At 38.8% G+C, this 57,257-nt stretch overlaps 5 protein-coding genes and 1 non-coding gene across 10 annotated transcripts; 3 read left to right on the forward strand and 3 right to left on the reverse strand.

Moving 5' to 3' along the window:
* Positions 1-4,318: 4,318 nt before the first annotated feature.
* On the reverse strand, positions 4,319-9,831 carry LOC116252299 (alcohol dehydrogenase class-3). The gene is made up of 9 exons (XM_031626462.2): positions 9,677-9,831; positions 9,097-9,233; positions 6,845-6,891; positions 6,423-6,748; positions 5,602-5,684; positions 5,445-5,520; positions 5,027-5,184; positions 4,773-4,934; positions 4,319-4,672 (listed from the first exon to the last, which is right to left on the reverse strand). Exons 1-9 carry the CDS (start codon positions 9,708-9,710, stop codon positions 4,556-4,558), a joined length of 1,140 nt encoding a protein of 379 aa, XP_031482322.1. The 5' UTR covers positions 9,711-9,831; the 3' UTR covers positions 4,319-4,555.
* A 4,815-nt stretch (positions 9,832-14,646) lies between these two features.
* On the reverse strand, positions 14,647-28,922 carry LOC116252297 (DEAD-box ATP-dependent RNA helicase 13). 4 transcript variants are annotated; one of them, XR_004172127.2, is made up of 16 exons: positions 28,676-28,922; positions 28,359-28,583; positions 26,581-26,772; positions 25,377-25,585; positions 24,207-24,377; positions 22,615-22,791; positions 20,280-20,671; positions 19,686-19,866; positions 18,760-18,882; positions 18,555-18,671; positions 18,120-18,224; positions 17,141-17,281; positions 16,978-17,043; positions 16,366-16,549; positions 15,485-15,588; positions 14,647-15,048 (listed from the first exon to the last, which is right to left on the reverse strand). XR_004172127.2 is itself a non-coding variant. In XM_031626459.2 (15 exons), the coding sequence occupies exons 1-14, from the start codon at positions 28,893-28,895 to the stop codon at positions 16,388-16,390; spliced, it is 2,466 nt and encodes an 821-aa protein (XP_031482319.1). In that variant the 5' UTR covers positions 28,896-28,922; the 3' UTR covers positions 15,308-15,588; positions 16,366-16,387. The 4 variants fall into 4 exon arrangements, 3 of the variants coding, with proteins under 3 accessions (XP_031482319.1, XP_031482317.1, XP_031482321.1); XM_031626459.2 differs by lacking the exon at positions 14,647-15,048 and having other exon boundaries at positions 15,308-15,588; positions 26,596-26,772; XM_031626457.2 differs by lacking the exon at positions 14,647-15,048 and having other exon boundaries at positions 15,308-15,588.
* A 1,145-nt stretch (positions 28,923-30,067) lies between these two features.
* Positions 30,068-32,734, forward strand: LOC116252294 (uncharacterized). The gene is made up of 4 exons (XM_031626454.2): positions 30,068-30,421; positions 31,505-31,566; positions 31,683-31,787; positions 32,304-32,734. The coding sequence occupies exons 1-4, from the start codon at positions 30,211-30,213 to the stop codon at positions 32,442-32,444; spliced, it is 519 nt and encodes a 172-aa protein (XP_031482314.1). The 5' UTR covers positions 30,068-30,210; the 3' UTR covers positions 32,445-32,734.
* A 2,272-nt stretch (positions 32,735-35,006) lies between these two features.
* Positions 35,007-42,861, forward strand: LOC116252065 (uncharacterized). 2 transcript variants are annotated; one of them, XM_031626108.2, is made up of 10 exons: positions 35,007-35,158; positions 35,418-35,535; positions 36,520-36,616; positions 37,703-37,843; positions 38,826-38,884; positions 40,476-40,543; positions 40,651-40,702; positions 41,084-41,302; positions 41,480-42,070; positions 42,345-42,861. In XM_031626108.2, the coding sequence occupies exons 1-10, from the start codon at positions 35,148-35,150 to the stop codon at positions 42,558-42,560; spliced, it is 1,572 nt and encodes a 523-aa protein (XP_031481968.1). In that variant the 5' UTR covers positions 35,007-35,147; the 3' UTR covers positions 42,561-42,861. The 2 variants fall into 2 exon arrangements, with proteins under 2 accessions (XP_031481968.1, XP_031481967.1); XM_031626107.2 differs by lacking the exon at positions 35,007-35,158 and adding an exon at positions 35,171-35,327.
* Positions 42,862-43,484: 623 nt separating this feature from the next.
* TRNAF-GAA (transfer RNA phenylalanine (anticodon GAA)) lies at positions 43,485-43,557 on the reverse strand. The gene has a single exon. It is a non-coding gene; the product is annotated as a tRNA-Phe (tRNA).
* A 6,026-nt stretch (positions 43,558-49,583) lies between these two features.
* Positions 49,584-51,232, forward strand: LOC116253332 (zeatin O-xylosyltransferase-like). The gene has a single exon (XM_031628108.2). It carries the CDS (start codon positions 49,627-49,629, stop codon positions 51,025-51,027), a length of 1,401 nt encoding a protein of 466 aa, XP_031483968.1. The 5' UTR covers positions 49,584-49,626; the 3' UTR covers positions 51,028-51,232.
* The last annotated feature ends 6,025 nt before the right edge of the window (positions 51,233-57,257 follow it).

The following is a 57,257-nucleotide window of genomic DNA, read 5'->3' on the forward strand; positions in this document are numbered from 1 at the left end:
AAGATTCCGTTTGGTGGGTTATGTCATTGACAATTAAAAAAGACGAAAAGAAATAGTAAAGCTATCTGCGGAAAAACGATGATTCATGAAAGATACTGGGAGGACAAAAACGAGCCGATCAACCAAAACCAGTTGACAAATGAATATTCAACGTATATGAATGGAACATGCCCATTAATGATTCTCATGTGTTTCAAAACCTCGCCAGCTTGTCAAATACGTCATACCAAGAATATATCTTCCCTAAATTAAAAGAAGTCAACAGCAATATAAAGTTTTCTAAAACTATATATATATACACATATATATACATATACATATAGGAAAATTGAATTGTAATTTTATGTTTTGGAGTCACCCAATTACCTAATAAGGACTATCCAAACCAACATGATGGACGGTTAGGCGAAAAACATGAAAAAAACATAATGGGTATTTTTATTATCTAGTATTACTACACACATCTTTTTTTTTTCGTTTTTTCTACATAGTGTGTATATGTATATATATATAAAAGAGATGATTGCCATTGTAAGGCATCATTCCTGTATCAACCTGCACAAGAAACATTATTAATGGAATAATGGCTACCCTCTAAGATTCAGAACGATGACTTAGAATATAATATAGATAAGACTAGAAAACAAAACCATTTCGCTGATTAATGAACAAGGCTGCAGTTTACGGCATACACAACGCATTAGAATTTCATTAATGAAGGGAAGAATCTTCTGTGTCTTCCTTAAGAATTCCCTGAAGCAATTGGTATCTTCCCCAATTAGAACTTTGTCTGCGCAGTTCATCTCCCATATTTTAATTTCTTCAAAAATTAAATATAATGTCAATTTAAAGTATAAAAGGACTATTCATATCATAACAAAAAATGGGTCAAAGTCTACTCAACAATAAAATACTGAATGTGCGGATGCGGGAAGGATTGTAGTTGGTATTCAGGGAATTAACATAGTTGCCCTGGTTCAGATGATCAGTATCATTTTCTTATGAATCTAATGTCCAGAGTGGACCAGCTTTAATATATAATTGAAGATGATTCATCAACTGATGAAGAGGTAATGAAAACGACTGTTAGTAAGGTAAGCCACGTAAATTGGGCCATTTAATAGAACTGCCCTCCTACAGGTAGTTGCTGGCTGAGCCCCGAAGAACAAGCGTAAGGAAAACAACATGACCATCACATGAGAACGCACGGGGTGCATGCTAAAAGGTTTTGGAACTTTGATATGGGCATTCATCTCAACTAGAGATGTCCAGATTTAGATCTAATATTCGACCAAACCATTCTGATAAATCAGATACCAAAAAAAAATAAATTAATATCTGATTAAGAAATAGTATCGGATTTGGACTTAAGACATGACATCCCACCAGATTAGGATCTGAATATACATAAATATATGATCAGATTCGGATTTGTTTCGAATTTAGTTTTAATAAATATTCCCTATCCAATGATCTTACGTTTTGAAAATCAGCCAAATTCGTGTCAAAATCTGGATTCGGATTCACATATGAATGCATAAAATATGATGTGGATTTTGCAATCGGGTTTGAGATTTTGATTTGGATATAACTGTTCTTGCGAAAAATCAAATACAGTTAAGGGTATATCCAATTCAAATATGATCCGTTGACATCCCTAACCTCAACCTCTCTAAAAAGACGCGTCCATGGCACTGTTTGATGCATGTTCTTACCAAAGCATGAGAGGAAGAGCAGAATATTTGAGTACCAAACAAGATGGGGACACCTGATCTAAAAGACTAGATGATGTACCAAGATGGGGACACTTGATCTAAATCGTCAGGTCACTTTTGTGCAAATGCACCACCACAAGCCTGACCCAATAATTTCATCCAAAAGGAGACGGTTCGTTGGTGTATATATAACATCATTTATGACAGTTCAGCAGGTAACAGTTCTAAAAGCTTGTATGAATAACCAATGAGCTGGTTTTGGATGACCACCCCACCGGACCCGAACCTATCTGGATTGGGTAGATTTGATAAAGAAAATTAAGATTCGATTAATAATCATAACCAGGTTTTGTGTGTGACTCCGAGACCCGGTTTGAGGTAAACCGGAATTTAATCACCTACACATAAAAGTCGGATCCTGTGTGATCTTCTGATTCCTGTTTGTTTAACAAATTCTAAGTTTAAAATTGGATCTGGCACAAATGCTGGCCTGTTTAGATCCTAATTTGCTTCTTCTTTTCTCATTATTTCATATGGCTGACTTCTTTCTCAAATGTTGCTGCTTTCTACTACTGTTCTCAATGTTGAGCGGTCATTTCTAGGCCTTAGAACCACTTTATAGAAAAGCTTAATTTTCTCATGAATCTAATCCCATTTGTGTATGCTAAACTTATTTTATTTGGATTACCTCGAGCTTCTTGAGATCCACATGTCTGAGTCCAACTCTAGAGTATGATGGCAGAATAGGACCAAGCTATGAAGGAGATTTATCTCCTTAATATGTACATCGACAAAGTTTAAAATACTAATTGTCTGGAATCTAGTTAAAAGTAGTAGAAAATAATAGGAAAGAAAGGGGGATGCATCACCCATCCAATGGAAAGCTTTTGAAATATTTTATCTGCCAACAGGAAACTTGAGGTAAATTCAGAGAATTGCAATAGGAATCCAAATTACGGTTGAAGATCCATATGGCATCCATCTATAATAGAAAATTCTATAGGGTTTGAAAAGCATAAAAGAAGGAAAGAAACCCACTTTTTTTCTGTGAATTTTCTTCCGGCGGCCGTCCCGTTTCATGCCTCACAACTCTTCACCCCGACCCCATAGCCCTATCTTAACCTAGCATATTAAAAAACGCTCATTTTTCCTCTTCTTTTACTGGTAATTGTGGAGTAGTATAGTTAGCATGTGGTATGAGAACAAGAGCCCCTTTAACCTGGTTAGTTCAGTTTAAACTTTCGAGCTGCCCCTTTAACCTGGTTAGTATTTCAGTTTAATCTCTTTCTTTCTCCCTCTCTCTCTCTCTCTCTCCCTCCCTCTGGCAAAGGAGGCGCCCCTTTCCCCATGCCTCCCTCGCTAATGGGCCACCAAGAGATATCTCTGCCAGTTCTATATATGTATATGTCACCTTGGATAATTACTCAATGGCTAACATTTAAAAATTTATTGCTACAAGCACTATAAATTGTGCTGAAATCACATTAAACAATTGTCACAATAAGCCCTGATTCATGCCAATTTAGTAACGGTTTTTAATGATATATCATTTTTAAATTTCAATTATCTGGCAACATACAACACATAATGACATTAAACTCTCACTCTCTCTATATATATATATATATACATATATATATATTCTTTTTTTCAAAACACAATTTTGGACAATCAGAGGCCTTGTGCCAGCACTTTGTGAGAACTAGCCAGGATTTGAACAGACGGCCTCGAGACGACGAATACGGAAAACAGAATCCACCCACCCATACAGGTGGTAGCAAAATGAGATATGGCACGTCCAAAGACGAAACTCGACCACATGTTAAGCTAAGATTTTGGCTAAATTCATGAAACAGGAAAGACCAAACCTAATTGCCAAATGATCCATATTGTTGAGGTTATCTCATTCGATAAAAATGAAGTCGAAGAAAGAAGAATGGTTGAATACCTTTCAGAGTTTTTCCTTGTTCCCTACAATTATTGGCAAAATGTAGTTACGCAAACCTAACCAATTTATGCCAAAAGATGGACCGCAAGTTTCAAACTCTTGACCTCTTTCATTTCAAGGCTTCACTGGGCATTCAATAAGAACACTGAACACACAATGTACTTAAAACACGTTTCAAGAACACTGTTTATTTTCGTTCTAAGAAACATATTGTGATCATGAATGTTATCCATAAACCCAATAATCAAAAATTAATGAACATAATCATATCAAATTTTTTGCGACTGAGAACATAGCGTTCTAAAAACATGTGTTCCAAAAAAACAATGTTCTTCTTTTTAAATCAATCACCCTCTTAAATCCACTACCTGTGAACAAGTGCACAGACCTCTTGTTTGCCACCTTGAGGCATCAAAGCCACCACCAACTCACTAGATTATCATGCCAGGCAGATGAAGTATGGAAAGAAATTGTTATGGTTTAACTATCTAAGGACCAATACAAACATAACTGTCAGCTCGAAGAAGTGAATCAAAGGAAAACTCAGGAGCACTCGAAAAGCAAGCAAGCACCCATGGCAAACAAGGAAGACCAATTCTCCATATTCCCAAAAAGCAAATGCAATAAGATCAAGAATGCATCACGAGCACTCATCTGAGAAATTTGTTATTGTTTAGCTAAACTGGAAGATTCATGCAACAAGTCAGCCGTTGTGTGCACTCATGGAAGAAAGTGCCATTTTTTAAATATCTAAAGACCCCACAAACATAGCCGTCAGCTCAAGGAATTGATCAAAGGGAAAAACAGGAGCACTCCAAAAGCAAGAAAGCAACTATGGAAAACAAAGGAGAAGACTGATTCTCCACATTCTCAAAAAGCAGACGCAATAATATTAAGAATGCACTGCAAGAACACATCTGAGACAACCGCCTTCATGCATCAAATGAAATGCCTCGTTGATTTCCCCAAGCTTCAGGTTGTGAGTGATATACTCATCAACCTTGATTTCCTGCCAAATCACACTTCTAGTTAAAAATCTTTCAATTGATGCTTAATTAAGATCAGATGTGTGCCTGTACAGACGCCCACAAACATTGAGACACAGATACCTTCTTCATGTACTTGTCGACAAGCCACGGCACTTGGGAGCGGCTTTTGAAACCACCAAAGGCTGTCCCCTTCCAAACACGGCCAGTTACAAGTTGAAATGGCCGAGTAGATATTTCCTGACCAGATGCAGCGACACCAACAATAACAGACTGCCCCCAACCCTGAAATCGCTTAAAAGATTAGGACATCTGCTATCAAGCACTATTCCAACATTAAAATTCAGTACAAAAGCCTGTGCAATGAAAAGGCTTACCTTGTGACAGCATTCCAAAGCAGATCTCATCACAGAAACATTTCCAATGCACTCAAAGCTGTAATCAACCCCTCCATCTGTCATGTCAACAATTACTTGCTGGATGGGTTTATCATGGTCCTTTGGATTGATAAATTCAGTGGCTCCAAAGTTTTTTGCTGTCAACCAGATTGTTTACAACTTGTCACAATAAATAGAAGAACACCATAAGGAACAGATAATCAGTTTTCTGAGCATAGAGTTTGAATGTAGACAAAGGAAACAACAGACCCAACCTATTATCCACATTCAATGTCATACTGGCAAAGGAATGAACTAAAGAAAGTGTTTACACAGTCTTGAATCCTATAGTCATAGTTACTCCAAAAGTGGTGGCTAGATACAATCGAATATGCTCTACAAAGGTTCCAATCCATACCAACATCAAACTTTTTGCTGTCAATATCAATTCCAATTACGCGCGAAGCCCCAGCTGCCTTCGCCCCCTCGGCAACCTGTTCAGGGAAAAATGAGGACATGCCAAAACAGCTGTACTATCACTGGAATTTCATATCAGTCAATTAGAAACTGCTTACTGCAAGACCAACTGTTCCAAGCCCAAATATAGCAACGGTAGAACCCGGTTCCACTTTTGCTGTGTTCCAAACTGCACCAAGACCTAATCATACAAACTCCAGATCAGAGAAGGTATAGAAAAGTATTTTATGTTCCAAATATTGAACGTAAAAGGAAAAAGTGGGGAAGTTTAAACTTTAAAGTGGCATGCCATATTTCTTATGTGTGTGTCAACACTCAAGGAAATGCAAGACTCACACTTTCAGACTCAACTACGCATGATAAAAGACAATACTTGGATGGACGTGTTCTGGATACATTCTTAACAATATAAAATGTACAGGAAAAACAATAAAAACAAACAGCTGGATGGTTAGGCTCATGCCCAAAGGGTCTCAATTACAAGGTCTTTGTTACAAAGTTGTCAACTTGACCCCAACTGCAAAGCTAAGGAAAAAAAATATATACCGCAAAATCCAAATCTCCACCAAGGGGCATGCCAAGAAACACAGTAAAATAGACCTAGACAGCCAACATCAGCTATTGGTCTACTGTCAACTTAGCTCAACGAGTCAACTGACAACTTCTCCAGCTTTTCTTATGTGCTATGTGCCAAAAACCATTATGCCTGGAGACATTGATACCCAGGGAGACCATACTAGACCAAATTATGGTTCACTGGATAAAAGGGAAAAAAGAGAGAGAGAGAGAGAGAGAGAGAGAGAGAGAGAGAAATTCGAACCAACAATAAGTACTTCGGTAATTATGAATAAAAAACAATACACTAATAAGATGCACTGCAAATTTTACTGAAGGAACAAATTTAAGAGACAAGCATGACCTGTTGGAACACCACATCCAAGCAGACAGATCTTGTCCAGAGGAGCACTTGGATCAACCTTTGCAACACTAACATCATGTACCACTGTGTATTGACTAAAAGTTGATGTTCCCATGAAGTGATAGATAGGCTTTCCTTTGATGGAGAATCGACTTTTTCGATCATTCATCATCACTCCAGCACCTGTCGCTGCCCGAACTTTTCCACACAGATTTGTTTTGCCTGATTTACAAAACTTGCATTCTCTACATTCAGCCTGGTAACAAGGTATAACATGATCTCCAGGTTGTACTTCTGTGACGCCGTCACCAACACTTTCAACAATTCTGAGCATGCAAATTATGTGAAGTAAATATATACCTAAAATCGGCAGAGAACAAAATTTGCTTCCTTTAATCTATATTATCTTTAATATCACATACCCAGCAGCCTCATGGCCAAGAATGCAAGGGAATAGTCCCTCAGGATCCTGCATGGCAGAAAAGCTTTCACATACACTAGGACACCAATAATCTGACTAAGTTTCTTAAATTACTGAACTATAACTGCATAAAGATCAATGCTTTAAGTTGCTATTATGACAATATGATGGAAGGGCATAAATACTTGGTTGGTTTGTTAAACCACTGAAGAATATGGAAAGTGGAACACATTTACAAGCTGATGTAAGTATAATCAACACAAATGTGCATATGTGTGTGCATGTGTGTAGACATGCATATCCACATAAAGTACAGACAGCTGCATGATGAAGTGAACATTTGCCTATATATCAGATGAAGATGGCAGAACTATTTCAGCTCTTATTCATGAATTTAACATATTCGAAAATTTTCATGTGCATATGCAACATATTGTGCATGTGACAGTGCTGGCATTGTATATATTTTGTGTACGGCATTAAGCATGGCAGGAATAAAACTAACAAAACTCAACTGTTTGCTCCAATGCATGGTTGGCAATCCCTCAAGCTTCTCCATAATGCACATGCTTAAATCAATGCTGTCATTTTTATCCTTTGTCACTATGATCATAGACCATCAGGTGGTTAGAGGCTAAGAATGCATTGCATTAGCTTTGCAAGCATCTGTGCATACTCATTCTTATACTGAGGCAAATGTGTGTATCTGTCTCAAACCGAGTCAAGCCAGTTTCTCGCTCAGCAGTTTGGCTAGACCAACTAGTTGGTCTGGACCATGTAGGGGTTCTTCTTCTTCTTCTTCTGCTGTTTCTTTCTTGTTTGCTTCTTCTTCTTCTTCTTCTTCTGCTGTTTCTTGCTTGTTTGCTTCTTCTTCTTCTTCTTCTTCTACTACTACTACTACTACAACTGTTGCTTGTCGCTGCTGCTGCTTCTTCTTCTTCTTCTTCTTCTTCTTCTTTTTATTCACCTTCTCCTCTATGGGACAAGTCACACAAATAAGACTTGATGTTAGTGATATATACCACTTACATGTGTAGCCCTTCATATATTTGAAATTTTGTATGTAGGTACACCTACATGGTATTATGCATAAAACATGTTTGAATTGTTTACAACTTGTAATTGTTTAAATTTATGGCAGTCATGCTTATCTCAGATTTTGTTTCATGCTTGCTTGAGAATCCGAGATATTAGTTAAATTTTCTAATTTAAAGATGCAATTTCTCATGTATTATTTTTGGTGCATCTGTAGACACACACATTTCTAATTATCTCTACTCAGCTAGTGGCCTTTTCGTCCATATATTTAGTGTACTAAAGTCCTTTCTAGCATTCAGTTTCTTCTTCTGTGTAGCTGCTCGCATACATACATAACAATGAACGTGTAGATGTTTGGGAATGTGTGTCTATGTGATTATTGATCCCCTCAGTCGCATACACATTTGATTTTATGATTCTTATTTGTTACATACATTTGATTTTGATTTTGATTTTTACCTTCTTTTGACGATCTGTTTTCCCTTAAGCTTTTAACTTTACGATTTCATTCGTAATATATAATATAGATGAAAAGTCGTACCATATTTTCGTAAAGTAAGAAATGGTTGACAGTAGCTCTACCTTGGTTTGCTACTGGTGGCACAAAACAGATGAGGCTTGTAAGGAGGTCGAAAGAACTAGTGGGCAGTGGGTGGATTTTGAATACAAAAAAGATTGTTTAAAATACGATGTGTTTGTGTGAATGTGTGTGGAATGTGGGCATGTGCATACACAATTTTAATGAGTACATGTAAGTATTTTGAATGCCATTATTTTCGGAGGCCCTGATCAGCCACGTTAGACTAGTAGCACGTGTAAATTTCCTCATAGACCTAACAAGAATCACCTACCTGCTTTGTAAATATCTTTTCTCATAGCGGTTGTTAGTGACCGCGTGCATTCTGCTTTCTTACAATGATTTAGCCAAAGAAAAAGATTTCGCGCTTGTTCTGCTTTCTTACCACGATCTAGCCAAAGAAAAGATTCAGGGTTTAAACAGTAGACCACGAATATAATTGTAAAATGTTATAAAATATAGGCACAAATAAAATGAGAATGCTGCAGCTTATCAAAGGTAGCTAAACGAAAATTTATGACTGATAGATCAAATATCTCCTTCATAAACATATAGTGTAGCTACAGGAAGTGCAGATCAGGTTACGATATACTCTAGTGCAGACACAAATATTCATCGGTAGCAGGTGCGAAGCAAACCTTTCCGCCCCATGTATAGGCATCCGTGTGGCAGAGCGCAGTATAAAGTATCTTGATTCGGACCTCCCCAGCTTGCGGTGGAGCAACTTCAACATCTTCAATCACCAGGGGCTTGTTCGGTTCCCAAGCAACAGCAGCTTAACAAAAATTGCAACAACAATGTCCATGTTCATCAAGGTAACCACGGTTTAGCACGTTCTACACAATCCACATACTAAAACAGGAAGAAAGAAAAGCTCAACGAACGAAAAGAATTGATAACCAACAGGTACAATCCAGTCTCATATTCAACAGGGTGAAGATTTTCTTTCTTCAATTTACAAGAAAGAAAAATCTTCCAAGCGGAGCAAATTAATAATTCAGGGAGCGCCTCAAGCAATTCAAAGATGCCTAAAAACGAAGTAATGAAAAACGAAAAGACAAAAGAAATGGAAGCATTAATGAACGAGCATTTGCAGATCGGGTTTTCTTCTTCCTTTGGCTCCCTAGAGTCATCAATGGCATCTTCACACCTAAGAACAGACTACCCAAATACCACAAATAAAGGAAAAGGAACAAAGGAAAGGAATAAGGGGAGAACCTTTGCAGATGATAACTTGGCCTTGAGTAGCCATGATCGAGGAAGGGAGAGTGAAAGCGAGGGAGAGACAGCTAGGGGGAGGAGAGAGTTGGGGTGCAAGTGTGTGGAGAGAGAAATGAGGTCTCCCAAATAGTGGCTCCCGATAACAATCGTCCACTTTTCTTTTTTCTTTTTTTTTTTTTGGGTAAACCTGGCAACATCCAGATCGCTGGCCTTGATCTTTGAATATCTACTTAATTCATGGATTTCATGACATCTCTCATAGTAGCTCTTGTCGGCACCGAGGCGCGTTAACATCTTCAGCGTTTAGCTACAATTTCAATTTTGGACTTCATTTTTTTCGTTTTCCATATAACGGCTTCAGTTTTCCTACAATTGTCAAAAGAAGACATTTATTCCTTTTTAAACCCTAGTTGAAGTATGAGTTACGATAAAGGAAATAATCATGTCATCCTTTCTTATATGATCAAAAGGAAAGAAGACAACGGTGAAAAGCATACGTGCTCACCTGTTTCAATATGTTTGCGATTTCATTTCCTTACAGTTGTTCAACTGAGATATAAAACAAAGAATGGATAACGTTGGAAGACGTACTTGAATTTGTAACCAAACGGCACGCCCCTGGACTGATTGAAGTTTCCAAAAAGAGAATTCATAGAAAGAAACATGGCACCGAATAATTGTTAACTGGTCCAGGAGTGTGAAACAATATAACTACAAACATTCTAACATATGAACCTGAAAATCAAGAAATACTTTTTCATATTCATCCTAGCGTCATGATCCATTGATATATTCTGTCGTACCTTATTTCCATGGACAAATTCATTCCACTTTTTTCAGTAAGCATTTCAAATTAAATTTATCAATTGCAGTTGCTTTTCCTCATGAAGTGACACACGTGCTTGCTTTTAGAAGAAAATAAAGAAATGAATTAAATTGGATACAAAAGTATCTTTAAAAATGATGTAGCTCATTTTCATTTTCAATTTTGAGGCCAAAGTTTTTTTGCTTTTTTCTTTGTCTTTAGAGAGTTTAAGACTGTTTTAAGATTTGAGTAGAGAGCACCAATCAACTTAAGTATCACACATTCACATTACTGTTCAAAAGAGAAAATGATGACAGGACTTTCACCAACCAGCCAGCTTGACCAGTTACACGACCAACCGTTACAAACGATCGGCTGTTAACTACCTTCTTGTTTATACGTCTTTCTTATAAATGGTGAAACACACTATTCATACGCTAGGATCAAGAAAAAACTCCATGCTTGTTAGATATACATATGCATCCATGAAGAATATCAAAAAATAGAATAAAAAATCAATCAATGACTATTCATGACGTCCCTAGGAAAAGTAGGGGAGCATGATTGAACGAATTTTGTCATAAACGTGCAAACACAGCAGTTTCTATCAATTGCCCCAAAGTCATGGATGAAACTGAAAAAAAAAATATTTACGCTATTAAGCCTCATAATAATGGCGCTTGGGCCTATCAATGTTTTATTTTGTGAATGGAAATGTGGAACAGCCCAAGTGGCCCTCCCAGCAATACCGTCACCACACGTTTCAGCACCGTAGTAAAGCCATTTATGAAGCACAAAACAGTTGCTTTTGGGAACTCTTTTTCAGGAGGGAGCAAAGCCACCGGTGTAGCAGAACTTTGTCCAATCGTGGGTATTGATTACAGCAGCTAAAAGCTAAGAGACTAACTAAGCAAATTTGGAGACTCGACTTCCATTCTGATTCACTGGACAATGAGAGGGCATGACTTGCTGCCTTGGGCCTGTGGAATCTAAGGTAAAGACTATCGGAATGTATTCCCCCAAGGGTAAGATTGATCGGCTTTCCTTTTTCTGGGCAAGCTGGGTTAATCTTATCAATATAGAGATGCATCCTCGAAATTGTATTCGTCGCCTTTCAACTTTAGGGCGTGTTTCATGAACTGCCCTCATCCTAGAGAACTTTTGTACCGCAACGCAAAGAAGTTAAACTCCAAGTGAAGAATGTCTCAACTATCAAACACGCATTATAGGTTATCTGGAGTTCAATCCACTAGCTGAGTCGCCATGGTTGCTGTAGTGAATGTATTCTTTCTGCTGCGCAAGTCCACGCAAACTGGACGACCAATGATTGTTGGCTCAACTGGCAAATATTTGCAGTAAGTTTAAGGAAGGAACTAAAATCTTACAACTCGTATAGATATATATAATATGCTCACAATAGCCAAGTTCTTTCCGAATAATCAAGCAAAAGTGCTGGCTGGGGCGATTCAAGCTAGGAATCATGTGCTTGATTCAATTACTCCTGGTAACCAAGATCGGTGTTGGGAAAATTCAGCCTTTAGAAACCAAATTTCATTAATTTCAGCTTTGATTTTTTCTTCTAAAAATAAGGTCTGAACTGCTAAACAACATTTTTAAAGGGCTATAATAAACGTCAATTGGCTTCCTTTAATCATTGCCACTGAAAGTAAACGGGCTCACTATTAGGTGACATATTGATTGTAAATTTATTAAAAAACTGCACAGTTGAGATTCTGCTCCTCTTTCAAATGTAATTTGGCATGTATAAGTTGTTCATAATTATTATTTTTTAGGGTAAGCTTCTTTCTTGTTCATGCCTACCATGTAGAACATTGCCATGCTCATTCCTTAACTATCTATAAATCCTAAGCATATAAATCAGAACTACGAATTAATCTGTTAGGCAAGTTTGTCAACAAAAACTTATTTTTTAAGCAAATATGCTATTATATCACCTTTACAAGTTGACCAAATGAATAAAATAAAACAACTTACCATATTTATTTTTTCTAAACAACAATCGCCCATCTTTTGGCTACATACCTACAGAGGGTAGCCAACCATGATTAAAATGACAAAACAAATGACTTACCGTATTATTTTCTCAAACCACAAACGCCCATGTTTTGACTACGTAACTACAGAGAGTGGCCAACCATGGTTAAAATGACAAAGCAAGTCCCAGGAATGGACTCCGAAAATGATAATAAGGCAGAAATAAAATTGTCAGTTGATTATAAGGTGCGATTGAACTTGAAAAAAAAACTGAAATAAACAAAACGTGCCCAGCTTTTAGTAGTATAACGAAAATAAACTCAAGTTTGAAATTTTTTCATTTATCCCGCTTTTCCATGTCTAGTTGAAGCAGTTGAGCATAAAAATATACACGTGGTACCATGGCTAGCTACCCACCAGTCGTAATCTGCCAAATGAACGTAAGAAATGTTTGAACGCCATGCTATACAATCCATTTCTTGCAAACTTCATTGACACACCGTTCCCTAGAACAGTTAAAATTTATAAATCTGTCATTAAAACAGTTACTAAATTGATATTAGTCACGACAACAGTTTATGATGGCATTAATGTTGATCTATAATTTTATTAGCAACATACTTTTAAATTTTAACCATCTGATAACTATCCGGCGTTAAGACTTTCTGTGTGTGTGTGTCTATAACTATCCAGCATAAGACTTTCTCTGCGTATAGATATATATATATATAATCGTTGAGAAATACAATATGTTCAATAGCAGTTTACATATGCTATTTTCTCAACCATGCCAAGGCTTTGCTAAGAACCGTAAATGGGAGGGGAGATGATTTAGAAGGGACTAAACGAATACATGATATCCTATAGTATACCCACCAAATATATCTCTTTAATTAATTGGAAGTTGGGAAGCTGAGAGTAAAGGGCAAACAATAATCATTTTTCAAAGGAGAGAATTCTGAAGTCAGCCCCTCTTAAAAAACAGAAAGCACTTCTGAAGATACTGCTTGGAATAAAGAGAAAAAGAGGAGCTGAAGTCAGCCGAGGGACGTGGAGAACCGGAGTGAGGCGTGGAGGCCGGAGGGGCCTCTCTTCCCGCTCAACGGGCGAAGTCCACCTGTTGACGAAGAAGAGGAGCAAAGCAATTGCTTGCCAATCCCCAATGGCGCACCAATGAAGAACGGGAGAAGGGAGTGAGGCAGTTGCTTGCCAACCCTCTCTGTTGCAGAGAAATGGAGAACCGGTCGAGGGTGAAGTGGATATAGTGGTCATTTTCTTGATGAGCTAATCTTTGCGGTCCCAATCTCTCCATTTTTGGACGGACTGGGGATAAACGTGTTTTTCTTTTCCTTTCCTCTCCATTTCTTCTCATCCACACAAATCAATTCTAATAATTTTCTTTCCCTCTTAATAAATTATCCAAACAATTAAATTGTCGAACTCCATCCTTACCTTTCCCTTCAAACAAACGGTAAAAGTCGGTCATGCCAAGTCCGAAACAAATCAGCCCTGGGCTAATAAGGCCGCTGCAGCAGTCAAATCTACTAGAACAGAAACCTGATTGGCAATTCATAGTGCATTATCTCTACACCACCTTCTATGTTACAGCAATAGAAACCTGATTGGCAATTCATAGTGCATTATCTCTACACCACCTTCTATGTTACAGCAATACATGAAAGGCTCAACAAAACGTTAAAATCATCATGCCTCCAAAAATCTCTAAAAATTATCATTAATTTACAGAAACTGTGGGCAATAAAGCTGCAACAACTACATTTAACTAAAGTTGGACACCGGGTCATGCAGCCACCAAGTACCCAGCCCGACTCAAACCCTAACCCAGCCCAAAAAAGGGGGTACCGGGCTGGACCAATTGAGCCCAATAATAAGCCTGAGTGGACCCGATAATATTTTTTATAAATATATATATATATATATATATATATATATATATATTATTTTATATTAAAATTTTTAAATATAATCGAACCAAACCCGAGCCAGGCTCTAGTTTGGGTTTGAATGGTCGGACCAAGCCCGGGCCTGAGTTTCACGACCCAAGCCCAGCTCGTGGCTCCTTATCAAGGACCGGGCCGGCCCAATGCCCTGAAAAATGTTATAATAGGAAAAGCCATGATACTCACTTTAAATGAAATATAAATTGAAAAAAAAAATGGCACATAGATAAAGACTCGCGTAACTCTACAGATAACTGTCGTGTCAGTATCATTCAAAGTATCAAAGCGGACAAGAAAATGTTTTCAAGGCCCACTCGGTCAGCTCATCTCGCCAGATATGCGCCTTTGCCCATATCCGTCCGGTATGTAGATAAGATAACATTTTTCTTGTGAAAGTAGGCTACAAGGTTAGTCCCTTCAGGCCCTTCTCATAGTACTTGGATCTACATGTATGGCGTACCTCAACCAATCACGGTAAGCATTTTAGCCTGTGAACCATCAGACCAATCCCAACATCCAACAACGCCCGACAAGACGAAGCACAAAAGTGACATAGACTTATGCCTGTATACTAACCGCCTGCCTCCAGCTTCCTAAATGCTGCAAACCTGACAGAGATCAAAGGAAAAAAACTTTTGTTTTTTTTTAAGGATAAGAATACCAGAAACCACTTCTATTGAAAGAGAACCAGTTGCCAAGGTTGGAAGCAAAGGCTATATTACCAGCAAATACCAGTTGTCAAGGTTGGAAACAGGCTCCATTACAAGCAAATTTAGAGATGGAGCAACAAAACCATGTTCATGATTAAATGGTTAAATTTAGAAATCATTTTCATGATTAAATGGTTGGAGTTAGTGCATAAAAATCTATAGAATGATCAAATAGACAAATACACATGAAATCCTCCTGTCATCAAGGAAATCACAACTTCATTATTCCTTAGATTGTCAAATGAATCAATTGAGCGAAGTTTCAGAGCAAACAATAAGGTGATAGGATCCTAATGATACCAATGGACTGAGGGAGTGACGCCTCCGTACTCACCTTTACAGGTATGACAACCCAGGTTGAGTGAGTTTGCTACCGTCTATCAACCCATAGCCCAAATCTTGCAATGCAACGAAGCCTGAAGAATCGTAGCAAAGGAACTGGAAAAAAGAATCATATCCACTAATTACATTCAAAGTTCTTCTTATAACCTGAAAAATATACCCCAAAAGTCGCAGAATGCTGAAAAAAAGAGAACCATGAAGTCCCAGATTGATTCAGACGGTTCTCGAACTTTAGTACATGGTTGAATTTACATAACTAAGTTGGGAAGTTTGGCATCTTACAAGGTGCTTGATAAAAAGACATCTCTTGGACTCTTTGAGGTCCTCAAAACCACAGCTTATATATTAAAAAAAAAAAAAATCCAACTCACATGAAAATGATTCCCCTCAGTTCACTGATTAGCAAATGTAACCCTATGTCACACAGGTGAAGGGTGTGGGTGCAGCATTTTTTAAGGAAAATGGCTGCACCAGCACCTGAATCGTGTCCACTCGGGTGCGGCAACCTTTTGATGAGTCTGTGAAACTCTGCTGCGACCATGCAGAAGCATCTAACAAGACATTCTCTACTCGGTTTTACTAATAAAATACATGTATTCCATGGCAAGTTTCATGGGCACCGGTACCATCACTATTCAAGATGAACATTTTACTCATAGCAGTAAAAGAAGATAACCTAGGCCACCTGTACATTTAGTAAGCCAACATAGTATAACTTTAAACCTGCTTATAGAATTTAGAACCAAAAAATGTTTCGCTTGATTAAGATCTGTGCTTGTCAACTTTTTGTTTCATTTGCCTTTATAACCTTCAAGGCGCCTAAGAGCATTCAGAGGAAAACACATGAAATTGAAGACAAGGATCTGTACTTACATTGAGAAAATCAGGTAACAACTTATAAAGATGTAGTCTTCCGAAGTTCTTGCAGAGGCTCAACTAGGTCACGGCCAATCACCACAATTTTGGATCTTCTCTGTCCTTTAACATTTTTGTGGTCTATCTGTTTCTTGTGAGAGAACTCTCTCAGTTGCTGCTGAAGAAGAGGTGACATGCCAGCCTGAATAAGCACAAACAAAAGAAGCATGTCCAACTATCAAAATTTTAACAATGTAAAAGACTGACAATCTGAAAAGAAAAAAAAAGAACGTAACATTCATGAATATTTCCAACCATTAACTCAGATTAGAAATAAGTCTGTCTGGATATGAAACCTAAACCTAGATCCAAGCATACCGTTGGTAAACTTTTAAACATAGAAGACTGGAAGCAACCAATATCAAGATTCAGTTGTGCCTAATTCCACACTGTCAAGTTAAGGACTTAGGACTCACATTAAAGACTGTAAGATTGCTCCAGATTCTTTATTCTAGAATCTCTCAAATACATCATTAACATAACCATATTGAAGATATAATTTCATATAAAGAAAAAAAAATACACTGCCAAACCAGGATAGGAGAAAGCATGTCTGATTAACAGACTTACCCCTGCAACAAAGCGATGTGAAAATGTTGTGGGTTGCAATGGACGTGATAGGAGCTTATTGAGTTCCTGAAAGCATACATCCATATTTATCATAGTGTACCAAAAAATTATTTAGCTTTAGTTCTATAACTACACCAATACTCAAAATGAAAAGAAAGAGGACCTTCTTCAAATGGTTTAAATGCAAGTTCATATTTCTCTTCTGCCTGTGATTGCTTTCTCTTTCTCCCTCACTGCTATCATCTTCCACGTTCAACTCAAGCGACTCAGCGTTACGCTCAAACCAGCTTTTTTTTGAATTTTCCTGGAAAGCACAAAGGGGGAAATGAATCTTACAAGAAGGCTATCAACATCATATTCTAACAAAGTCATTATTTGACTTCCAAAACAGCCCAAAAACCAGCTGCACTAACAAATGAATGCATGCTTCCGAAGAAAACAAAACGAGACAAGAATGTAAAGGTGAAATGCAAACACAGATGGCTTTGGAGATGAGACAGAATTTTGAGTACATCAAAATGTGAATGCAACGTCTCATTTCCTTCTATCCTTTTACCGTTATATAAGCAACATGTTTTGATGTAATTCTGTCAAGCTTCTCGTGAAGTCATCTATGAGAAACCCTTGCCTCCTCGACAGTCAATGGCCTAGGCATCAGTGCTCCTGTATATGAATCTATGAGATAGTATGCAACTGTAAACACCTCTCTCAAATTCAATACGCATCCTGAATATTATCTTGTGTCAAGTGCACTTTGCAAACATCTCGCAGTCTATTATTGTCCTTTATGCAAGTTATATGCTTATTCTGTGGTGTTGGCTACAAGATTTTTAGCACAAGATCAGTAGTGTGCATGATGAGTCAGCATGGACGCCTCCTTAACCAAGGGTTCCCTTCATTGCCTCGATGTCGTTGTCTGATTATTCAAATGAATTACTTAGCGTGAGAGAGTTAACATAGATAGATGCTGATATGGCATTAAGGTTTAGGCATACATTGAATGCAATGATGATCTCAAATTAACTTATAGATTTTCATTTTCTGTAACTGGACTAAAAGTTTCAGGCCATTCAGGAACTCCAAAATAATTATTCTTAGGATTCTCTAATTAAAGTCATACAAAAGGTTGAGCAACAACTTACTTGAGCATTCATATGCAAAACCTTGTCTATTCTGTAAGCAAGAGAAAGACGTTTCACAACAGCTGGCATGTATGAGCTATCTAAAGGAAACGCATTAAGACTTTCCTGCAAAGAGAAAAAAGGAAATGTCACTTCAACAAAAGGATCACATGAGGCACAAAATAAAAAACAAATAAGAAATTTAAGTGCACTTTGAATTACAGACCGATGATTGGTAAAGGTAAGAAAGATCAAGGGGCAAAAGGTTTTAGATATTCGATTATGAACTATAAATAGACACCCTAGCTATGCCTTCTTCTGCCTCTCCAATGCCGTTAGAATTGCTTTGTCCATGTATCCATATCATGCATATGAATTAATATAACATCAAGTAATAGAACAATCGCCGACCAAATTTGAGAAGTGAAAGAAGAACAAAAATGACAAGATCTCAACCTTGGAGAAAGATTTACATAGAGAAGAAAACTTAGATCTGTCTGTTGGGGAAATAAGCGCAATGCTGCATCCATCAGAAGAGGCACGAGCAGTTCTTCCACTTCTATGTATGTAAATCTGAATGCAAGAAATTTTTTTTCAAAAAAAAAAATGTTGGGAGAAAGTACTCCACAGAATATTCACAACTGTAGTGACAGAAACAAACTTCTGCTGAATGTGGTAACTGATAATGAATAACAGTCCGGACACCAGGGACATCTAGACCTCGTGCTGCAACATCAGTAGCAACAAGAATTCCATGCTCGCTTGAACGAAAATGATCAATTGCCTACATTGAAAACACAACTCACAGTTAATTACTAGGACAGAGTAGGATATCAACCAGATCATAATGTGTGAACATTTAAAGACCTGATAGCTGCTACCAATCAGTATGATCATCAGTAACAAGCCAATGTTAATGAAGGGTCACAGTGCATGAAGACCAAGACTAACTGAACATTCCCTAGCTCAACATTTCTGGACACTAAGAAGTCCGAACAAATGACTTAAGTTCTCTAGATATCCATGGATGGTTTCTGGATGTTGGCCTTTCATTCTTTATTTATTTAGTTTGATCTAAACTAATTTGAACCATTAATCCCACAACTTCAGATATTAAGAAGAAATTCATATTTTTTTCAACAAAATCATAAAGCTAAAAGAAGTCCCAGTCTTTTTACTCGTCTGATGCCATCTCTTTGCATGATTCAGATAGTTGAAGCACATCTTAGTATCTTATTCTTGTGCAAGTAATAAATCTGGTTCCCAAAAACCAGAAAGAGTCCAAAAACTAAAGTTTAGGTCAAAATAACAAGCTAAATAGTCAAACACCAATACAAGAGCAACGTCAAAACTAGAGAAGATGAGCAAGTTAAGCCCCTAAAACTTGAACAAACAAAACAGATTGCAGAAAAAATCAAAGAGGAAAATCGCTATGATTTCGGTTCACCAAAATTTGAAACTTCTGGAAATTATTAAATTCTTAAAGTGCATTTCACAACAATATAAACAGGAACCAATCTGTTGAAACATTAAAAAAGCAAGGCCCATGGATAGCCAGATTAACCTTGCATGTGCCAAATTTGGTACCTTCAACCTAGCTCTTTGCTGCATTCGAGAATGAAGCGTCCAAACAGGCAGTTCAAGAATCCGCAATATTGAAGCAACGCGTCGTAATGCTGCACATGATGTGCAGAAAACAATGGTGCGCCCATGACCATGGATGCTCAGAATATAATATAAGTATGAATCCTTATCTTCCTCCTTGCACCTACAAGATTATGAATTAACAACAAACGTTCACTAGAATAGTATTCTTAGTACAAAATTGAAGAAATAAAAGATGAGACTTGAAAGGAGAACAGATTTTGATACAAACATAGCTGCAGAAGAAAATATATTTTGGTCTATAAGAATCATAGCCGTGAATGAAATTGGAAATACAAAAATTCCAACATGAAAGCTCACTTATGATTTCTTCAAACTTTGTACAAACTTTGTAACTAGAGGACTTCAAAATTGAGAAAACAAGGGTAGTGCGGAGTGTCTCTTAATCTTGAATAACAAGTCAAACCGAAAGAGTTTGAAGTGTCAACAAAAAAAGCCCTTGTCATGCAAAACTTTCATGCCCTATTATCTTCACAAAAATTGGAATCGGCACACAAATAAATAAATAAAACATACTCAATGACTGATTCCTCAAGCTTGTGAGCCATGATTGAAGCATTTGTTAAGTCAACAATAGCAGCATCTGCTCGCATTCCTGTTCGCTCCACGAGAGTCTCCATGGAATTCAGTGTATCACTTTTGGAGCTCAAAGATCCTCTTTTAAGCTTCCTCCGAAAATTTTCTGATAGTGCAACAGTTGCACTCAACACAAAGGTCTGTCTTTTCTTCCTTTGTATCCTTGAAATTGTCTCACAAGCATGTGATCCTTCTGCAATCTCAGCCCCATTATCCAAAGATCGGCCACTAACTTTAGGCAACATGTCGATAATAGATTGAAGTTCTTGAAAATGTCCATTTTCTATCATCCGATCAGCTTCATCCAGCACAAAGAATGATAACGACTCTAACTGCAATGTACCACAAAATGAGTATCAACCCCCAATTCGAATGTCGAAACAAAAGATGAAAATAGTTACATAGCAAAGTATACATGAACCATAAAGGAAAAACATGTGCATGCATCAACCAGAAAAGTTGAAAATGCTGGCAACACAAAAACAGCAAGGCATGTGCAACCAAGTCAGGCTTAGTTCTCACTAATGGGCGCTGAAATTGACAACCAAAATTATAAGTTACAGGCTTACAGCGCACAGATATGCAGATGGAATTAGGCTTTGCAACATGCATATTAAATTATGGTCCGCTAAATTGCAACAGAACTTGATTACACAAGTACCACTGCAAGAGGCCAACATTAATTGATTGGTATCCATGGCCTTGCTCGAAGATACAAATCTCCAAAGACCAGAAGGAATTCAAAGTTCTAACGTAAGTAGTCTGCCCCACAAATAGTTGAGCATGACTTCTTTCCTGAACAACAAAGGAACTTCTTTTGGCACTTTAAAAAGATGAAAGTGGATTATAAACATTGCCACCATTCAGGAAGTAGAATAGATGGATAAATCCTCCAGAAATCAACCATGTAACCATGCAGCCATGTCACCCCTACAATTGAAAAACACCTGGATATGGTAATTACAGAAAATATCTTAAAAGGGATCTATAAGAAAATTTTAGCATCCTGGGTTTCAAAGGGAGATCATTGAAGTCATAAAAGTGTTTGTATATGAGACACCTGATATACTCCGTTGTCAAAATCCCGATCTGTGGACCAACTACTCAATTGAATCGGTTATCCACCAATCAATGTTCCAAACCAGCAACTAGTTAGTCAGACTAGTCAACTAGTCAACCTAAGTTGGCCAACTAACTCCTGACCTATAAATATATATGCACATTCTCTGTGTATATACGGTTCTGGGTTTATTTCCATATGTCATTTATAGTCAATCGACCTGGACGACCATCAAGCTGTGGCCCTTATTAGTACTTTCAGGATCTTGAACAACCTGTATCCAACCTCCAATTTTGATAGTGTGCATGTGTGTGTATCATTGTTAATAACAAACATTGTTTTCAGGTTTTTTACGGCGAGGTTTTTTTTTTTTTGGTATTTTTTTGGTAAAGTTGGCTTTCTTGGAAAAGTCTCAGAAATTTTTCTAAAAAATGGAAAAAATTTAAAAAAAAAAAGTAAAAATAATATCAATGACAAACTAATAAGAAGACATAAAAAAACTAGATAAAGAGATAAAAATAATGTGTTAATGATGATAATAATTTGGTTTAAGTTTAATTTCAATCCATGCAATATTAATGTAAAAAAAGAGAAGACAAAAAACTAACGAGAAAAATTGTGAAAAAAATAGGAAAAAAATAACAAATTTATTTTCATGTTTTTTCAAATGACTTTTTTACAATTTGATACAAGTTCATCTCCATGCCCCTCAAGACTGGCAAGGGGCAACATGGGAATCACAGAAAAAGAAACTACGCAATAGAATTCTCTAGCATATGCTTTTGGAGCTGTAACCCTTATGTGCAAGAAGCTTGCAGGACAAGGCATCAACTTAGTCATATGTTTCTGTCATTCATCAATAGGGCCATGGTCAGTCACTTCTCGGAGCCAGGATCTAGAGTATGAGACCTTCAGCCACCTGAATGGGTGCATTCCTGTGATTCACCAAATCAGTGGCTCACCCAAACCACATTAGTATGGTAAACATTGTACTTGAACCATATTTTCAAGAAGATAATTGAGTGATTCAAGTAAATATGATGCACTTATTATTTGTCAGCGTAGGCAATCTTCTTTCAAGAAGAGGAGAAATAGAACGGAATGGCAACCACAGGCATGACCACTCTCACCAGTGGCAATTAGAAGATACAAAAAAAGGAACAAATGAATGAGCACTTGATTGCCATTGGGACAGCAAGCCTCTTCATAAAGTACCTCAACCAAATGTATGTCTCCTCCAGACATAAGTTCCCATAGCCTTCCAGGCGTTCCAACAATAATTTGTGGCCTTCTTTTCAATAGCCGCTCTTGCTTCTGTGAAGACACCCCACCAACAATACTAACCACCTGGATTTTCGTATACTTAGCAGCTGCTTTAAGATGGTCGGTCACCTATAAGGGAACAGAAACAATCAGGAGATTTTATGAAAATGCGGTAATCAGAACTAAGTTCACAGAAAAGCAGTAAGCATCAAACTGAAAGCCACTTAAGCCATGCAGACAATGACTCAATCCTCTTCTGGAAAGCTGAAGATACACACACCTTTCTGTTCATTGACAAAGAAACTAAGAAGGCCATATTTAAGATGATCATTTTTTCTTAACCACACAAGTAATATCCACTAGTAGTTGCTTTAAAATTCACTATAAGTCTCTAACCATTTCAGTCCCAGACGCAGAAAATCAGAGGAATAATTTATTGATTTCCATAAGAGATAGTAAGGTTAGGGACCCCATTGCAACAAACTTTTCAATAATAAAAAAGCTCTGTTTCTAAGCTACGTTGTGCAAATAAAATACTGAATTTTTCCTGCTTTATCATCATACATCCACCCTTCTCAAACAACTATTTTTCATATTTCCAATGTCACAAGATCCACAGAGTGCAGCTGTGGTGCCAAGCAGCTTAAGTGAAAACCACTTTCCTCGGTGACAAAAGAGGTAGACAACTGCAAGGAGGATTTTCTAATTCCTAAACAACTTTGCACCTTCTAAGTTTGAATAGCATTCCCAACAAGTTGCCTCCCTAAGGTGTAAACCTTGTTAACCGAAAAGTTCATTGGAGAAGCTTCCATGCAAAAAGCAAACACCAACTCTAGTAGCTCAAGTGCTCAACATATGATGAACCAATGACAAAGCATAGCTGCATAGGCAATCTTAATAAATCATTTCCAATTACTAGGATACTTGCTAGCATTACTTTATTTTAGACTGCACTAGAAAACCAACAAAACCCCAAAGACAACGCTTGATTAACAGTGAGTCTTTCAGAATATAAGAAGGTCCATCTTATCGAAGGCATAATAACCACGCAAGCTTAGCATGTCATAAATGAAATAATAAGACAATACTTTTTCAGATGTCTAGTTTTTTAGAACCAAAGAAACAGTTCATCAAACCATATAGAAGTAGAAAATAACAAAATTAATTTATCAATGGGGCTTTTAATATTATCTATAATCACATTTGTTTACCATAGAAGATGATGAAGAGAAAGTACACAAGTCACTAATAGGGCAGTAAGAATGCAACTACGAAATTTTCAATGTGGACCCAATACAGAATAAGGGTGAATAAATGTTTTTCCTCTACTTAGCGTATTGCCTCAAGAATGTAATCACTCCAAATTGTTAAACATCAACACACATAACTAGAGGAAGAAAAAGCATGTTTGTGCCCCATGTCATTTCTGACCAGCATGCACATTTAGAACAAGTGCACAAATATAAAAAGGAACATGTAAACAGAAGGCAAACAGCAAGAAAATGAGTATAAGTCATCAGCAGTTTTTCTCTTTCTAGTGGTACCTGCATAGCAAGTTCTCTGGTAGGAGTCACAATCAGAGCCCGGAGAGAATCTACGACAATTTCGTTGTTCAGAGCAGAAGCTTTTTCCTGTTCTTCGAGCAGGCGTTGTAATATGGGCAAACCAAATGCAAGTGTTTTGCCAGACCCAGTTTCCGCAGCACCAATTATATCCTAGTTATAGCAAAAACAAGAAAATTCTAGAATTCATTTACATTGATAAATGGAAGTTCTGTGAAAAGATGCTATAAATCACAATAATTGTACTTCATAACCTGGTGCACACTGGAATGCTTTAGTACATGATAAAATTGGGTAAATAGAGATTTGAGAATAGCATTGTACCAGGTGAACTGCCATGAAATGTACCTCACATAAGGTGATATATATATATATATATATATATATATATATATATATATATATTTGTTAAACGAGGGATACTGACCTCTACTGACCAAATGTTAGGTTTTTTTGACCAAAAAATTTTCGAGCGGAAAGGGCAGTGATGATGAACAAGCTGACCTTTTGTATCTTCTTTTTTTCAAGCTGACCTTTTGTATCTTCTTTTTTTGGCAAGACTATGGTAAGCTCTCTCTCCCTTTCTCTCTCTTTCCTTATTCTTTTGAATCTTTTCTTCCTTTCATTTTTTACTTTTTCTTCTTCTTCTCATTTTTTTCTTTCTTTGTCTTTTTTACTTCATTTCTTTATTTCTTTCCTTTTTCTTCTTTCTTCATTTCTTTCCTCTCTTCTTTTGCTTCTCTTCTTCTTTCCTCTCTTAGTCAATGATGAGACAAGGGGAATCTAATGGATTTAGGTTTTCGAAGAGGGACATGTCATTCTCTGCAAAGATATTTTTGCTTGACTTCATTAACCATGAACCAATAAAATTTGAGGTATTTTCAGTTTAGATAGGTGGATTCTACTATTGGCTGTCGGTTGTCATAGTTAATAGCATTACCTCTTTTGGTGGTATTATTTAGTAGTATATAAATGTTTATGAATTTTTTTAATTCTAAGTTTGTAAACTTTTCAAAAAAGTTTATGCCTTTGTGCTTTCTGGCTACTGGCTAGTGCCTCACTCCAAGTCTGGGCATTGCACTACACTATGTGTCGACGCTTTTGAAAGAACTGATAAAGAGATAGAACAAATTATTTGCATGACATTTTTACCTTTCCTTTATGAGCAGCCATTGGAATGCATGCCTTCTGGATAGGAGTAGGTTCCTTGAATCGCAACTCATAGATTGACTTCATAAGCAAAGGATGAAGTCTCAAACCTTTCCAAGCAAAGAATTCAGCCTCGTCAACTTCTTCCATCAGGCAACTTACCCGCTGCCCCGTGGTTTCCAGATCTGGATGTGCTTCCGTCAGTTCAGCATCTGTATCATGGAAGAGGAAGAATAGTTGGAGCTCATATCTTCATAGATGGATAACTTGGTTCAGTTAACCAAGAAAATACCAGACATACACAACAGACTTGTCAGACTTAATGAGAAAACATTATTCCAAGAACCAATGAGATTACAGACATACTGAACCAAGAGCATGAATTTCAATGGATGGATAGTAACTGGAGATGCAATGGTAGGATTCTGTATACGCACTTTTTAACAATAGCAGGTCCCATGGAATTGAATGAAAAAGAAGAAAACAGATGAAAAACAAGTTGCAGTCAATCAAGAGAGACCAGCCAGAAAAGAAAAGGATAACAATAGATGCCTGAGAAACAAGAGCTAAGATTTAAATTGCATGTTTCTATCAAGGGATTCAGTCCATTCAGGTAGTTCTGGGCCCTCGATCTTAGAACACGATTTTACAACATTAGTTTGATGCACAAGCTCCAAGAGACCAAAACAAAGTTTGATATTCATGGCTAATTTTGCTAAGATATATTTAAAAATTTCATAAAGACAAAATAGGAACTGAGAGAATAACTACTAAGCATGTCCAAATGTTTGTGCACTACAAAAAATATGGATCTGGAAATAGCTTATTCTCACTCTTTTAAGAAGATAAATGGTAACGAGAAAAGAAACAAGTAACATGAGGTCCTAATAGTCTCAAGATTCTACATGCATTCGTTCACTATGATTGCATTATATAATCATGAAGCATACAGTGCAATATGTAGGCCATTTGTCACTCTTCATAAGATTTTCACCTGCTTTATGAATTCCTAAAGGTTCATCCAATAACATCTTATGTTGTAAAAAGCAATCTCTTAGAGTCATAAGCTCTGGAAAACAATAATAGAACATAAAACCTGCTGTGTTCGCATTTCAGGCCTAATTTGGAACATGCAAACTTGTTGCAGTATGAGAAGAATGCAACGAGTATTATAAGCATGTGTTAAAGCAATAACAGTAATACCAACTTTGAACATTCAGACCATCAACTTGGCTGGTTTTCTTCACTTCCTTCTTTTTCTTCTTCTTCTTCTTCCTGCTATTTTCATTGGCAAACAGATGTTCTTCGGTGCTCTTACGTTTCTTAGAGTGAGAAACAATAGCATGATCTTGTTCTTTACCTCCATCAGGCATCTTTGGCTCCTGAATGGAAGTGAGACCTAAAGGTAACAAATAAATAGATCAACAGATATTGAAAAAATCAATTAGCAGAAGCAATTTGGACTTTGGAGAATAGTAAACAAAAAGACATAATGAACAAATCAATGAACATGAGCAACTTGGAGAATAGCAAACAAAAAGACATGCTGAATGCAAGGAAATGCAGATGTTGTACATGAAGTTCCAGTATATCAGAAGCAGTGATACAGTGATCAAGTATAGAAGAGAACACAAAATACTAAGCTAGCAAGATAACATTCAGTGTCCGCCTTAAGACTTTCCTGTGTCCTACTAATTCTCCTAAATTCTTCTAATCCAAGCAAGAATTTCCAGGACACAAAGGATGCAAATCATGTGGCTCAGCATCATCAGAAGCACCAAACTCTCTACACGTACAAAGTTATTGTTGTGGACGCATGAATTGCATAAAAGCATATAACACTTAACGTCCAAACATGCACAAGCGTATGTTCCACAATATTAACAACCCAAAACTGAAATACAGAATCAGGAACTACTTTCTCTAATGAAGCACATTTCAACTGCTTTGCAAGAAGACTAGTGGAAAAATCAGCTTACAAAAAAATATTTGTTAGCATAAAGAAAAATAGGTCATCGAAATTGTCCTGTATTATGTTGTTTCTTTGACCTGCCGATCCCATAAAAGGGTTATCCAACCAAGCAGAATACTACGTCTCTTACATCTGGATTATGTTTTCCCCTCTAAGAGCTCAATATCGCACAACTTGGGACAGTGCTTCAACGATAATCAGCATATTTTTGCCTATAACACAAGGGCAAACGAAAATGTGAACTAGATTATAGCGCACCCCCAACGCCCACTGAATACTAAAGAACAGATTTATTGTGAGCAAGATAACAGCTGGGTTAAGCACTCCAATACTGATCAAGATCAGAACACATTTTTGTCATGGCCAAAAGGTACCGACATAGAATGCGAGGCATAGGCAGCACCAAATCGACTGTTCTTCCATCTTCCGATTGGGTTCTTGAGACCCTTATTCTTTTACCTACAGCTTGATCTAAACTCTAGATAAAAGACACAATGAAATTATGTACCATTAAAGAGTGGAGAACTTCAACAAATTCAACGCGTATCGGATGGAGTCTTGGAAATGGCCACCGATCTCGACTGTTCGAGCGCGAAGCATGAAGCATCTTACCGAGGTGCCTTTGGTGACATATTCACGGCGTACATCTCCTTGATAATTTCGAGATCAATGAGGACAGCCATCTACACACACCCATGCGCTGTACAACGATGAAATCGCTTTGTAGCATTACTTGCCTATATCTTGCTTTTTATTCTCCCAAAAAATTCTTACCTAAATTCGAAAGTGAGCTAATTACCTAAATTCGAAAATGAGCTAATGCAAATTTATGCAATGTTATCACAGCGCTTATGAGTAACATAAAGCGTCCAAACCTGGACTTCATTCAACATCCACGATTGAAGTATTTCACCTTTTATTTTACAATTATATCCAATTCCTTAGTGTGCGGAAACCTCAATGACTGACATACTAAAATCATGAACAACAGAATCAGTAGGGGCAGTACTAACACGAGACATCTTTATCAGTATCAGCGTCCACGGTCGCCTGCTTCTTCAACGTCTTGTCCTTATTCTTCTTTTTCTTCTTCTCCTTCTTCTTGACGTCGCCTGAGGGATTCCGGTCATCGGCCTCCGTATCTTTCGACCTCGAAGCGCTTGATGGCAGCTTTTGTAAGTCAAGTCCAGAACAAGAGACGAAATCAGATTCGTCCAACTCTTCGAGGGAAAGAAAACCTGGAAATCCCAAGAAATTCGTGCTTCAGAATGTGGGAACTAAAAGGGTGCATTAATTGAACTGATGACATCGGCGACTAAGAAAGAGTGACCTCCTTCGCTGGAGCCAAGAAGAAGAGACAATGATTCGTCCACCAGAAATGACGAACTCCATCGCGTAGAATCTAACGCATCAGGACCTATTTCGGCGTTTGGGTTAGAGACCTTGTTCCTCTTTTCCGTCGTCTTCTTCTTCTTCTTCTTCATCGTCACGGGGCCAGGCACCAAGTTCTTGGGGGCATGGGTTTTTAGGGTTTTCTCTTTCTTCGCCATGGCGGGGTTGAGCACACGGCGCGGGAAAAAGTCACAGGGAAGGGGAGTGAGTTTCCCCAATTTATAGGGTTGTAACGAAATAACCTAACAGACCTCTTATTTTTGCAAAATGACCAAATGGTCCTTCTCTTAAACTCCTTCCCACCACTGCCAGCTTGATGTTTGTGAATTCATCCATCAGGTGTCGGCGATTCATAATTTATGCCATGTTCGCTGGTATTGACAATTTAATGCCCCACTTACACAATTAGTCATAAAGTTAAATTTATCAGCTTAAATTGTGTTTGCTTTACTGTGAATTTCAGATTCGTGGTAAGATCTCTAAGATTTAAAATCCATTGGAACCCCTTTCATTTTACTCTTCTTGTTTTTTTTTTAATGTCAAGGTGAGTTACTTCATCTTCACCTCACCACCATGAGGAAAATACAAGCGTGTTTAGTCGGGACAACCAGTACGAGATTTGAACCTCAAACCCTTTTGAAGTGAGCCGTTTTGCCACCCCGTGAACTACAATCCCTTGTGGTATTTCCATCTATCATTAAATTCATGGGTTTTAAGTTTTAACATGTAGCATGAATTTCAAATTCTAGTTTGTTTAAAATGAAGATCTCTCAAAACACAACTTTTATGTAATTTTAATATAAGATCCAAAGCCATTAAACACAAAATAAAAATGTTTTCCTTTTACCTAATAACTAGGATTCAAAATGGCAGTCGTGTTTACTTTTGTACCATGCACTCCCTTCACAATAAAGGGCGAAAAGGAAGTGGACATTTTCGCATGTCCATTTATATAAAACAATGAGTTGATAAATAAAGCTAGGAAAAATGGTCTTACAAACAAAGTCAATCGGTTTTCTTAGCCTTTTGTGATAAGCTAGCTGCTCATCATAGAGATTAAAGAGATTCTTTTTCAAATATCGTTAGCGGGTTTTAAAGAATGAGGTTTATATTGAAAAGTTTGACATATAACATGTTTCGTTTTATAAAGTGGAAATTTGATTCTGAATTTTATAAAGCGGAACTATGGATTTCCTATTTAAATCAATCATACACCTGACTTGAGGCGTTTCAGCGCTTAGTAACCGTCACAAGTTGCAACCACAACTTCAAAGGCCTGTGGGCCAAGGCGCAGGGTTTGAGATAGGGAGGGGATCGTCCCACGGTCACTCTAATTGGCGGGTCGGACGCATCAGAACCGAATTCGATTTGTGGGACCGGTCGTCGAAGGGATTCATCATTCGTACGGCGACAAACGATCGCGCCAACCCCAGCCTTTCGTCCTAGCCAGAGGATTTCCGGCGAACGCCGCTCATGGCTTCCCCCGCCCTCTCCTTGCTTCTCCACCCACATCATCATCTTCATCGTCATTCCTTCGGCGTCTCAACTTCTTTGCTCCTCACTTCCCCTGCATCCATCTCCGTGCCTCGTAGTAGGTCGAGGAGGACGCCGACATCCCCGTTGACAAAGAAGGGGACGCGCAGACGCGCTTCTCCCGCCGTAGCTCAAGTCGATGTCCTTCGAGGTAAGCCCTCGTTTTTCACTCCGTTAGTAGATACTTTAGTATTGTCTGTCACCAATTAATGATTTAGGGTCGAAAACTGTGTTTAGAGATCGAATACGAAATGATGGGGCCAGTTTTCTTTTGCTCGACAACTAACATGAAGTCGGTCTGTTGACTTCACTAGTGCAATTGATCAAACATTGAGCTAGTAAGTCATTGACTATGCTCTGCTTGGTTCTCAGATTATTGCAGTTATTGCAAGCGTTGAATTTTCTAATCCCGTCTGTGTTGAGGCAAATATCAAGCGAGTTATCGGAGATGTTGATCCACAGAAAAGCACTAATATGGAATGAGTTATTGGACTCTGGGCATTAGTGTTTTTAGTTTCTTCGTGAGCAATTTTGTTGTGGACCTTTGGTTGATGTACACAGAAAGCCGAGAAAGGGGAACTGGCTACACCCTGTTTTTGGATGTTAATTTCAAGGTATCTTTGTATGACAATAGTTTAACATGTTCCAATCTTACGTAATAGATATTGCTGATGCTGCAACAACAAAGAAAATGGATCATGAACTCTTGTAATGAAAGTAACGATCTAGTCAACTTATACTTTAATCGCGTCTGTATGGGGTATAGTTAATGGCCGGAATACGAAAGAGATGAATATACTAAAGTTTTTATATTATGCATTTTAAGAATTTGGGATGGTTTCTCTTATCTGCATCTGTTACGTGAAGGGGTTTTCCTCCATGAAGTTTATGGTCTCAGAATGAACAAACCGTTTCTTTTGCTATCCAAAGCTTGTATGGGTTCCTTTTAGATTTAGATCTGTCCAGACATATTTTCATAGCATGGACTCACGTCCATGACTGCTCAGAAGAGAAAACCTTATTATCTATCCATATTTCAGAATTCATGCGTAGCGATTCTCAGGGGCATGTGCACATGTAAATGGCATGTGCTCCACTGTTCAATAAAGGCATTGCTTCATTGAGTTATAGTTGTTAACTCTTTTGTCATTTTGGTGATTAATAGCTGCTGTTAGTCATTCACGAGGTCATGCCTATATCTAGGCCCAACTTACATGCAACTTCTTTGATGCAGTCATATCAACCGCGTGGAGGGTTGGCAAAGAGGGGATTGAGGCAGGAATTAAATTTGTGCCGGTAGATTTTTTTTATTCCTTGAAGTTGCCGCCATTGTAATTACCCATCCCTGATCCCCCTCTATCCTGAAATTAATACTTCATCATGAACACGTTCTTCAGCTTCTCTGATTTCAGGATTCAGTTCCAAGACCTGTAGCCAGGGTTGGTGTTGGTGGTCTCGCCCTAATGGTTACCCTCTTTGTGTTGAAGTCGTTCATCTCCACGGCATTTTTTGTTCTGGTATGAGCCTTCATAATGGTATTTATAATAGATGCAAAATCCCATTTCTACCACAACTATATGCATTTTTACCAGACTAGATAAATTTTGAGTTGCTTAAGCATTTTTTTTTTATTATAATGTTGATGGGAAAAGTACCATGTAACACACCTATTTGCGTGTGGTGTCCAAGATATTTATCAATCTTTCTCTCTCTCTCTCTCTCACACACACACACACCAGTATCATAGTGTCGCCTCTTACTAATTGTCTAATGCACAACCTCTGGTACAGTACAGTATCCACATTGGGTTGTTGTGCAATTTGGTTGTTGTCCAGAAATTATATGACTTCTTTTGTTTTTTGTTTTATTTCCAACGCTCCACAAATATTCTGGGAGCTGCTCTTAGGCAATGGCAAATTTGATCTTTAGGCTTATGAGGAACCATTTTTAGCATTTTTAAAGCATGATATGATTTGCACCTGCAGTTTCTTCTGTAACAGAATAACTGGTTTCTAACAGTGTGTTCATTATAGGCCATGATGGGATTCATATATTTTGTATTCTTAGCGGTAAACAAGGGTGATGGCTCAAGTGGTGGAGGTGGTGGTGGCGGTGAGCAGTCCACGGATGATGCACTGGAAGAAGCAAGAAGGATAATGGAAAAGTATAAGTGACCTTTATTTTGGTGAATCTTTTGGACTTTGAGGTTCATAATTATAGCTTGTCATGTGGATGGCATTGGATCTCTTGAATGGTACAAGGAGACCATGTGTACCATAACATAAAAGTTTCTAGTGTTCTCTTGAATTAAGGCTTCATCAGTTTGTAATGGTGTCACAGGCTCCAATTTTATCGGAATTACACAAAGTTGTTAAACCAGCAATCATACATGTGGACAAGTAGTGAACATTTTTGGCTTTTTGGTAAATGTATGTTGTGGGATTTTTTCCCCATGTAACAGTTATTTGCAGGCTGTGACCTTATGTTTTCTGTGGAAATCCTCATGTCACTATTATTGCAAGTAAAGCTGCACGATGAGTTGAGCAACTTGATCTCTGCTCAAACTCAACTCGTTTGTTAAACGTTGAAGCCAAAGGCTAAACTTACGGTTTGAACGAGTTAAGCTCGAGTTCTATATGCACAGCTTGATCAAGCTTGCTTGGGGTCATCAAGAGCTATATATGTAATCCTATTCATTACCTATTGCAATATAAGATGCCTTTTGGTGTAATGGACATCTTTTTGAGTTTTCAAGTGAAAGTCCTCTGTTCAACTTTTTTATTATTTGGCTCGAGCTTACACTGATCCATGTTGGAGCTCTGTTGAACTCGAGTTCAAGCCAGGTATACCATGACTGCTTCAAGTTTGAGCTGCCTAAGCTTATGTCAAACTTTGCTCGTGTACATCCCTAATAGCGAGAAGTTGTTCTTTGTTCAGGTCATAGTAGCTTAATTCCATGGCTTTCTACTTGTGAACCAGCGCTTGCGTTCTGCTTGTTTGAGAACATGATGATTGTTGCCATCTCCTGTAGCATCTTGGATTTGGTCAATTTGCTCCAATGGCGGCAAAGAACCAACGAAGTGCGGAATCAATAAACTTTGGGAAGTAGATTACTGAAGACAATTAAGAATATCATTTTAGACCAAAACAAGTTCTGTTACTAACTAGAAGTGATCATACAGACGATCATGATTTTGTTATTACTGCCATAAATGAATTTAATGCTGCATTGGATGATCATCCTTTATCAAATGCACAAGGAGCAGTAATATTTACGCATCTCAGCACTTGCTGTGTCCGTCCTCCATGATCCCCTTGACTGCTTTCTCCATCTTATCGGCTAGCACCACTTCCTTTGCGTTCCCTCACTCTCCCACCACCTTCAGCACCCCGGTAACGAGCTGCACATTAGAGGCCGTTCTGAGTGCAACGGCTACGTTGCCAGCGGCATGCCCATACCCAGCTTCTCTCAATGCATGAGTTCCATCCAGTAGCTCGGGAATCCACCCACTGCAGCATGACTCGGTAGCTGCAGTTGTGGAGCTCATCCTCTCACCACCAGACGAGTCCGGCAACCCGCTTCTCGAACCCCTCAGGCAACTGGATCTCAGGCTCGACACTTACTCCGCGATGATGTCGAACCTGTCTGGGAATCCTTGACCCCTGAGCCCAAGCCCAGTGGCTAGCTGTGCAACCTATGCTGATGACCACAAGGTTGATAGAGATGCAAACGAGACAGCCGTTCCGCCTGTCCATGGAACACAATCGAACGACCTTTAAGGGCAGTAGTGGAGCGAGAATTTTTTTTTTTTGGAGGGGCACTCGTTCACAGATTTTTGTTTACACTATGTATATAACAGAACAAATATTTGAAAATGTCAATACATAAATAAAAGACATTAAAGGACTGGTGTGGGCAAGAGCCCACACCAGCCCATATGTACCTCTGCCTTTGTCTAAGGGGCTGTTTGGTAATGAGAATAGTTTCTTATTGTTTCATGAATCTGCTTCAAAGACTAAAGCATATTCATAGAGCTTTGTAACATAATGTTTTATGAATCTGCTCGCAGATTCATGAACAAACTGTTACCGTAACCAAACAGCCCTCAAACACAAATGACTGTTCTGATCGGTTGGTCGTCCAATTCAAATCTGGGTACAGTTAATTGACAGTCTGGTAAGCAGCCTCGCGGTTGAAGTAATGTCAAGATTGCAGCATGGTCACAATTGTGACAAGTTTTACATAAAGACATTGCGTAAGTGCAGAAAGAAATAAGGCATGCTTGGTGAAGTATATCCTCCCGTCCTTGATCAGTGGATGGTTGATCCACTTAACATCCCTTGTTGCAGACAAGGTGGATCCCCGACAAACTATTTTCTGGGCAATGGCTTCCAAATTCCGATCATACTCTACCAGGCTAATACACCATATAAGGGAATAAAAATGGGCCAACTGAATTGCATAGCTATTCGAAGAAGGTATTTATTTGAAGAAAATGGGGTAAAAGTGTTTCTTCCATTGAACTTCAAATGTTAAGTACAAATAAACTCTCTTGAACTTTTATTTTTCGTAGACGGTTACAAATATATACGTGATTAAACGCTTATGGAGGACAATATTTGGATGCCGGAGATGAAAGAACGCTGACTCGAAAAAAAGACCGCCAATAAGAAATATAACTAGATTGTTCCCTTGCTTGTAATTCTAAATGTGTCGACCGTTGCGCCAAAAATCCTCAATACTTTGCAAAATGCCTGTGAGTGATTTTCATTTCTCCCCCGTATCGGATACATAGATAGAAGCCGATTTATTTTCACTCCTCTTCAAGCGGAGAAGACGGAGAAAGTCTCTCTTTCCCTCCCTCCCTCCCGGGAAGATGATGTGCAGGTACGCAGAACTTGATACTCATCATAATTACATTATTCTCGTCAAATGGTTTGTATCAACTTAGTATTTGGTGAACGGCCGGTCATTTGAAGAAGAGCCTGCGATTTGCGAGATCACGCCTCGTTTTGTCGATGGGTTCGCTGAACTACGTTCTATATTTTTTTATCTGGTTGGTTGCCTGCTTGCGCTCCCGATTGTGGTGGTGATTTTGGTTGATTCCTTGATGTGTTCATGCTTTATTATCGGTTCTTTGGAATAGGCTTGTTTCGAGAAGATTGGTAGCGGCATTTCGTGGTAGGGACGTCCCAAGAAGGGCGTTCGCGTCCGATGGTGCTACGGTTGAACCGAGTTTGGGCCCTCAAACGCGGGATGATCATGTAACTACTCGTCACTTCTGCCTGGTCCTTTTGTTGTTCTATTTGGTCAACTTTGATCCTTTAGCGCTCTCGATTTCTTAGAACTTCTGTTTGACCTTCAATCTGATTAATGTAGTTTGTGAATAGCTTGCAAATACCTGTGCAGCTTGAGTGGAGTAACCAGAAAATTACAGTTGACTTGCAAAAATTTACAGTTAGGATTTTTTGGATGAGTCACTTCTCCAGAAATGTGAGTCATGGTGCCTACGGTATTTACCTGCACAATCGAATATCTCATCTGACCCTAAATTTTCTCGGTGAAAGGGCAAACTTTATAACTGTTCTTAGAAAATCGTGATACGGATTTGAAATTGAGGCATTTGAGCCTGGAAGTCCTCGGAGTGAAACTTAGAACTATTCAGTTCAGCATCCTGGAACGACAAGATCCTTGATCTCCGTTTGCTTTGTAATAGTGTCCCCTATATAAGAGATGGCATGAAGGCAGAGGGCAGTCGATGGATTTGAAATTTTAAGCCTGAAAATCCTTGGTTAATATGTCCAGTTCATAATTTTGAACCATGAAATGCTTGGACTTCATTGGGTGGACGTTACCTATGCAGTATAAAAATTTGACCCTAGCGGTTACTTGAAAAAAAGTTCCATAATGTATTTGTTTATTTCTTTTATAGGCCAATTTCATATCAACACTCATGTTATAACTTTCCTAGTCCACGTTTATCTCATCGCTGACAATGACATAATTTGTGCAGTTACCCTAAAAACATACATGAAAAGCTAGTATAAGTACAAAAAAGAACAGATACTCTTGGGCCAACGGCCTATACATAGCATGGACTACTTGGAAAGGGGAAGTGAAAACACAGAAACAGGGTTGCTTTTTCTTTATGCCATGATACTCGTTCATCTTTAACCATCAGTTTTCTATCACAATTCCTTTTCCTTGATCTTTAAAAAGTGACCTTTATGGACTGACATGTTCTGCAGGGAGAACCAAGACCAAGTCATATGGATCACGTTGACTGTTTTGATGTCGCTATTGTTGGAGGTGGCATGGTTGGCTTAGCTCTAGCTTGTGCACTTTGTATGTACTACTCCTGTCTTATGATATTTGATGTGTGAATCTGTTTTCTCTTTAGTCCTTTTTATGCATTTTTTTTTTGCCTATGCAAGCTCTCCTCAGGCAGCGATATATTTGCCTTATCATTTTCTTTTAGCAAATGTGTGCATGATTTGATTTCTAGAATGAAAAGCTGAACTTAACTGTATCTTCATTTATTTTCTTATTGAAATGTGGTTGATGGTTGAATTATTCCTATTTTATTGTTTGAAATAGAGCACCACTGGATTTGAATTCAGACAATTCTAATAGGCATAATGATGCAGTTTTAAGGAGTGAAGCTCTGTCTTATTTCCATGGGATTTCAGTATATCTTTGCATGCTAGGCATATCCTACTTATTGCTGAAGAGAAGAACTGAATCTGTTCTTATTTTTCTGAATTTGTATATTATCCCCATGTATGCTGCATCTTTATATACTGGGGATAGCAGATCCGATATATCATATAGTCTGTGTATCTTGCTCTTGCTCCTGTTTCATTTATCACAACATAATTCTAGTGTTCCTTCCTAAACTGGCCTTCTCATGTGCTAAAACTCAAGGTGATAAAAGTTTTCGGTGGCTTAGTCTATTGACTCTATTTACAGCAAGGTTTCTGGTGATCGATTTTTACATTTTAAGAACCTTTTAACTGCTTCTGTGAACAAATGGTCTGGATAGGTAGGATGGAACAGGAACGGGCAGGAAAGAGATAAGTGTCCATCTATTGTACTGAGCTCCAGGATTCATTTCCTAGATAATCTTAAAATATCTCTAAAAAATTTCTCACATAGCAACAAAAAAAATTATTGCTATAGGCTCATGATTGAGATCACTTGTAAATATTTGTTTAAGAGTCCTTTGAAGTTAATGGTGCCATCATAGCTTCATGAAGGGAAAAAAAAAACTTTTCCTGTTCACATTTATTGGTCTCTAGCATTGAGGGCTAAGGTATCTGATCATGCATACATGAGCATGATTTTGTGCCCATATCATGTCATATCTAGCTATTTTATTTTACTTTAACCTTTTCCTAATCATATTTTCTCTTATTCTGCCATGACGTGCAGCTAGTATGCCCTTGACAAGATCTTTGAGAGTTGCGATAGTTGATGGCAATCCTTTCCTGTTGAGGCCACCCACCATAAACAATGATCTTCCTGATCCAAGAGTTAGCACATTGACTCCTGCAACAATCTCTTTTTTTAAAGGTAACCAACTTTTCTTTCACTTTTGTTGGTGACATATTACTGATGAGTCTTGCTCAAGTTTTCAGATATGCTCATGATGTATGAGTATGATTCTTCAAGAAAGAGAAGTAGAATTTTTGTGCTTGTACCCTAAGTCACACAGATACTGGTATGGGTATGGGTACCTGGGCAGGGGTGGTATGGACACGGCAATTTTAAAAATTGTGGATACGGGGATACGATAAGGTATATATACGTATATATATGTGTGTGCATAATGATATGGTGATACAAGGCATACATACATATATATAACTGTTAGATATTGGGTATGGGATCAAGGGTCAGGTCCACTGGACTGACCCGATAACATCTATAAATAGGGGGAACGACCAGAAGGAGGGTTATCGCAGAAATTATTGGTGTTTCCTCTGGGAGGGAATCCCTATTCTGGGATTAGGGACTGGTTGGCGTGAGTTTCTCAAGGGCTGGGCTGGTGAATGTTGGTACTGGTTAGCAGAGGCTAACAATAACATATGTGTGTGTGCATAAGTCCACAAAAAAATATACAAAATTAATACAAAATGGGCGAGGAAAATGCAAAACAGGGAAAAAAAATATGTTTTGGAGTATTTATATGCAAAGATAATATTCAAAACTTCAAAATTAATGTGAAAAATGCAAAAATTAATATCCATGTTATAAAAATGTGTCTAAGTGTGTTGCAGTAACAGGCTAACAGCATCCAGTTGTCGGAGTGTCAAAACAGAAACGGCACCATTTTGCCGTATCCATGTGACTTAGATGTAATATTTTCATGTGAAATATTTAAGTTTACTGGCATGATTGTCTACCAAAAATTGTAACTGGCTGTCTCATTTAATTTTTATTTGGATGTTTCAGCAACAAACACTGAATATCTCTTCTTATTATGCAAATGTGTTCTAAGTGAATGTGTGATAATGCTGTTATGCATTTTTTTTTGTTGGTTCCTTTGTTACAGATATTTGTGCTTGGGATTTTATTCAGCACCATAGGCATGCTTTTTTCAGCAAAATGCAGGTAAACTTTCCAATAATTACATCATCTTAGTGTGCCTTCACCTAAGTTGGTTGCTTCTTTTTCAGAATTCAGACAGCTATGTTTTACAGACTAGTAATTGTGGAACAGTTGGTATCCTATTATTTGAGTGCTTATTGACCTAAGATCTTGTTGGTATAATTTTGCTGCTGGATATATAGTTGTTGCTTAGTCCTACCAGGTTTACTCCTTTTGCTTATCGTGGAGTAATATATGAAGAAAAAGAGAAAAAAGCAAACAGTGAAGACCACTCTTTTGAAGTATTAAGGAGCAAATGAACCTGCTTTCTGGGTTCTGCTTGCGCTTTTTTTCACATAGTGGTTGATAAAAAATGAAAATTGATGTGCTTGTGATGTGGGTGATGGATATGATGTGCAGTAACTTAATCGGATATTTTGGTGAAGATGAACATTGTCAAGATGTTTAATGAGGGAAAATGTTTGTGGCTTGTGATACTGACGTCATCCTAGTAGGAAGAGAGCATTTGCCCATGCCACTCTGGTCATTTGCAATGTTTGAAAAGTATATAGAAAGCAATATGCTAAGCGATGCATATCTTCTTGACTGCATAACTAGTAGTCGCATGCTAAGATTGAACTGCAGTACCACATGGAGCAAGAAAATAAAAGGATAAAGAAGAGAAAGATTTTTTTTTCTATAATATGAGGCGGGAGACTTGAGAAGGCAAATAATGAGTAAATAAGATATCCTGCTTTCATGATTGTACCAGATATATAATATAAACTTGGGCACAAAAACAGAAAGATTTGATCAATATTAGTTATATTCACTAGATATCTAAATGTTTTCATCAATTATCTTCATTGTTTTAGAGGCAAAAGGTTCTTTGTTTAATTGTTTTGTTTTAAGTAAAAGTAATTGTTAAGGCTAAAACAAGCTCAGGGCAGTTGTTAGTTGCTCTTAAACCAAATGGCGTATTGTAGAAACAGTAAAAACGAGGGAACGAGAAACGAACTCGGATGTAACGTGGAAAACCCTTCAACTAGAGGAAAAAAACCACAGGTAAGGAAGACTGGTGCCCACTAGCTACCAGACACACTCTCTCATAGATTTTCATTCTTACCCAAAAATTAGGGTTACCAAGATATAAGTAGAGCCTCAACAGGCCTAAACAGGAGCACACACTGGACGGGGTCCAGACCCAGACCCGTACATTAAAACACGTCAACACGTATGACTCATCTGCTCTTGGTTGTAGACTTTTTCTCTTTCTCTGTCACACTCACTGACACTGAGAAACATGCACACAGAGAGGGCCTAAAAATTTAAAGTTTCAGATTTAATTTTGCTAGAGAAAAGGAAATACCCATAACTAAAGAAAAAGTAATGAAGCAGACTAGGAACATGCCTATCAAGTCAGTTGCTGTTTGGCTTGGTCGGATCACCGAGCCAACCTGATACTTCTTCAAATCTGGTTGCCACCAATTGGTTAACATATTCTGTACATCAGGCTTCTTCACTTCTCTCTACCGGGTGAACTGTCTTTTAACAATTTTTCCTGTGCAGAAATTTGAGAGGACTTTTACTTACCATTCTTGGATCCTCTTTTCAGGTGTGGGATTATACTGGATTGGGGTACACCAGGTACAGTGCAAGGGATGTGGACAGTGAGATATTAGGGTAAGGAGGTTTTGATTTTCATTTCGTCCAATAGGCAACTATCATTCTCTTTCCTACTTTTTTTTTTTTTTGAAAAGCTTATTTTGTCTCTGGGCAAAATTTTGCAGTTGTGTAGTTGAAAATAAGGTGATCCTTGGCTCCCTTTTATCTTGCCTACAGGTACTTGTTGTAGTGGCATTTACTGGCAGCTTTTGTTTTTCCTGCTTTTTGTGTGTTAGCTTGTGTAGAGATGTTTCCCAAGTCTCTGCTCTGTATTCTGTCATTGTACGCATCAAGTTGATTTTTTTAGTAACTATTGCTGAAGATGCTTTGTGATGGCCAAGATTTCATATATATATATATTTTCTGTTAAATGTGGATTGGCAAGACTTTTCCCTATAAATACAGCTTAATCTGTCTACTTTATTTCATCATATGATGTTCAAAATTGTGTTGAGACTTGAGTATTTGCAGATTGTTTTAAGATTCCATCATTACATGTAATTTTCTTTCACTTGTTTAATTTTTTTATTTATCCCTTATGATATTGAATCTCACCAGAATGCAGGTCTCCAAAAGGCAATTTACCCTGCCAAATTGACCTCCATGGTGCTACCTTCTTGTCAACCATCCTTGGAGGGTGCAAAGTCTTCCCATCCCGATCAGAATAATATGTCATATGAAGCAAGCAGGAAGAGAAATGTGCAGCAGTTTGAGCAACAGGGTCACTTGGTAAAATTGGATTTAAGTGATGGTACTAGCCTTTACACGAAGCTGGTGGTAATACTCAATCTCCATCTCTACATTTTCCTCACTTTAATCTGAATATGTTATTTATATAAATATTAATGGTTAATAACTTGGTTCATTATTAGTTTCATGTGCCTTTTTTCTAGGAAGTTTCATGGCTGCATATGTCAGTTTTAGCTCTCTAAGATTCTCTTGATAATTTTCTAGGTTGGGGCTGATGGTTCCAAGTCACGAGTTAGGGAGGTAGCTGGTTTTAAAACGACTGGATGGAACTATTCTCAGGATGCAGTAATATGTACTGTGGAACATGCTTACGAGAATGACTGTGCTTGGCAAAGGTTTCTACCTTCTGGCCCGCTGGCACTTTTACCAATAGGTGACAGATTCAGCAACATTGTTTGGTCAATGACTTCATATGAAGCATCAACTCATAAGTCCATGAGTGAAGTTGATTTTGTAAACGCTGTAAATAGCGCATTGATTCATGGATATGGACCACATCCAGGATCTACTGCTCGCAAAATTAGCTTGGACAGTTTTTTTGGAGGGATGGGAACAACACAGTCTGATTTTGAAATTCCACCTGAAGTTCACAAGTTGGTCACTGAGAGGTTTTCATTTCCTTTATCTTTGATGCATGCACGTGATTATGTGTCAAACAGAATAGCACTGGTTGGTGATGCTGCTCATACTATTCATCCTTTGGCTGGTCAAGGGGTTAACCTAGGATTTGGTGATGCACATGCATTGGCAAAGGTTCTTGCCGAAGGCATCTTGGTAGGCAGTGACATTGGAGCGGTATGGACTCTTTGCCGGTCAGCTTACTGTTTTTTGTTGCATTTTTTTTCCCTGTTGGCGGCTTTCCAAGGGGGAGAATGGTATTACTTACATCAAAGGAGCCTCAAGTCAAGATTGGAGTGATAGTTTCTTTCCAACTTCTGTATTTGCTAAACAAGAAAAATCTGTTTACTTTTACATAGTTTCCTTGCATGATAGTTTCTTTGATTCCGTGGGTATCTCTCTCATATCATTCTGTGTCAAAAAAATAATCTAAATCTCCGGTGAAGCGCAGGTCTCCTTATTGAAGAAATATGAAAAAGAGAGGAAGCTTGCAAATCTCACAATGATGGCGATCATGGATGGATTTCAGAAGGCTTTCTCAATTGATGCTGCACCATTGAATATTCTTCGAGCCATTGCATTCCAGAGCGCTCAACATTTTGGCCCTCTCAAAAGGAACATAATCTCATATGCAATGGGCGAGAAGAAATTACCGTTGTTGTTTTGACTGTTATTGTGGGCGGTTGTTTCTGCGACATTTTTCAGTGACAAGGAGACTTGCGGAGCATTTAACGAACTTGACTTCAAAAGATACGTTTGTCGTATGCCAAGTTGTCAGTTTGATGGCATAGAAGATGAAACAGAGAAGCGGTGCCGGGCAAGTTGAATTTAATTAGCTTGTATTCCCCCACGTATATTACTTTGTAAAAATAGCTTTACGTATAGCCTCCTCGAAGGATTCAATTCATATGTTGAACTTCTTAAGTAGAATTCTTGGATGGACTATAATATTTGTATGTTGATTTTCATTTCCTTTGCAGCAGTCAGATTGACATAGTTCAAAGTTTTAAAAATATCTTATATATATATATATATAGGAAAATTAGATGGTGACTTGGTCATCTAATCAAGACTGTCTAATCTAATATGATGGATAATTACAAGAAAAACAAGAAAAAAATTGATAGACATTTTCGTTATTTAGTATTAATGCATTTTTTTATTGTTTTCCTTTAAACCAGTCATTTGCTTCAAAGATACAATTCTGATTAAATGACTCTAAATAGCTAAAGTCATTATTCATTCAAAGCATGTATATATAGTAATCTAAACGATGTCGAATTATTTAAAAGAATCTCAGCCTGATTCAAGTGAAGTGAAAAGCAAAAACAATGACATGCAGCCAGCTTTAATCATGCAGCTCGTCTTCAGTCTGGTCGGCGAAATCTCATTTCGACTTTGTCAAATGCTTTTGGGAACCAGACGCGAGCAGCTTCTCAGAGCGTAAAAATGACAATGATTATGCCTAAACAACTTGGCTCCCGCCAGCTCACTTTGATTAGAGCAACATGTAAAATAAAATGATAGAGGCCTGCCACGGGCCCAAGCGATTCCTGGCTGACAAGAGACGGGTGAAAAAGGAAAACCGAGATGCGGTGAGCGTGGATCGAACACGCGACCTTCAGATCTTCAGTCTGACGCTCTCCCAACTGAGCTATCCCCGCTTGATAGATTTCAGTGGTATCTTTTTTCTTCTTAACAGAAAGCCCATCCTCTTATGGTCGGCCCGGCTGGCTTCAAATTTCATCATAGGAGAGTGTTTAGTTCACCAAATATGGACTATGGTGGCTAAAAAGACTTGTCCTAGAACCCAGTACGAGACTTTTGGGACCGGCTTCCAAATGGCTAGTCAAAACCAAGACACTTGAAATGAAAAAAAAAAAAAATTAAAAAGAGAAAAGCTTCCAACTAGAAACATATTAGCAATCTGAGGCTACACTGATTCTCAGCAGATTATGCCAAAAGAGGCATCTCAAGAACTGAATTCTTGACTTCATCTAACTTGAATGTCTCGAGTACAATACCCTAGTCAGGACAGGTGGGCCAAGCTCTTCACCCCGGCAAGAAATGGGCTTTGTGAATCTACTCCAAGCAGCACTCTTGATCCTGTTGCTTGGAAAAATGATAAGCAGCATTACAAGGGGAGAACAACACCACCCAATTTGATTATGTGAAAGTTATGAAGATAAGAACGTTGATAGAAAGCAAGTGTTTGGCGAAGCAGAGAGGGACGTAGATCTTCAGGTTCTTTTCATTCTACTTAGCAGAGACGGGTCATGCTGTGAATCCTCGAATCTTGAGCGACATAATAATCGGTCAAAGATCCAAAATTTGATCTCCAAAATCTGAAGCCGACTTCAAATGCAACCTCCTCTCTTTTTTGATGGGCCACAAAGAAGCGGCCTTTTGCAGTTAAAGGCAGTGGAACTTCAAGATTCGGGAAAGAAGAAGCACATCTATCCGGCAATACCGGACAAACGTTGTGTCGACGAAAAGGATGCATGAGGTCGATTGAAGCCTGAAGGAACGAGTGTGGGGAACGTGTAGCAGATGCCGGCCGCCACCTAGCTTCGTCTTTTAGTACGTTTTGGGTTAGTGGCCGGGACAGCCACTCTGGTTTCTGCCGACGTCCCTCTTTCTGTATTCCAGCTTCAGTGAAGTGTGTCCAAGACGAGACTGAGGACGGACCTACAGGCAGCTGGAGATGCGGGGCCATGGTTGCATGCGGGTCCAGTGGCGGACGGAACTCTGCCTGGCCGTTCTGGCGGCGACAAAGCTGCTGAACTTGAACAAGCTGGCTTATGCGCCTCCATATTATATGAATGACGTCAGACACCTATGCACCCCTTGTACAAACCAAAACGTGTTTGACATAATATTTAATAAACCTCCTTGTTTCAGTTTGCAGTGCGCCGCCAAGATGGTCGAATGCCTTGGCATATTCCGAGGCACACATTCAAATTTATTCAAGATATCTTTTCAATCTATCTTCAAATCCAATTTCTAAACATGCTCTCAAAAAAAAAAAAAAAATTCAGTTCAGTTCAGTTTCCAAATCTATTATCAATCAAAAGTTTCAATCATTTTTTAAAAATGCATGCATCGTATGTAGATGTAGGTTGCATGTCATGACTTTATAATGAAATGGACATTTTGATCTATTTCCTAGCCGACATGCTGTGGGTCCCCTTTTAGCTTTCAAAAACCAATTCCTTTTAAAAACCTAGACTCGTATACGTATCTATTAAGCACGACACTTAGTTTGTCTTTGATTCACCACAGATCTGTGCAAAGTTTTTCAAAAAGATTTGCACATACATGACCTGTACAATGAGAAGAGCACCTATAGGAATCAAACTAACGATCCATCGATGACTCGCTTCACCCTTGGAGTGCTTAGGCAGCAATTTTAAAATGTCACATTTCTTTCACTTTTTTAGCTTTTTTTTTTTTTTGTGGGGAGGGGGTTGCATAGTATGAGAAAAAAAGTTACGTTTATGATGATGATATTGAAAATAAAGATTTCCGATCGCTTTAACTTTACCATGTCAATGAAAGTACTGCTAGATGGAACCCACAGCGTGCCAAGAGGTCCATAAGGGGCCAACGGCAGCTTAGTTGGCTACAACCAACACTCATCTGGTGATGCATGATTTATTGGCAATTAACAAATTGATCTCTTCGTAGTCTCTATAGATGAACTCATTTTTGCTTTTCCTTGAACATTTCAAATTAATCTTTTATGTTGTGATTGTTGTTGGAAACCGCACCAAGATGGAAAAACTTAGGCAGCCTCTGTATGAATTCCCTCAAAAAAAAAAAAGGGTTTAAAACCTGGTTTTGTGAAAACAATTCTCTTAATGAGTTTTGAAAACCTACTTTTAGTGTCTTGAGTAACGTGACAAAACCAGGTTTTCAAAAATGAAGACCTGGTTTTTGTTTGGACGCCAAAAGATGGGGTTTTGAGGTGCCTTTGAAAAATAAGTCAAGTTGAATGGTAGTTGATTTACAGTAAGTGAATTCAAACTGCAAAGTTAATGATATGTAATTGATGAATCAAAACATTTAGTAGGTTGTACAACCTACCAATATTCTGCACATGAAGAGGTTCGTTGGGAGATCTGGACTCCCATTATTTCCGAGGAAAGGGAGTGGAAGCTACATTATCTTTACTTTAGCCATAGCAGATCAAGACAGACTGAAACAAGCATGCATGTTCAGCAGCGTGAAAAAAATTGGTAATAGTGATTAACTTTAGCTGCAGGGGACAAATGAATATAAAGTAACCAATTTGGTTCTCTTTCTCCACCATTAATTTACTGCAGATTCTCATGTACCTCCCACACAGATACACAAAGACACATACGTGTAAGATTATTGCTGACCAGATAATTTAAGAACAAGTATTCTTTCAAGCACCGATGTCACACAAATATTCACTGATATTTAGAAAAGATCATGGTATCATTGACACGAAAAGGAACCAGACGCTTTTACTGGGTGAAATTAAGTAGCAGAACGCATTCAAAATACCGACAAGTATGATATTCCACATATTTTTGAAAGTTTTTTGCATGTAATCTATTAACAACAATAAACATTTCAAGTATAGTTAAAAACTCTTCTACAGAAAAAAGAAAGGTCGTAAACTTATCATTTCATATCATTTTATGATCTTTTTCCTTTTTAACATTTTTGGACATTCGAAGCCTTTGGTGACCCACGGTCCTGGATGATGTTGATGTGGCAAGGATGGAAGAGGGCCTTTATATCCCCAAGAAATCGAGGTTCCTAATCGTCGAAATCACGATGTCCAGCTCGTCTTTCAGCAATGGTGTCGCTGGTAGGCCCACCATTCTCCTCCCCGTTCTTTTGATTCTTCGTCTGCTCTTTTCTTTCCCCTTCGATATCACAAAGAAAAGATAAAGATGACTCCCCAACGCACCAAAAAGTACAATTAAGAAGAAGAATGAAAAGAGAAGGAAAGAACTACTGGATTAATGAGAGGGTACAGAGAGAGAAGATGGAGAAAAGATGAAAACGACGACGACGAGTGCCTGTCGATTGCTTTTTTTTTTTTTTCCACCTCAAAACAATGTCTTGGGTGAAAAAAGAACCCCACCAGGTTATAAGAAACCTGAATGAAAACAGGTTTTCAAGTTTCGTAGGCACCCAAACACCCACAAAACGAGGTTTCAGTGTTCAAAACCCATTTTTCAGCGAGTAACCAAACAGGCCTTTAGTGTTTAGCCTGAGAGCGTAAAACCCAGAATAATACCCCTTCAAATCGCAAGTACCTTTACTCCATAGACCAGGAAGAAACAAATAAAATTGACAGAATGAAGTGAAAATATTCCGGTAAGTAAGTGCCCGATTCCAATAAAATAGAAACTATGCTTGAAGTTAAAACAGAAAAAAAAAGAGAGAGTAAATATTTCGCATATAAGTATGTCGACCATCATAAGGAGGAGATGGTTGTGCCAATTGCCCATGTACAAAAGTCACGAAATAGTTAAAAATAGAAGCTTCCACTAGCTACTTTAAAGAGAAGCCTAAGATTCTCTATATCCAAGTCTGAGACATCATATCATGCATGCAGGCGACCACGCGCGAGATTCTCAGTCAATGTCCAAGCGTGCAATCTCACATCACAGAGGCTCTTTTTTCTAGTCGTTCATCGTGATCGATATGCAATACGAGCTTGTTCGTTGAGTACTGCTGCGGAACTGATGATCAGAAAGAAATCTTTCCTGTGATCTTCGATTCCAGATGCGTACGACTCCTGTCCATGCGATAAGGTGCTGCCGGAGGCCACTGAGAAGACGGGGAAAACTACAAATTGTGGGCAACCAGACGCTTGGCACAAATTCAAGCCATTACGATCAAACAAGGGACCAATGGGAAAGTTTAGTTCTTAGAAAAGTGAAAAAAAGTACGTTGGTATTTGCCAACGGGGGGTTACGTGGAGCGAATGTCATCCTTTCGAGAGAGAGAGAAAGAGAGAGAGAATATCTGTAATCCAACTACCGAGAAAAAGGAAAAGGAAGAAGAAGAAGAATAAATAAAGTCGGCGACCTTTTCTTAAGAAAGCTAAGGACATAAGGTTGCCGCTTGACGCAAAAAACGACGTGACTGGCCAAAGTCGGCAGCGTCAAAGGGCGCATAGGGACAAGCAGCAGCCCACCTCGACTCGCCACCCTGCTGCATGCCCTACTTACTCGTTACTTCACTCCACTCTTTAGTACTAATTGAGGGAATGCAGCAGAGAATAGGACCGGCTCCTTAATGAAGGGCTTATGTATTTTCACGCCACCTAATTACAGCCGACATCTTTAATATCGCTGGTCGTGGTGAGATAGGCAGCTTGCTTCCATGGTTACGTCAGTCCTTTCAGGCGCCGTTTGCATTGGAAATAAGATGCTGAGTGTTTCTTGAATCTGTCAGAGATTTATTTATGAAATGCTTGCATACTATTCCTAATGTCAAAGCCTCACAGCTCCTGCGCCCTCATGCTCTTACTTTGAGGGACCCCTTCAACCAACTATTGTTGTATTTGTACAAGTTGCACGCACCTTCCCACCACCCTCCATGCCCAGCTACTGCATGCCTTCCCTCTGACCTCATCATTCAAATGGATGTTATGTCATCTCATGTACTATTTTATATTATTACTCCCTTGAGATGGGTAAGTACCAGCTAAATCTTGACATTTACAGAATAGTAGGCAACATTTGCCCAGCTATTATATCACATACGTATGGGTAGGGTAGGGGTACCGCATTTTTATCAATGGGTGATAGTTATATATTTTTAAATAATTATATACATCAAATCAGCAAAAAGTGACACAAATGTACAAAACTGATGTCATTTTTGTCGTACATATGTTGTGTAGATATGTTGTATGAAGGTAGGTCAATCAAGTGAAAATAGATATTATGTATGAGAAAAAAAAAAGAAAAGGAAGGAAGCACCATTCCTAAACTTACTGCCGTACCGCCATACCAGTACGAGTATGTGGGCCCTTCCCATGTACCACTGTGACATTGTTGCCACGACTCATTAAAAGTGTGTATATATGGGTGTAACCCCGGCTCTAGCATCACTCTCTTAAATTCGCACCGTTTTTGCATTTAACAGCCGTAACTTGCATCGCCATTCAACCAAATCGAATAATATGAGTACAGGTATCATGGTGTATTAATTAGTAAGAAACGACACAATTTCCTCCTCCAAATGCTAGAAGAAGGGATACCCGGATGTGAAAAAGAAATAATTTTTTTTTAAATTGAAAAAAAAAAACGGTGCCCTTGATTTTAGTTTTGGTTTGAAGAAATTATGCTAGAAGATGAATTCATGACGGAGCAAAGCTTAAGGGCACGAGTGCCTGAGAGGTGGCCTTCGCTCCCTATGCATGGTTGCAGGTCGGCAGAAAAAGGTTTTCTGTGGAAAAGCTAGTGATGACATAATTATTAAAACTGTGGCTGTGCTTTGTCCTACAAACAACGGCAACATCTGTGTCAATCGGCGTCTACTTATTGCCGCTGTCAAAAAAGGGAGTAACTCATCCATCCATCGTCGACATGTTGCACTTAGGCTTGCTTTTACTCAGCCAGTCCCAGGCCAAGGCGGAGCCGATAACCTTTTCTTGCCTTATATAATGGTCAGCAACCAGCACCGAGTGGAGCGCCTCGCCGCCTGCTCTGAAGTTATAAACAGACACAAACACAAGCATGTGCCGCGTCAATAATGCACCAGTGGTGGTGCTGATGCTTCCCTTCCCTGCGCAGGGCCACCTGACTCCTCTCCTCCATTTCTCCCGGCTCCTCGCCCTCCGCCGCCTTCCCGTCGTCTTCCTCGGCTCCTCCGCCCATAACCGGCAGGCCAAGCTTCGGCTGCAGGGCTGGGACTTGGCTTCCTTCCCCGCCATCTCCTTCCACGACCTCCCCCTCCCTGCCTGCCCGATACCCGACCCGGACCCCGAGTCCGCCGTCAAGTTCCCTGCGCACCTCCAGCCCATGTTCGATGTCTCGGATCGTGTCCGGGACCCGCTGGACCAATTGCTGGCCAAACTCTCGGCTTCGTCCAGGCGCGTCGCCGTCGTGCACGACCCGCTCATGTCCTTCGCCGCGGAACTCGGGTCCAAGTACCCCAACGTTGAGGCCTTCGCCTTTAGGTGCGTCAGCGCCTTCTCCTCCCTTTCTTTCCAACTCAACCAGCAGAAGGATCCAAAGCGTGTCAGACCGGACCTGGATCTGGTTTCGCCGGAGGGCTGCTTCACCAAAGAGTTCCTCGAGTTCGTCCGCCGGCGCCACCATGGCGTCCCACTGACCAAAGGAGAAATCTTCAACACGCTCGATGAGACGGAAGGAGAGTTCGTCGGGAGGCTGTCGAAGATGCCGCAGTATAGGAACCGAAGAATATGGGGCATAGGACCCATCTTCCCGATCCAATTGGAGAAGAGTTCGGGTCCGAAACCGGATCTGTTAAATTGGCTGGATAAGCAACCCGAAAGATCGGTTCTGTATGTGTCGTTCGGGTCGATCTCGAGCTTGTCATTGGCTCAGATCCACCAGCTGGCCCTTGGGCTGGAGCGCAGCGGTCAGAGGTTCCTGTGGGTTCTTCACTGCGCGGACCGGGGCGATATCTTCATGAAAACGCCCGATCCAGAAATCCGTTTGCCCGAGGGGTTCCAGAAGCGGGTCGCCGGGTCCGGTCTGGTGGTCAGGGGGTGGGCCCCACAGTTGGAGATATTGAGCCACGGCGCGGTGGGTGGGTTCCTGAGCCACTGCGGCTGGAACTCATGCATGGAGAGCCTGAGCTTGGGCGTGCCCCTAGCCACTTGGCCGCTGCACTCGGACCAGCCGGCCAACGCGCAGCTGGTGACCGAGGTGCTGAAGGTAGGGGTGGTGGTCAGGCAGTGGACTGGGGCAGGGGCAGGGGCAGCGGAGGAGGTCGTGGCGGCCGAAAGGATCGCGAGCGCCGCCAGGCGGCTGATGGCGGACACAGCCGAGGCTATAGAGATCCGAAATAGGTCGGCGAAGCTGAGGGATGCAGCTCGGCGAGCCTGGGCTCGGGCTGGGTCGTCCAGCACAGCCTTGAACTCTTTTGTGGAATTGGTAACCAGGGCATAGTGCCTTGCTGCAAGCTTTAGCCGACAACTAAACAGCCAAGAGCTCGGGCCGACCCGGTCCAGTGCAATTTGTTCCTATACCATTTGTGAATTGTTCGTCTCGCATGTGATTAAGTTCGTGATTGATCTATGGATCAATCATGTACAGGAAGATCTATTGCATATGCAGCAATAATCTGAACAAATTAAGGATTGTTAATTAAATAATTGTGTTCCGCCCCAAAGATGCCCTTTGCGTTTTGTTTTGATCAGTCTGGCTACCGATCGTGCACCGGGGTCGAACATATAAGAAGCTTGTGCTTATAAGAGGGTGACCGTTTGGCTTTGTTATAGTGTCTAAGTCTATTGTTCATGAGGCGTTCAGTCATCTCACCATATTTAATACAATAGTCAATTTAAAGCAACACCCAATAATACTTGGTTCATAATTTAGTCAATTTACTAAACGCTCAAGTGTCGGGCGTTTGAGCATGTTTTAGGGATGTAAATGGTTCAGATTTTATCAAGTAATTACTTAACAAATCAGACTTGAATTGAATGGAACCATTTAGGTCCATGATTTATATTCTTGGGCATCATTTTACTGCTTCAGGAGACATTTAGTTGATTTATTTCTTTATCCTCTGAGATCCGTGGATATAATACGACACACAATATCATCCCTGAAGAAGTAGAGATAGATCTCAAGTAATTACAATGCTTTCTTACAATGATGTTGAGTGTTAAAAGACTTGCATATTCATGAATATGATAGGATATAACTTTCATTGTGGCAAACAACAAGTGCAGGCATCTCGAGGTACCGAAGACAAGCCATTTACCCCAAGGAATGAAAGGTTCAGCTCCTCAGTTAAGTAAAAAGCATAGACAATCACAAAAAAAAAAAAAAAGATTGAAAATAAAACAAATAGAAAATGCTTTGACAGACATTTAGTTATCTCATATTTGATTTGATACTTTGATCCTTAGAGAGGAGCGGGTTTAAGAGGAGATCCCGGTCTCATCCTTTTAGGCTTTTAGAACTAAGCTTTTCTATCAAAAATATGAAATACTAGACCACGAAATTGATTGGACATAACTTTTATTGATGCATGTGCCAAACCACAAGTCCAAAAGGTAATAACCAAGATAAAATATTGAAAACAAAGAAAACCAAACAACGAAACACATGAAAATACATGTGAGTCTGTAATAACGTGCTTGCATTCACAAGTGGAAAAGTGCAAAATACACTGTCAACCAAACAAAGGGCACCACAAAAAGGCCATCTGTGCCTTCGAAAAGTGAAAATTAATAAATACTAAAGTGAACCTTTGAAAGAGCGCGCCAAAAGAAGACACCCAAAAAGATATAATATCTTCCTTTCTCTAAGGAAGGGGAAAAAATGAGGAGATGCGTCAACATCAAACGAAGAAGAAGAAGAAGAAGAGCTGTATCGACATCAAATGTGATGCTCAATTCTTATAGAAACTAAAAAGGCCTACTTATTCAACATTTTTGATTGACTCCTTATTTCATGGCTTATAATTTTGTTAAGCTTCACTTTCCTAATCTTTTCAAACATATCCACGAAAGAGTTTGCCAATGCTCTGCTTAAAGGGCCCATTTAACAGCTTCATTAATATGTGCGGAGCTGCACAACTAAATCCCATGTTTAACAAACTTGGAATGCGAATATACACTTAAGAGCTATACTTTAATTTCAGAAAATCTGAAAAATTTCCGATCTTAAAAATTCGTGCATCTCAGCTTCTGATTGTGTTACATCTGGAGCAACTATTAGATTTTACAAAGTAAGATCCGTCCTTCAATTGGTGCCAGTTCAGAACTGATCACATTGGTTCAAACTTTTACCAAAGGAGTATCTGAATGACTATATCTGAATAGATATCCGAGGAAGGACAGCCAAGCTGCGGGGTGCGTCTCGGCGAGCACGGGCTCGAGCTGGGACGTCCAACACAGCCTTGACTACTCCTCTTGTGGACTTGATAATCATAGGAATGTGCCTTGGTGCCCATGTCGATAGTAGTAGGCCAAGAGGTCGTTCTTTCACGGTCTGCTGCAATTTAATGTTTTCTTCTCCATGTTATTTATGAACCGATGGTCTTGTGTTCGATTAATTTCATGAACGATCTGTGGCGTCAATCATGTTGGTGAAAATATACTGTATATGCAGCATATAATTTGTCATTGTTCTTTCATATATGTAAATAAATGGGATCCAATAAACACTCAGCTAAGTAAGGAACCATTGTAAACGCAGCCTCATTTCAAGAACCAAGCTAAGAACCTGGTGTGCTGGGTTCTGAAAGTATTTTAAAATGAGTGTCAGCTTGTTTCTCCCAAGTTCTACATGGCTGCATGTCAATTCAGAGTGAGCAGCAGATCCTTGCTTTTAACACTCGAAATTGTTTCTCCCAAGTTGTACATGGCTGCATGTCGATTCAGGGTGAGCAGGAGATCCTTGCTTTTAGCACTAGAATAAAGACTAACTGCCTATCAGATATCACCTCCAGCTATTGCAGCAACCATCTCCGGGATGACTGCATCTTAATTTGTTAATCCAAAAATGGGATAAAACATAAAAGCAAAAAAAATGACGGTTATGCACACTATGGTGAAAAGCTAGCGACCTAGCTAGGATTGAGAACGAAACCGGTTCGAGAACTCAAAATTAATTAGGAGAGTGGTAAAGCAAAAACAAAAAAAAACTTTAAACACATGTTCCTACTTCCTAGTGCGTATATGTTAAAAACTCTCTAGTTCCCGAATGATATATGGTATAATTTTGTCTAATGATTGTTTGTTCGAACTAGAAATAATATACTCATAATCACAATAATTTTCCGGAAACAAAAATTTGGAACCATCAGAAAGCGAGTTTAACAAAGAACATGTGTTCTTCTTATCAAACATTCTATTAAGTTATTAAAAATTAAACCCATATGAAAGACGAAGTTCTGCCCTTCTAAAAGGTAAACCCCATACGAAAGAAACATATTTAAATTAAACAAGATAAAAATATAAAGTATACAACAAAATAGTGAAGCACAAAGTAAATTAAGGGTGGGCATTAGGCCGGGGGCTTGTTGGGCTTTCGGGCCCCTGGCCTGGGCCTGAGAGCAAATTGAGCGGGTTTTGGGCCAAGGCCTAGTTGAAATGGGCTGGGTTGAATTTTTTTAAAATTAATTTTAACTATATATATATATATATACATTTATTTTTCTAAAATAAATTAGACCGGGCCTGAACCCAGGCCACAAAAAATGAGGCTGAGCTGCCCCAGGAATTGGGTCGGCCTGACCTGATGCCCACCCTAAATTAAATACACATGATTCTGTAACATGTTGGCACTCAGAAATGAAAAAAATTGCAAAATTCCACTGTCAAAGGGCATTGCAAAGGCAATCTATATATGTCTAAAAAAAGTGAAAGTCATTGAACCTTAACGTGAACTTATAGAAAGTGGGAACCAAAAGAACACTAAAAAGAGATACGATATATTTCTTTCTCCATGAAAAAGGGAAAAGAAAAAACATTATAACATCAAATTAAAGTTGAAGAGCTGTAACAACACCAAAAGCCAAGTTCAACACTCCTCAATACCATTAAGATAATATCTAAGGGCGTGGCTACAACACACCACACACCACCCAACCCAAGTGAATGCACTATCCATCACTTGGTGAGGTGAGAGAGAGAAAAGAGGGAAGAAGACCAATCCTACCCGTTTCTCCACTCAAACTCAACCACCCAAAATGATAGTGCGTAGAATAAGAGAGAGAGAGAGTCGTCATCTGGTCCTAACTTTTGGCACCACTTCAGTGAAAAGGGGTAGCGACTGTTCAATGGATTCGGTAGATCCATCCTCCTTCCTTTAAAGTAACTGGAAAGCTGAAGTGGGGACATTGAGGAAGAATTCTATATGGGGACGTCGTGCGACTCTATCGGGCCGTTTGTGCAAGTGTGTAATCATTTTGGGTGAGTAGGAGGTTAATAACCCACTGCTGCTCACAGCTTGGAAAGAAGGCCAAAAGCCCTTTTGGCCCCCAAAGTCATGGACTTTATCGGGACCAGAGTAGATGTCTTACACCTATCAACTAGAGTGTCATGATTTTACCATTTAAGAGAGTAACACTGATATGAATGCCGTGCAAGAGATAGAGAGAGATAAAGCAGCTAAAGCTAAGAACCGTGTTTAGAAAATGAAGAAAAGGAGAAGATTGAGGGCATTTAGAAGGTGAGGTTTGTCTCATTGAACTTTTTGTATAGCAGATTGGCGCTACAAGATAATATTAAGAGAATCTGAAGATTTGGCACGGTTCTGCAAGGCTACTCAAGCCAGATATTTTGGCTGGAGGGGACACTGATTTAATAACTTTAATCCTTTTAGGACAACTATATATATAAACAATCAAAAGTATCAAATTATGTATATATAAAAAGTATCAAATTATATATATATATATATACCTGGTGAGCTGGTTGGTGTGGGCAACCGCTCGCAGTAGCCACTATGTAGCTCCACCACTAAATCTGCAAGGTGCATTGTAAAAATATATATTGTCTAAGTTTCACCTTGATCTCAAACTGGTGGTTTATTCATGGCTGTTTAGAATGATATATGCATAACAACATTCGATACAAATTTGATATCTTCGACTATGTCTTCATAAAAAATCCCTAGCAAAAAGGCATCCCTTAGATTTAGAATATTCGCATCTCCAAATACGTAAATATTTAAACGGATCTTAATTTTTTGTGCAATCAAGAGGAAGGAGGCCTGAACTTTAACTGGATTGGAAAAAAAAAACTGCGAATAACTTGGAATTCGCCCCATAGGCTTGCCTAAAAGTTTTTGCATGGCCCCTCTCGTCAAGCTTTTGCACAACAGTTTCACTAACTAGCCAAAAATTTTCGAGCTCCAGCCGCTAACTTTAAAAAATCTCGGCTCTCTCGAATCAGTCAAGCCACACACACATTAACACATCTATAGTTAAATGGTCTCATCAATAGTTGGTCGACGTCAGCAGGCTCTCTCATTCCCTCAAGAACATATTCAATCAACCAGAGAGAGTATTCGGCAATGTATGTTACTTTTAGGTGCCTTTGTTGCATTTGCAAGATATTAATCCTTTTCTTTTACAATGGTAATTACGATCAAGAAACTTGGAGATAGATTTTTCTTTATGATAATATCCTTGTTTATCTATGTCTTTGCCTAAATTTGTCTGAGTTCATCATGTTGTGGTCTACCAAGATTGTGTGTGTGTTGAGGTCCTCGATCTTCTCCTTTCTTAATAATGAAACATTTTGACATGGAATTCCAGCTTTTTCATGATACTACTCTACCTATGGTCTTGTTCTTGCGAAACCTATCATGCTAATTGCAAAGATCCACTATGACTACATTGTCATTAAGATGTTCTAATTCTTATAAATTAAATGACTAGAGCTTGATACTTATCTTTAATAGTTGCCCGCCTCTTGCTCAGCATCAAACAATGACAAACAGCCCTATTTTTTGGAGTAGATTCGTGGAACAATATGCATGTGTGATTGTTGTCGAACGGTTAATTCTAAAACTGCATAGTTATGCAATGGAAGGGTGATCACCCCTAAAATGGTTTTCTGCTGTTATTAAAGTTGTTTTTACTGTTATGAAGAAATGGGTATCCTTACCTGCAACACCAAACGTCAAGCTACCTTGTTTATCCTTGAATTTTTGCACAGGCAGCAACCTTTCAAAAATCTTAGGAGCACATCATTGATAAAAAACTATTTACAGTTGAAAAAAAAAGCCCTACTGAACGATGTGAGACATGAGCCTTTTAGAAGATTCACCAAATTGATCCTTGATATTCTTAATAAGTAGATAAAGAACTAAGATAATATATAGGTTATAAGACGAGAAAACCCCAAGTCAGGATACCATGATGAAAGTTAATGCAAAATAAAAACGTGAGGAGTTGTTTATGAAGAAGGTGAAGGGTTCAACTTTTAGGGTTCCCCAAAAGTTTCATCGTGCCATGACAAGTGCCCATTCACCTTGTCTAATTTAATTTTCAGTTTTTGTTTTTAATATGTCAATTATGGCCATAGTAGAATCACCAAGAGTCATGTCATTTATTTTTCAGTTTTTTTTACTTGTATATATATGACCCTTTGGGTTGGTCAAATGTGAGTGAGGAAGGCTTTCAAGTGTGCTCCAAAATTTCTTATCGCGTGCTT

This window comes from Nymphaea colorata, chromosome 4 (assembly GCF_008831285.2).
Source record: "Nymphaea colorata isolate Beijing-Zhang1983 chromosome 4, ASM883128v2, whole genome shotgun sequence".
Taxonomy (NCBI): Eukaryota; Viridiplantae; Streptophyta; class Magnoliopsida; order Nymphaeales; family Nymphaeaceae; genus Nymphaea; species Nymphaea colorata.

Coding starts and splice junctions, on each gene's coding strand:
- LOC116252294 (XM_031626454.2), top strand. CDS start 30,211: ATGGCTTCCCCCGCCCTCTCCTTGCTTCTCCACCCACATCATCATCTT. Junction 31,567..31,682: donor CAGGAATTAAATTTGTGCCG/GTAGATTTTTTT, acceptor CTCTGATTTCAG/GATTCAGTTCCAAGACCTGT. Junction 31,788..32,303: donor CCACGGCATTTTTTGTTCTG/GTATGAGCCTTC, acceptor TGTTCATTATAG/GCCATGATGGGATTCATATA.
- LOC116252065 (XM_031626107.2), top strand. CDS start 35,290: ATGGGTTCGCTGAACTACGTTCTATATTTTTTTATCTG. Junction 35,536..36,519: donor CTCAAACGCGGGATGATCAT/GTAACTACTCGT, acceptor CATGTTCTGCAG/GGAGAACCAAGACCAAGTCA. Junction 41,303..41,479: donor GCCTTTACACGAAGCTGGTG/GTAATACTCAAT, acceptor ATAATTTTCTAG/GTTGGGGCTGATGGTTCCAA.
- LOC116252297 (XM_031626457.2), bottom strand. CDS start 28,895: ATGGCGAAGAAAGAGAAAACCCTAAAAACCCATGCCCCCAAGAACTTG. Junction 26,773..28,358: donor TACTGATAAAGATGTCTCGT/GTTAGTACTGCC, acceptor TGTTACCTTTAG/GTCTCACTTCCATTCAGGAG. Junction 19,867..20,279: donor CTTGAGGAATCAGTCATTGA/GTATGTTTTATT, acceptor ATAATCTTGTAG/GTGCAAGGAGGAAGATAAGG.
- LOC116252299 (XM_031626462.2), bottom strand. CDS start 9,710: ATGGCTACTCAAGGCCAAGTTATCATCTGCAAAG. Junction 5,521..5,601: donor TTGGAACAGTTGGTCTTGCA/GTAAGCAGTTTC, acceptor TTCCCTGAACAG/GTTGCCGAGGGGGCGAAGGC. Junction 4,935..5,026: donor CTTTGGAATGCTGTCACAAG/GTAAGCCTTTTC, acceptor AAGCGATTTCAG/GGTTGGGGGCAGTCTGTTAT.
- LOC116253332 (XM_031628108.2), top strand. CDS start 49,627: ATGTGCCGCGTCAATAATGCACCAGTGGTGGTGCTGATGCTTCCCTTC.